The sequence below is a fragment of the Rhinatrema bivittatum genome, chromosome 15 (genome assembly GCF_901001135.1).
Source record: "Rhinatrema bivittatum chromosome 15, aRhiBiv1.1, whole genome shotgun sequence".
NCBI lineage: Eukaryota > Metazoa > Chordata > Amphibia > Gymnophiona > Rhinatrematidae > Rhinatrema > Rhinatrema bivittatum.
The window spans coordinates 25,432,234-25,504,322 of record NC_042629.1 but is presented as its reverse complement, the minus strand read 5'-3'; positions in this window follow the sequence as shown (position 1 = coordinate 25,504,322).

The following is a 72,089-nucleotide window of genomic DNA, read 5'->3' as shown; positions in this document are numbered from 1 at the left end:
ACATGGGATGAACCACCATCCTTCCCTGCCCAGAGGAGAGGGAGCAACCTTGCAGGGAATATCCCAGATCTCTGATATACTGAAGAACTTTTTTGTTGCAATACCAGACACCCCTCGGAACAAGATTCCCTCAAATGAGTCAGAGGGCAATATCTCCACAAGGTTGTTATCATCTTTCCCCCCAGGTAATGAAGGGGCAGAGGAAACTACTGCACAGGATTTTAATCCAGCAGACTTGGAAAGAGAAGTGAATATCCATGCCTCTCCACCATCATCTCCTGGGTCATCTACAGGGATGCTTTCAGATCCACCTGAAGAACAACTCCAACCGTTTTCGCCTCCTGTACACTTTACATACTCAAAATTTATAGAAAAGGTAGAATCCTTCCTAAAAATTGAGACTAAAAAGCTACCAGATCCCAGAGTGGAAGTTCACGGAATATTAAAGATCTTCGATATTCCATCAGAACCTACAGCAATCCCGCCCCATGCAGTTTTAGAGGACGTACTAGATAAATCCTGGACTTCACCATTTTCCAGTTCTTCTGTTTCCAGGAAAACAGATTTAAAATTTAGAATGCATAAGTCCTCCCACTATGAAACATAGAAACATAGAAACATAGAAACATAGAAATGACGGCAGAAGAAGACCAAACGGCCCATCCAGTCTGCCCAGCAAGCTTCACACGTTTTTTTCTCTCATACTTATCTGTTTCTCTTAGCTCTTGGTTCTATTTCCCTTCCACCCCCACCATTGAAATATCTAGCTTGATTAGTTAGGGGTAGTAGGGGTAGTAACCGCCGCAATAAGCAAGCTACACCCATGCTTATTTGTTTTACCCAGACTATGTTATACAGTCCTTATTGGTTGTTTTTCTTCTCCCCTGCTGTTGAAGCAGGGAGCTATGCTGGAAATGCGTGATGTATCAGTCTTCTCCCATGCTGTTGAAGCAGAGAGCCATGCTGGATATGCATCGAAAGTGAAGTATCGGACACAATTGGTTTGGGGTAGTAACCGCCGTAACAAGCCAGCTACTCCCCACTTTGTGAGTGCGAACCCTTTTTTCTTCTCCCCTGCCATTGAAGCAGAGAACTATGCTGTATATGCATTGAAGGTGAAGCATCAGGCTTATTTGGTTTGGGGTAGTAACCGCCGTAACAAGCCAGCTACTCCCCTCTTTGTGAGTGTAAATCCATTTTTCCACATTTCCTCTTGCTGTTGAAGCTTAGAGCGATGTTGGAGTCACAGTAAGCATGTGTATGTTTATTGAATAAGGGTATTGTCTCCAGGCAGTAGCCGTCATTCTGGCGAGTCACCCACTCTTCATTGGCGGCCTCTTGACTTTATGGATCCACAGTGTTTATCCCACGCCCCTTTGAAGTCCTTCACAGTTCTGGTCTTCACCATATCCTCCGGAAGGGCATTCCAGGCGTCCACCACCCTCTCCGTGAAGAAATACTTCCTGACATTGGTTCTGAATCTTCCTCCCTGGAGCTTCAAATCGTGACCCTTGGTTCTGCTGATTTTTTTCCTATGGAACAGGTTTGTCGTTGTCTTTGGATCATTAAAACCTTTCAAGTATCTGAAAGTCTGTATCATATCACCTCTGCTCCTCCTTTCCTCCAGGGTGTACATATTTAGATTCTTCAATCTCTCCTTGTACGTCATGCGATGAAGATCTTCCACCTTCTTGGTCGCCCTTCTCTGTACCGCTTCCATCTTGTCTTTGTCTTTTTGTAGATACGGTCTCCAGAACTGAACACAGTACTCCAGGTGAGGCCTCACCAAGGACCTGTACAAGGGAATAATCACTTCCCTTTTCTTACTCGATATTCCTCTCTCTATGCAGCCCAGCATTCGTCTGGCTTTTGCTATCGCCTTGTCGCATTGTTTCGCAGACTTCATATCATTAGACACTATCACCCCAAGGTCCCTCTCCTGCTCCGTGCACATCAGCTTTTCCCCCCCCATCGAATACAGTTCATTCGGATTTCCACTCCCCATATGCATGACTTTGCACTTCTTGGCATTGAATCTGAGCTGCCATATCTTCGACCACTCTTCCAGTTTCCTTAGATCCCGTCTCATTCTCTCCACTCCTTCCGGTGTGTCCACTCTGTTGCTGATCTTTGTGTCATCCGCAAAAAGACAAACCTTACCTTCTATCCCGTCCGCAATGTCGCTCACAAAGATATTGAACAGGACCGGTCCCAACACCGATCCTTGCGGTACACCACTTAAAACCGCTCTCTCTTCAGAGAAGGTTCCATTTACCATCACACATTGTCTTCTGTCCGTCAGCCAATTTGCAATCCAGGTCACCACCTCGGCCCTCACTCCTAAGCTTCTCGTTTTATTCACCAGTCTCCTGTGCGGAACCGTATCAAAAGCTTTGCTGAAATCCAAGTATATGATATCAAGCGCTCTTCCTCGATCCAATTCCTTGGTTACCCAGTCAAAAAAGTTAATCAGATTTGTCTGACAGGATCTTCCCCTGGTGAATCCATGTTGCCTCTGGTCCATCAATTCTCTGGACTGTAGATAGTTCACTATTCTCTCTTTCAGCAGTGACTCCATTACTTTTCCCACCACCGAAGTGAGGCTAACCGGTCTGTAGTTGCCAGCTTTTTCCCTGTTCCCACTCTTGTGAAGCGGGACCACCACCGCTCTTCTCCAATCACTCGGCACCACTCCCGTTTCTAGGGATCTATTGAACAGGTCACACAGCGGAGCTGCCAGAACATCTCTGAGCTCCCTCAATATCCTTGGATGAATCCCATCAGGCCCCATGGCTTTGTCCACTTTCAGGTTCTTTAGCTCTTCCCACACATTTTCTACTGTAAAAGGATTTTCATCCATTCCACTTCCCTCCAGTTTCTTGTTGTGTAGAGATGGTTCTTCTCCAGGGTCTTCTTTAGTGAACACAGAGCTGAAGTATTCGTTTAATATTTCTGCCATTTCTTCGTCTCTCTCCACACATTGATCATTACCACCTTTCAATTTCACTATACCACTTTGGACCTTTCTCTTTTCGCTGATGTATCTGAAAAATGTTTTGTCACCATTTTTTATCTCCTTGGCAATCCTCTCTTCTGCTTGACTTTTTGCCAACTTGATTAATTTCTTTGTCTCCCTCAGTTGATACAAATATTCTTCTTTGTGCTCCTTCCTTTGGGATCTTTTATATTTCTTGAATGCTATTCTTTTAGCTTTAATTTTGTCAGCCACCTCCTTTGAGAACCAGATAGGTTTCAATTTTCTTTTGCTTTTCTTTACATTTCTAACATATAGAGCAGTTGCCTTGGTGATTGCTCCTTTTAGATTGGTCCACTGTTGATCCACATCTCTCTCGTTCTCCCATCCTTTAAGTTCTTCCTCCAGGTACTTCCCCATTTCCTCGAAGTCTGTGTTTTTGAACTGTAAAACTCGGGTCTTTGTGGTTCTTTTCCCTATTCTTTTAGTGATATTAAACCATACCGTTTGATGATCACTACTGCTGAGGTGGGCGCCCACCTGGACATCTGAGACATTATCTGCATTAGTGAGCACTAAGTCGAGTATAGCTCCTTCTCTCGTGGGTTCCAACACCATTTGTTTGAACAAAGATACTTGCATGGCATCCACTATCGCTCTACTATTTTTAGTTTCTGCAGATGGGATTTTCCAGTCTACATCTGGCATATTAAAGTCACCCACGATCACCACTTCTCCCTTCTTACCTATCTTATGGATGTCCTCAACCAGATCTCTGTCCAGCTCTTCCTTTTGGTTTGGAGGCCTGTAAACCACTCCAATATAAATGGACGCTCCGTCATCTTTTTTTAGGTCGAGCCATAGAGCTTCTTCCTTACCCCAACTTCCTTGTAGCTCAGATGCTTGGATGTTGTTTCTAACATAAAGAGCCACACCTCCCCCTTTTCTATCCTCTCTGTCCTTCCTTAACAAGTTGTAGCCTGGTATTGTTGTATCCCATTCATGAGATTCTGTGAACCATGTTTCTGTGATAGCAACAATGTCCAATTCTGCCTCAGTCATTAGGGCCTGCAGATCTGGGATTTTATTTCCCAAACTATGAGCATTTGTGGTCATAGCCTTCCAGGTACTCTCTTTAAGATTATTGCTTTTCCTGGACTCCTTATAAGATATTAGTTGAGATTTGTTATTCACTTCACTCTTTCTTTTTGTAGATGTGCCACTGTTGACAGAGTTATTCATCTCAATTAGATTTTTCTTTTGGTTATGGATCTTGAAATACTGCATGCATTGTATTTTCTCTCTCTTTGCTGGTAACACTTCAATGTTTTTCTCAAGAACTTCTTCAGTTTTTAATATAGAGAAGGCTTGTTGTTCTTTTTGCATTTGGTACATTGTGTGTCTCCTCATCACAGGTCTAATTCTACCAGAGCCCACTGTAATCCTGGATTGTAAAGAATTTCTTAATGACCTGTTTGAGTGGGGGGGTGTACCTCTTGGCTGCCCATCTGTCAAGAATGGGTGACTGTGGGGCCTACCTGAGCCTACTGAATCTCCTTTTCTTGACTCCTGGCTTTTCTGTGATATTGGGGAATTATTTTCTGAGTAATGCAATGTGGGTGTATTACCTTTAATTGAAGCTAATTGATCTTTAATCTCAGTCAGCTCCTTTTTCAAGGAAGAGAGTTGTGCACAAATTGGGCAAGCCCTAAGTTTCCAGATGACTTCCCTGACAATAAATGCTCCACAATGGTTACATTGGATAGTCCTCATTTTGATAAATTTATCTGATGGATAACACCTAAGGAACAACTAAATTACCAATTTATCCTGTTTCCAATTGTGGTTAGGTAGACTATATTAGAACAACCAACCTAGGGGTGGGTATCAGACAGAATGGCAAAAGTAAAGCTATGTAAAAAGGCTTAATGTAAAGAAATCTTAGCTTTGCCAAGTAAGTTGGACTGTAGTCTCTCCTCTCTCTTTCAAGCAGACTGACTAGAGCTGGCCTGATCACCTTCTATGATGCACAAGTCACCTGTGAAGTGTCTTGTTAAAAACTCCCTCTTTTTTTTTTGGTATATTTTGATTGCTTTTGGATCAGGCTAACACAAAACAATTAAATCACTTATAACAATATCTGGAGAAATAAGCATATAAGAATAACAGCAGACAGAATGGCAAAAGTAAAGCTATGTAAAAAGGCTTAATGTAAAGAAATCTTAGCTTTGCCAAGTAAGTTGGACTGTAGTCTCTCCTCTCTCTTTCAAGCAGACTGACTAGAGCTGGCCTGATCACCTTCTATGATGCACAAGTCACCTGTGAAGTGTCTTGTTAAAAACTCCCTCTTTTTTTTTTTTGGTATATTTTGATTGCTTTTGGATCAGGCTAACACAAAACAATTTAAATCACTTATAACAATATCTGGAGAAATAAGCATATAAGAATAACAGCAGACAGAATGGCAAAAGTAAAGCTATGTAAAAAGGCTTAATGTAAAGAAATCTTAGCTTTGCCAAGTAAGTTGGACTGTAGTCTCTCCTCTCTCTTTCAAGCAGACTGACTAGAGCTGGCCTGATCACCTTCTATGATGCACAAGTCACCTGTGAAGTGTCTTGTTAAAAACTCCCTCTTTTTTTTTTTGGTATATTTTGATTGCTTTTGGATCAGGCTAACACAAAACAATTTAAATCACTTATAACAATATCTGGAGAAATAAGCATATAAGAATAACAGCAGACAGAATGGCAAAAGTAAAGCTATGTAAAAAGGCTTAATGTAAAGAAATCTTAGCTTTGCCAAGTAAGTTGGACTGTAGTCTCTCCTCTCTCTTTCAAGCAGACTGACTAGAGCTGGCCTGATCACCTTCTATGATGCACAAGTCACCTGTGAAGTGTCTTGTTAAAAACTCCCTCTTTTTTTTTTTTGGTATATTTTGATTGCTTTTGGATCAGGCTAACACAAAACAATTTAAATCACTTATAACAATATCTGGAGAAATAAGCATATAAGAATAACAGCAAACAGAATGGCAAAAGTAAAGCTATGTAAAAAGGCTTAATGTAAAGAAATCTTAGCTTTGCCAAGTAAGTTGGACTGTAGTCTCTCCTCTCTCTTTCAAGCAGACTGACTAGAGCTGGCCTGATCACCTTCTATGATGCACAAGTCACCTGTGAAGTGTCTTGTTAAAAACTCCCTCTTTTTTTTTTTTGGTATATTTTGATTGCTTTTGGATCAGGCTAACACAAAACAATTTAAATCACTTATAACAATATCTGGAGAAATAAGCATATAAGAATAACAGCAGACAGAATGGCAAAAGTAAAGCTATGTAAAAAGGCTTAATGTAAAGAAATCTTAGCTTTGCCAAGTAAGTTGGACTGTAGTCTCTCCTCTCTCTTTCAAGCAGACTGACTAGAGCTGGCCTGATCACCTTCTATGATGCACAAGTCACCTGTGAAGTGTCTTGTTAAAAACTCCCTCTTTTTTTTTTTGGTATATTTTGATTGCTTTTGGATCAGGCTAACACAAAACAATTTAAATCACTTATAACAATATCTGGAGAAATAAGCATATAAGAATAACAGCAGACAGAATGGCAAAAGTAAAGCTATGTAAAAAGGCTTAATGTAAAGAAATCTTAGCTTTGCCAAGTAAGTTGGACTGTAGTCTCTCCTCTCTCTTTCAAGCAGACTGACTAGAGCTGGCCTGATCACCTTCTATGATGCACAAGTCACCTGTCACCTATGGAGCGGTACAACTGCCCCATGCTTTGGTTGTCGTCGAATCAGCAATGAAGAAAGGAAAGAAGACAAGTCTGTACTCTAACACACCACCAGGTAGAGACAGCAAATACCTAGACAACTTTGGAAAGAAAATGTTCCAGGGGGCCATGCTGAATATGAGGATTCAGTAACACCAATTTTATATTACTCAGTATTTGTATGAGTGTTTGCAAGTGTTGAAACAAGGAAGTCCTCCTAGTGCTGACGGACAATCACAAACTCAGATTAAATTGGACATGGAGGAAGGTTTATGCCATCTACTTATAACAGTCTATGAAGCCTTCGACACTTCTGCAAAAAATGTCAGTAGCCGCCATAGCAGCTCATAGAATCACCTGGCTCAGAGCAAGTGCCATAAGGGACGATGTCCATGAAAAATTGGCTGATCTCCTTGTGGCGCATGCAAGATGTGTGGGTTATCATTGGTTGGCTTAGTATGGCAACATCCAGGTTCGAGACGCAAAGTTTTTTTAACTAAGTCCACAAATTGCAATTCGAAAAACGTAGTGTACATGTACATTGTACAATGCCCATGTAATTTGATTTATGTGGGACGGACCAAGCTTAAAATTCGGATGTGGCTGCTTGAACATAAGAGTTGTATAAAAACCTCTAAATTGACAGCCCCATTGGAACTCACTGCATAGATAAAAGTAATCAGTTTAGAGATTTTCGTTGGACTATTTTGGAGGCTTCTAGACTCCTCAACTCTGAAAATGCTTATTTCACACCTTCAGAAGACCATAGCCTGCTTGGGATTCATAATCAACTACGAGAAGTTGCACCAAGTTCCCACCCAAGACCTCCAATTCATTGGAGTGTTTATAAACTCCAAGCTCTGCAGAGCTTTTCTTCTGGTGGAGTGGATCCAGACCTTCCACAAACTAGCTTCTACATTAAGGAGTCACTCATGTGCCCTGGCTCACCAAATTCTCACACTGTTGGGTCATATGGCAGCAGCCATGAATGTAGTACCACATGCCCATCTTCATATGCGTCGACTACAGTGAGGACTCAAAGCTCAATGGTCTCAACACAACCAATCAAAGTCTCGTTGAGTTCTGATAACTCACTCCATGACTTCAAACATAGATTGGTGGCTTTCTCCCTGAGTTTTGCAGCTGGGAGCTCCATTTCAAACAGCGGAATACCAAATCACTTTGATGATGGATGCATCCACTCATGGCTGAGGCATGCATGTCCTACACCTGAAAGCTCAAGGAGTTTGGTCACCACAAGAAAAACATCTGCAGATAAACCTACCAGAGCTGAGAGCAATCAGGAATGCAATCTATACCTTCGCGAGTATCCTCACTGGGAAGTGAGTGATGGTTTACTTGGACAACTAGGTAGCCATGTTTTATATAAACAAGAAATTAGGGTCCAGTTCAAGGACACTTTACAAGGAAGCAGTACTGATACTGGAGAGAGCATTGAACCACTCCATCCAATTGCAAGCAAAATATCTATTGGGTATACGGAACTCAGAAGCCGACAGAATCAGCAGGATATTCCATCCCCACAAGTGGGAACGGAATTGCGAAATAGCGGATTGTCTATTCAGGAAGTGGGGAACGCCCTGCATAGACCTCTTCACAACAGAAGCCAACACAAAACTGCCAATATTTTGCTCCATCTACCCCAGCACTCGCAGGATCACCCAGGATGCCTTTCTGATACCCTAGATGGAGAATCTCTTCTATGCCTACGCACCGATACCCATGTTGGGAAGAGTATTCCAGAAGTACATAGCAGATGAATCAGATCTCATTCTCATTGCTCCAGCATGGGCCAGACAACTGTGGTATGCCTACCTTGTCCATTTGGCAATTTACACACCGATTCAGTTGGAAAACCAGGAGGAGCTTATCTCACAAGGCCTTAAGTCACCTCACTCTCCCATTGAAAACATTCTTTTCTGCTAGGAAACCATCTACATGGAAGAATTATGCCGGCAAATGGAGCAGATACTCTAATTGGTGCACTAGTTCAGCAGTAGACCCCACTTGGTAACTCCCCACAACAAATTCTTCAATATCTCCATCTGTTTGTATTCTTCTGGGCTAGCAGTGTCCTCCATTAGAGTGCATCTCAGTGTGATTGCAGCATACCACCTTTCGTCACATGGAAAATCCATTTCTACACATCGATTGGTATCTCAATTCATGAGAGGGACTATGAGACTTTGACCCCCAATCACCAAACCAGTGGTTCCTTGGGACATTAACATAGTTTTGGAAAAACTCATGTACCTGCCATTTGAACTGCTACACTCCACCTCATTGAAATTCATGATGTGGAAAGTCTTATTTCTAGTGGCCATCACTTCAGCAAGAAGAGTCAATGAGCTACAAGCCTTAGTTCATTACTCTCCATATTTACAGTTCTACCATGATAAGGTTACTTAACAAACCAACCCAGCTTTCCTCCCTAAAGTAGTCTCAGCATTTCATCTGAACAATTACTTTACCAACTTTTTTTTTTAAGCCACTTGCTACGGAGAGAGAAAAAACTCTTTCAACCTTGGACTGCAAAAGAGCTTTGGCTTATTATATTCAGAGAACTCAATACCTGAAACATAGTTCACAATTGTTTCTCTCTTTCAACCTGAATTTGCCAGGTTTGCCAATCTCTAAAGATAATTGATGACTTGATAATCCTAGTGTATTAACTTCTGTTACTCATCGCACAAGGATAGACTTCCAGATGGAATAAAAGCACATCAAATCCGAGCCACAGCAACCTCCATAGCTTACCTACAAGATGTACTGATTTTGAATATCTGCAGGGCAGCCATGTAGTCCTCTCTGCACACCTTCACACTGCACTATTGCCTCAGGCAGCAGACCAAATCGGATGCAGCAATGAGAGAAGCAGTATTACACTTCGCTACTCAGATGTAAGCTGTCCACCACGAAGAATAATTCTCTCACACATGTTTCTCCCTCTTCAGAGAGCACTACAAAGACTTTGAATTAACAGTGTGCTCTATAATTCTTAGCTGGGGACTCCCAGAGAGCATGGCTAATTCAGCCTGCTTATCTGTGGGTGGGGGTAAGCAAGTTTGCTTACCATAAACAATGTTTTCCATAGATAGTAGGATGAATTAGCCTTGCGTCCCCACCCTCCTCCCTGGACAGCTTCTTCCTTAATTCTATCTCTGTTCTATACTCTTCTCCATTCGCTGCACGATGATGCTTTACTTTAACTGACGAGAGGAGGGTAATTGTGTCGGGGCCATCTGGAGGATGTCCCAGAGAGCATGGCTAATTCATCCTGCTATCTACGGAAAACACCGTTTATGGTAAGCAAACTTGCTTTTTTTTTTTTTTAGAAAAGTATTACTGGTTTCCTGCACATTCAATTTTTCTTCCATATCCCTGCTAGAACATCTAGAAGAAATACTGTACAATATATCTTCAGAGGGATAGCGTATTAATCTGGTGTAGCAAAAAATGACAGGAGTCGGGTGGCACCTTATAGACTACCCAATTTATTGAAGCATGAATTTTTGAGGACAGTGTCCACTTCATCAGATATACAGTATATATTCATTGTGCCCACAAGTAGCAAAAAGAAGTTAAACTGCAAGTAGGACTAGAGCAGGGGAAGGCAAGACTGGTCTTCAAGAACTACAAGCAGGCCTGGTTTTCTGGATTTCCACAATGAATATGCATGAGATAGATCTGCATGCACTGCCTCTATTGGATGCAAATACATCAAACCTTTTTGAGGCACTGGAGAACCAGAGCTGCCTACCCCTGGATTAGGGAATGCACAGCAGACTGGAACTGGTATCCTGCATAGAGCATTTAGGAAGGAAATAAGACTGAAGAAATGTGATGGAACAAGACAAACATGGCTAATGCAGAAAAGTATCGGAGAATGTTAAATAACAGGGTACGGAAAGTACAGCAATGATACAAAGTTGAAGTCTCATACTGAAGTAGACTGCAACGTGCAAGAAAAAGATGCCTGCAGGATGAAGCAATAATAGAGATTTGGCAGCCTCAGGAGAAACAAACTGCAGCTGAGGACAAAATTAGTTAGTGAAGTAATTCTAGACATATCTTTTAGCCTGGTGTGCATAAATAGATCAGAAATGCACCCCCTCAAAAAAAAAAAAAAAAAAAAAAGAACTGCACAGAACTACAGACTATTAATCATGGGGGATTTTACTCACGCTAATTAAAATACTGGTTAATGCTGTTTTAATTGGGATAATAGTTACAATGACAACCTGAGTCGCAGTCCCAGCTGGCGCAAGATGGCATCTGATTTTGCGAGCTATCTCATGCTGAGATGCATTGATCAGATATAATTGCTCACAGTGAACAGAAGTATCGTGCAGTAAGATATGTATGACTGCCAACTGCTATCAGAAGTCAGTAATACTCATCACAAGTTTACAGCCTGTGAAAAAACCAGGGGGAGGCAGAGCAAGGCCTTCAGGACTGACACTGCACCAGTGCTTCCATAAAATAGTCAACACTGTCATGCTTTTCTCAACGCTTCAGGCTCAGAAAGAAGCCGAGTGGCAGTGGGAACCAGTAAAACAATTCTGTAGCTGGGCATTATTGATCCGTAAATTGGAATTGCCCACAAGGGTGTGAACAGGTCTCAAAGTAACAGGGAGATGTTGAATTTTAATGAAGGGTTTTCACATTTAAATCCCTCCAAAGATATCCAAACGATATTCATGTTTCATGTTTGATTTAGTTTTTCAACAACAGCAAAAGGATCTTAAACAACTGTGTGGTACAAAATCAAGATACGTGAACAAAAACAGCAGTCAAAAAATGTTCATAAAAGAGGTCATGAAATCTTAGCAAAGGTCCAAATGTGCCTACATTATAGCAATCCTCTCCCCTAATATAAAGTGAATAATAGTGCAAAATCTTAAGTGCAAGAAACATAGAAACGTGATGGCTCATCCAGTCTGCCCAATTAATTTAGCTTTATGATTCTCATCATTCCCTTAGAGATTCCCTGTGTTTATCCTATACTTTCTTGATTTCAGATACGGTTTTTGTCTCCACCACCTCCACTTGGAGGCTTTTCCTCTCTGTAAGAAATATTTCCTAAGGGCTTGATTTTCAAAAGCCTTTACACACGTAAAATCGAGTTTTACAAGTGTGAATGCGCTTTACTCATGTAAGTGGGCTTTTGAAAACTGCTACAATATAAGCCATTGAATTGTCCACAGGATGTATTCGTGCTAAGTGCACTTTATATGCATAAATGGCTTTTGAAAATTGCTATGATAGTATGTGAAATTTACACATGCAACTCCTTTGAAAATTCACCTGTTTGATTACTCCTGAGTCTGCCCTCTTTCAACCTTATCTCATGATCCCACAATCTAGAGCCTCGTTTCTATTGAAAAAGGCTCACCTCCTGTGCATGTAAACTTTGGAGACACTTGAATGTCTCTATCGTATCTCCCTTACCTCACTTTTTCTCTAGGATATACCTGTTTAGATCTTGAAGTCTATCCCTATAGGCTTTAGAACAAAGACCAAGGTTTCAGCCATGGTACTAAGGATCTCATGTACTAACGCTTGGTTGCCATTCTATGTCTATGGGAACAAAACCTAGAAAATCAGGCCCTAAGATTGCAAAAAAGTTACACAAAAACTTCTTAGTGTTTCCATGCCCTGGCCACATCTTGATGCACTATTTATGTCAAAGAGGAATTCCTTCCATGCTACACCCACAAGGTTGACTGATTCAAATATCACTTCCGAAATTCCAAAATAGGTGGTGGGGCAACTCAAATGTTTCTATACAGAGCGTTAATTGATCCTCTATTCATTTTATACTCTCCTGATAATTCTAAGAAGTCCCATGATGTGGTAAGGGAAAACCCCATTGGTAATGAGAACCACCATTCTGCATTGGTATTCAATCAAATAAAAGCATTTTGATCTCCTCAGTTTCAGCAAATTTGGTTACATCATTGCACACTTAAAAGCACTGCAGTTTCATTTCCTACACTTCTACATGAGATGCTCGACTGCAGTCCAACACAACCATAAAGGGACTGAAAAATCAATCAACACACTAAAGCCAAAGGGAACAACAGAATCAAATCTTCATATCCATTTCTGCTGTCTCCACAATTTTCTCATGTCTCCGCATCTTTTCAGCTTTCCAGTTTTATCAGTTACAAAAATGTTAACTTATTAAACATATGCAGTTTACATTGTTGCATTCTTGTGTGACATTGCAGAGAGAACAAAGATAGATATGGTATTGAACCCTTGATGGAATGTTCTGCCCACTTTGGGCTGCATTCCCAAACAGCAGGAAGGCCTGATCCTGGCATGGTGGGGATAAAGTATCAGCCTAACTCTATGTACAAGTTGATTCTTGGTCAGAAGGATCTGGGCCTATGAGCAGCACCAGGAAGGTGATCTTTTTTATGTCTCATCTCTTGCACCCACTGCTTGGGGTGAGGATTTGGCTCTTCACGAGCCTTTTCCGAGGGCACCCTGGTTAGTATCTTTTCCTTCGCTTAGTACAGTATGCTAAATTTAGCAAGTTCTTACTTTTGATATGCAGGAAGGAGGAGTTTGATAGAGCAACAGAGCCCCCTTCTGTGCATCCAGGGATGGTTTGTGTGGCCCAAAAGGAAAAGAGACTGACAAACCTGTTGACGAACCCAGTGGCACCTGCAGCAAGGACAGGTCCTTTTCCACAAAACCCACTCAGGAGAAGGCAAAGAGCTGAATTGTGGGCAGTCATGTGTCACCCCAGACCACCACACAGGGATCCCACAAGGTCACAAGTGTGTACAGGACACAAGGTTGTTGAAGATGATGCACAGGATGACAACCTCACTGTTGGCTGAAGCAGAACCTGGGATACCCATGGAATATCCATGGAACATCACTCCCATGATTCCAGAGGACAATCCTGGGGATGGGAGGTTAAACCCCTTCTCCTTCATTGCAATGGAGGTCCAGGAGCTACAGATGTAGCAGGAGAGGAGAGGCAGTGTGAACAATGGCAAGGGCAGTTGACCAGAAGCAATAATATTTACAATGGTATGGATGCAGCACTTAGGAGATGCACTATGGGGCTTTTCATATTTTTGGTCTACGTGAAAAATGTGTAGTATATGTGGCCCTGTGTGTGCAATGAATGCCAGAAACAGTCTCCCCTCCCCCCCATTTCACAATGCACATACACACTTCAGGTGCCCAGTCAGGCTTATTTTGGTCGGTCTGATAAATAAGCATAAACACATCTGTCTTACGTTTGGCATGTTTTGCATTTCTAATTTTCTGTCTCTCTCTTTGCTACCAAGAGCATCTGTATGCAAACAAAATCCTTCATTACAATTCACCTTCTCCAGCTGCTCAATCACCTTAGTGAATGTTTAATTATGTTGCTGCTAATAATCTATAGAGTGCTATTGGTACACACAGTACGGTTTAAGATAATTTGCCTGGTTACAATGTTTAACTTGTAATCATTTTTCCTTGCTATTTCCTTTTCTGTAATTTCTGAATGGGGAAATATGACACAGAATTTGAGAAATGTCAGAGCTCCCAAGAAAGGTCTTTGCTTCTTGGTTGTGTTTCAAGCCTTTCACCGAGACGTCTTCTTCAGTAAGAAAAGTCCCTCCATACGCTTACAAGTGGGGAAAGGCTTCGAGAGTATTACACTGGAGGGGGGCTGTACACTCATCATTTGATTTTGTTTTGTTTTTTCCAAGTTTGGTTTGATTTCATTCATTTTGTTTCATTTCTTTGAAACAAAATAAACAAAAGATGGCATCACGTTTGGGCTGCTTCCCCACCTTCCCACCAAACCTGTGTCTTTGGGACCCCCCTCCAGACCCACCAGATTCTCCCTGGACCTCTTGCTCCCCTCTCCCCATCTTACCTCCGTCTGTGGGGTCCAAAGGGGGCAGGAGCGATCCCCAGGGGCTCCAGGGCCTACCAGGGCATACTTGAAAAATGGCTCTGGCAGACCTGAGGCTGGCACCATTTTGGACTATGGCACTGGCAGAGCAGGAGTGAGTGGGGGTCGCTCCTGCCCTCTTTGGGCCTCTCAGATAGGGTAAGATGCAGGGGCGGGAGGAGGTTAGAGGAATGGGAGCAATCCGAGGAGGCTTGCTTTTAGAATTTGAGGCATGGGTTAAGCCATGGAGGCGGGCAGGGCTGGATGCTTAGTGGTTATTGAAAGCGAAAATGCCAAACAAAGAACATTTCATTTTTCACTCATTTTGTTTTCAAAACAGAACGAAAGCATGTCCCTGTCTCACTGTACCGCATGTCAGGAAGAGAATAACAGAGAGAAGGTGGCAGTCTGCCCATTTGTGTCTGTATCCTGTGCTGCTACAGGTTCACCCCATCTGTGGTCCCTCCCTCTTCCTACCGCTAAGCTCCCTTTGCGTCTGTCCCATGCAGGTTCTTCCCCTATTTGGCTCTGTGAAATACTGGAACTTGTATGGGGCAATGTCGTATCAATTTTTTTTCCTCTTTGAATTTATTTCCAGCAGCTGCTGTCCCAGTGTGGCAGTCTCTTCAGCTCTCTCTCGGTCCGTGTCCTTGAGATGGCTCCAGCATTCTGCATTTGCCATGCGAGGGCTGTCACATTGGAATGTGCTGGACATTGTATTTCTTGTTCCTTGGCAACCATCCTGATCGCTTAGCAACAGGGAAAAATAAAAGTGAGAAGCTTTTGAAAAGAAGTAATAATAATAAAAAAAGAATACAAAAGATGGAACGTAGAAAAGCTTTCATAGTTAACCTGCAGCCGAACTCCTATGAATGTGTAGCCTGTCCGCATTTGTGGCCTGCATGTGATTTTGGCTTCCTGCTGGGCCTATATGTCAGCAGGGCAGGTGTTAGTATGTTCGTTACGGTTACCTACCAGCTTGATGATGCAACGTTAATCATCATGTTCCTTAGCAATAATCCTCTTCAGAGGAATGATGTCATCTCTTGGCTGGCACAAGAGAGAGGTAGACTCATGTCAAAACATCTTCACTTACGGTAAAGCGACACTGCACACTAAAGTTCTGATGCAAAGGATTTGATCTATGGGGGTCTATTTACTAAAGGTGTGATAACACAAATTATTTCATCGTAAACACTGAAACCAGCGATCAATGCACGTTAATAATGCATTCTTGTGTGCGATCGGTAATATACTTTTCCACATTACTGATAATGCAGAAAAATACCAGGCCAATGCATGCCAAAATGAATGAGCTGCATGGCATGTAGAGAGTTCATTTTGAGGAGGAGGGGGGAGAAGGTTAAAAGTTAGGGCGTCATGCTCCTTACCAGGGAACAGACCATGCATTTCCGCAGGTGGAACTCCATGGATGCTGCCTAGTAATGTCATCCACATGTTTCCAGCTGCAGGAACAACCTACCATCTTATTCACGAAACTGTGATAACTACTGCAGTGTAATGAATTCCATAGACTTCCAGATTAGAAATGCTGTCGCTGCTCTTCTGGCACCCAGCTGTGCCATATATCCATGGGAAATGAATCGAGTAGCTAAATACCCATAGAGCTGGATGACAGGACCCAAGAAAAGGAAATGAAAACAGAGGAACTGCCAAAAACTGAGAGTGGAAGCAAAGAACTTCCAAAACTGCTTTCCTTTTCATTTTCCTTTGGTTTCAAATACCATGAAAAAGCTTCCAAAAATGAATTCCAGCATAGAACATGGACGCCAGTCCTTAAGTGGGTTGCTTGTTAATGGCGTTGATGGCAATAGTTTGCGGGAGAGGCTAGGAGGTGAAGGTGCCACATGCAAGGCCATGTTCCCTTCCAGGATTTCCTTTCAAATGGCATTTTCCCTTATCCCAGGCTGACCAGGCAAATCCCTGGACACTGGAATAATTCTGACCTCTTCCTGCCTTCTGACATTGCTCTTTTTCTTTGCTCCTTAACAACAACAAGGATAGATGTTGCAACACTTCCTTTTGCAAGTCAAGCCATGCTTTGGGAGTGTAAGCAGATGTGTGTGTGTGGCATACTTACAGAGCAAGAGACACTCCCAAGAGCACATATCATAAGTTGCCCAAGAATTAGATATTTCTGCTGCTTTATCATACATTGGAAAGGGGGGCGGGCATTCTGGAGGAGCCAATGGTGTAGCAGGATTGGGAGGCAGGGGAGGTGCCAATCTTTAAAGGATTGGCTGAGCAGCCCCATCCCCAACCCCGGTGCACTGTCATGTCACTAATGAGTCAGGGGTTTGTGAGCGCCGGCTGAAATACATGTACTTGTCCCTCTGAAAGTACTTTCCATCATTCAAGTTGCTCGTTCCTTGATCATAGCTCATGGGGCGGGACATCGTGAGCAGCCTCGTCTCCTTTTCATTCCCTTTTCATTTCTGTAGTAAAACACTAAGAGGTGGGTGCCAGGGCTTGAATGAGTCATAAAATATGCACTGTCAAATGATTATTAAAAGAAATTTAACAAAATGGTCCCACTAGCTTCTTAATTAAAGGAACCTCCCTTGAGATCAGCTGTCGAATAACTGAAGGTCATGTTACCCCCTTATGTTACTGCTGAAAATCTTAAGCTCTTCTCCGAACGGTAACAACAGTGAGGTGTGCATGTGACACTTTCTGTCTGGGCTTGTTTTAGGGACCGGGTGCACACCTGTAAGACACAGCACACACACATGAGTCAGTGCATCTAAAATGATGTCTGCATTTTATAAAGTGTGCAGTGGGAATTGCACCATTTATAGAATACCACATATCTCTGCCCTGAAAGTATGTGCACATGTTTGTAATGCAGGGAGCTGCACATTTCCTACACTTATTTTAGAAGAGTATACACACTTATTTTACATGTAAAACAATTCTAAAGTGCACATACTTACAGCTGGTTGTGTGCGAAGGCAGGTCATTTTGTAAAGAGAGCGCATAAATACGTGAGTATGCTTGGCATCACCAGTTCACCCTCACTCCTTCCCCGCCCTCCCCCTCACCACCACTACTCAACCCAGATCTCTCACCCAAAAACTGCAGACAAGACAAGTGCAATTTCATTTCCGCTACCCAATCAGTGGGTGTGAAAGCACGCATACAAATGCGGTGCTGGGTGCAGGTGCACGGCTGACAGAATACTAACCTGTGTGCGAGCTTCAGAAGCACGCCCCGGCTTGCTGTAGACACGCCCTCTGTGTACGCACCCACGTTTCCGTGCAGCGGCACCTGTCATTCTAAACATGAGCTCTGTGCAGGGCGCGTGCAGGCTAATCCCGCACATCAACCCACATTTTAGGCACGCAAACCCCACGCAACTCTTTAAAGATTGAGCCCTCTGTCTGCTGCAGGAGAATGAGCTGCCGAGTCTTTGGCCTTCCTTGCCAAGATTTCCAATTGTGGGCCACAAATTGGGAGAGTTGTTCTGATTCCATGCCTTACCCCCCATATCCAGCAGTTCTGCGTGCAGCGGTGGCCCTTGTTGAGGAGCCGGCGAGTTGTGATATTTCCACAGCCGGACGTGGTGAATCAGCCTTTTTAAAAGCCCGTGGCATCACTTCTCTCTGGCATCTGATGCTGGTTAAATCCATGGAGCAGAGCCCTGGCAGCTGAGAGAAGATTTCACTTTGTGGGACAATCAGAATCAATCAACACTAGAAGTCGAGGCTTATCAATGCTGGCTTGGCTTGGTGGGGTGTTCTACAAACTATTTGGTCGCATTAACGCTAAAAAATTAGAAAAAAGAAGGTTTTGCCTGAAGCATTGAAATCCTGCTGCCTTTATGGCGTTCAGTACTCTTCCAACCTATAGTCATCACTTAAACAAACAAAATGTGCATTGTAGTCACCACCCTTGCCAAATTGTGCATCTTAAGAGGGTAAATGCTTCTGGGGTGTGGCGGAAGGCAGCGAGATGTTAAACCTTCGGTGCGAAGCTGACAGCCTTGGCCTGGTAACCCCTTGGGGCAGAGAACCCTCTTCTAGATGCTCACATGACCATCTCCCACCGAGCTCCACTGGGCTACAGTTGCCATAGCACTGAAAGGCAAACCTAGCAACGAGCAGACAGTCAACCCCTCTGCTCCACAGCTTTAAGTGACCGTCTTCCAACCTGTTTACTCAAGATCGCTTCAGCCCAAGAGAAAGAAAGAAATTACAAAAGGAATACACAGTGTGTTCATAAAAAGAAACAAATAGCATGCTCAAGTTACATATTGGGAAGCAGATAATTAAATATGTAACTTAACCACAATTAAGAATGTTTTAGTAATGCACCGTGGATCCTGAAAGCCAGCATAAAGGCACTTTTTTCCCCTGTGTTACTGGGTTTTTGTGTAAATGTGCTTGTTTTTCTTTCCAAAAATTGGAATATTCTGAATTAAATACCAAATGATTTACTATTCAGGGATATAAAGTATCAGACTCCCTTCCCTCACCACCACCACTTCTAGTTACTGCATGCCCAGGGATGATGAAGTGGAATCCATTTCTTGGAGGGAGAGGGGGGGGGGGACTTCTCCTGGATTTTGAATTTCTATCCCAATGCACTGTGGGATTTGTAGTCTTGCTTCTTCCATATGCCATCACACTCAGGCCGATTCAGTAAAAGTCGCGGGAGAGCCGGCGAGCGCCCGCTCTCCTGATGGACGCACAGGCCACTCTCCTGTGCGCGCGATTCAGGAGGGAACAACATGCAAATGAGGGCCCGCGGTAAAAGGAGGCGCTAGGGACACTAGAGCGTTCCTAGCGCCTCCTTTCTGACAGAAGCGACGGCTGTCAGCGGGTCTGACAGCCGACGCTCAATTTTACCGGTGTTGGTTCTCAAACCCGCTGACAGCTATGGGTTTGGAAAATGGATGCCGGCAAAATTGAGCGTCCGTCTTCCGACCCTCTGGCTGTGGGCAGATTTTAAATTTTTTTTTTTAAATTTTTACTTTTTTTTTTACTTTTGGGGCCTCCGACTTAATATCGCTATGATATTAAGTCGGAGGGTGTACAGAAAGGCAGTTTTTACTGCTTTTCTGTACACTTTCCTGGTGCCGGCCAAAATTAACGCCAGGCGTTAATTTCTAAAAGTAAAATGTGCGGCTTGGCTGCACAGTTTTCTTTCTGTATCGCACGGGAATAACTAATAAGGCCATCAACATGCATTTGCATGTTGCAGGTGCTATTAGTTTTGGGAGGGGAGGTTAGAAGCGCATTTTTGACACGCTATTACCCCTTACTGTATAAAGGGTAAAAGTAGCGAGTCAAAAATGCGCGGCCAAATGCGGGCTAACAGTGCGCTCCACCGGAGCGCACTGTACTGTATCGGCCTGACTTCAGGTATCAGAATGCGGCTGAAAAAAAAGCCAGGAATGGTCTAAAGTCTTGCTCTGGGAACCCGATGATCCATAGAAATATTGAAAACTGAAACAGGAAGGTGGAGGAGTGGATGGTCCATTGCTGAACTCACAGGGTTATGGCAGCAATAATTTGAAAAAAAAAATATTGAAACACAAGAAAACTCTTCAATGTGCTTCCTCTGAGGCCTACACACTTCTCCAACTTGTTATGGTTGCCTTGGGCAACAACTCTGCTTTCAGAGCAGTCACCTTAATGGGAGCTGAAAGCCATGCCTGAGAGCTCTGGCCAGACAGATTGGCAACTGCTTTGACTAATAGGATTTTTCCATTCATAAATCTATCAGGGCTAGGCTGATGCACAGTTTCACCTCCTTGATCATTTTATGTATGCTATTATGTTTATTTATTTTGATGTTATATTTATTAACGTACCCTGTTTTTGTGTTTTCTTTTGTAATCCACCGAGAACAAGTTTTTCGGATCTGTGGACAATAAGTACATTTAATTAAAATAAATATATGTATATCTTTCTTTTCTATGATGTATTTTTATGCTGCATCATATTATCATAACTTTTGACACAGCATGAAAATAATCAGAGCACTTCTTATCCTCCCTTTCCACTTCAGAGATGGGAGAAAATGGGAAGCATTTCTGATCAATGATGTGATTGACTCTGCAGGGTGTTGTTTTAACCAGGCAGAAAGAATAGCTCCACAGGGCTGCTTTGTCCACTTCTGAGCAACTGGAATTACCCGTCATGTGTGCTAAGGACAAAGCGGCTGAACGACTAATGGTTGCATTGAAAGGTTATTCTTTACTTCCATGACTTCTTTCTCTACACCCCAACCGAGCCTGCTTGACGACTGTAAAAGAACGCTCACCCCAGATCAAAACATTCGATAATACCGCACAGGAGTTGAGGAAGAAATGTTAAATTAAATTTAATGCACTGTTTATCTGTCGGTGCGTTAGGAGCTGACAGGAGGCTGACGGAAGCGTAGTCTTTAAAAATAGAAATAGCTGTGCTGGGGTCATTTGCATGCGATTGAGTTGACAGATCCCCCACAGAAATTCTTGGGAGGCAGCAGACGGTAACACTTTTAGGGAACAGGAGAATCCCATTATCTGTACATCACAGGGATCGGAACAAAAAGTAATATCACTCCATCTGTCTTTTCACTTGATGGAACAAAAGAGAGAGGAAGCAATACTTTACATTTCTTTTGGAAAACAAACAAGCTTGCACTTTTATTTATTTCAGCATTTGTTTACCATTTTAAGCCAAGGTGCTATATAATGACCCGGCTATATGAGTGCTTGCATTTCCGCCAGGTCTTCAAGTACAGAAGCCACTAGAAGTCCCTGCAGAAACCCAGGCAGGCTATGCAGAGGACCTGGGTGGCAGGATGTTCAGACAATACCCACGCTAGGGGGCCGATACAATATAAAGCGTGGAAAGCGGGCGCTGAAAAGTCAGCGCCCGCTTTCCTAATGCACGCATGATGCCTGCAAGGGGGGGCGCCATGCAATATCCAAATTAGGGGGTCATGCTAGCAGGGAGGCGTTAGGGTCGCTTGCTCGACCTTAGCACCTCCTTGCTAACGCAACCCTGCCGTGGCTGCCGGTTATGAAGACCCACGCCGGTCATTTCGACGGCTGTTTTCATTACTGGCAGACGGCTGGTTATGAAAACCGACGCCAGTTTACCAGCGTTGGACTTCATAACTCGGCGGCCACAGCGGTCGGCAGTTTTTTCTGCTTTTCTATACCTCTTTTACCTGCGCTCAGCTATTAACGCCTGCTCCACACATTCATTTTTTTGCATGCGGAGTGAATGAGTAATAGCCTCATTCACATGCATTAGCACGTGATGAGCGCTATTGCATTCACTCCGTGTCCAACGCGGGTTAAATAGGCACTAATCCCCCTATTGCATTAGGGGTGAATTAGGGCCTATTTAACCTGCGTTGGAGTGCTGAGCACACTGTATTGCATCGGCCCCTAGTATTGCTGGCTGTTTACATTATTACAGAGATTTGTGGCTAGACATTAGAAAGGTATGTCACACTCTGTGACTGACAGCTGGGATGTATCCTTAGCAGTGTGGCCAGACTGCATGGTCTTTCCCCACTGTCATCTACTGTGTTAATATGTACAACGACTTAGTGTTGATGAGCTTATAAGCTAGATGGATACCTGAGGCGGTGGGAGATATGATGACTTATCCAAGGTCATGGCAAATGCCAGTGAAAGATGCAAATTTAAATCCTAGTCTGCACCCTCCAGGCTCCCAGCTCACTACATTGCATCACCTCTCCTTTTTAATGTTATTTTATTTTTGACTATAGAAAACATGAGCTTTATTGAGTGCAATTTATCAGACTGAAAATGTTGCACTGGAAGAAACATTTGTAATTCATTTAGGGGGCAATTCTGGGATAAGCATTAGTAATGTTAGCAGTAAAGGAGCATTTTTGAAATAAATAAATAAACCTGCAGACTTGGCATCAACTTGCAAAGGGAATGTTTGTGCATTATTTTGCTTTAAAACTTGCTGTGGGTACAAAGTGCTCATGGACATTTGCACCTGCTTTTCATGTGGGTACTTTTTTCATTCAGAATAATGTGCATAGATTTGAAAACGTCATCTCCATGTACTATTTCCCTCTCCCCAACCTAAATGCCCCCCCCCAGGAATTTCCTTTCCTCATGCATTTTGGAACGACACACATACTTTTGGCAGTTTCCAGGCAGCTGATTAATAGGGATGTACATTTATTTTTAACTGAAATGAAAAATGCAGTGAAGCATTTATGTTTTTTGTTTAAAAACAAAAAGAAACCCCCCAAAGTTCTTTCTTTTTCATTGACTCTCATTTCAGAAAGACAATAAAAGTAAATGAAGATGCAGATTCTTCCTGCCAAGACTGATTCCCCACCCCGCCCAGGCCCCAGGTGCCCATTTCACAGGGCTCTCTTATGCAGAAAGGGTGAGGAGTGATCTCCAGTCCCTCCTGCCCGACATCCCTGGAGCTGCAGTCATTCTGGCCGATGCAGTGTCGGCGCGCAGAAAACAAGCGCTCGTGCTTGAGCGCCCACTTCTCCTAACGCGCGCTGCTGGAGCTCTCCAATGCGCCGGATGCAACGTACAAATGGGCTGCTGCGGTAAACAGGAGGCGCATGGGGAAATCGTGCTCCCCTAGCGCATCCTCAGCAGCAGACGCCCAGGAGAGGTGGCTCTCAGCGGGTTAGGAAAATGGACGCTTGTTAATTGAGCGTCCCTTTTCCTATCCTGACCGCGGCACATTTTATATTTTTTGGACGATATTGAGTCGGAGGAAGTACAGAAAAGAATTATTTTCTGCTTTTCTGCACACTTTTGGGGGTCCTCAAAAATTAACATCTGCTCCGGGGCAGGCGTTAATTTTGGAGAGTAAAACTATGTGCGTCAGGCACACATTTTGTTTTTGCATTGGGGGCAAATAGGTAATAGCCTCATCAACATAAATTTTCATGTGATGAGCACTATTAGCTATGCACTCTATTGGACGCACGTTATGGACATGCTAACCCTTGTTTTGCATCGGGGGTTATGGATACACATCCAAAACGCGTGTCCAATCTCATGTTGAGCCATGTGCTGAGGGCAGCACACGATATTGCAACGGCCTGATTGTGTTTTAAGGCCATATAGAAAACTGAAATCAGCATTTGTTTGAGTAGATGAGAAACACATGTATAAAAGGATTTACATACATTTAGAAAGAATATGGAATGTTAAGTATAAGAGATTGAGTGTGTGAGAGAGAAAGTATAGATGTGATTACAATAACAATTAAATGTAGAAAATTCTGAGAGACAGTGCGAGCATTGTATAGGCTAATATAAGTGTTAGGGTAGACAAAAGAGTTTTATAATATGAGACTTGCCTTTCCCAGTAAAGAAATCAGTAATAATATCATGGAAACCTTTAGCCAGTGGTTAAAAATAAGGGATGGATCTTCAAATTACTGAAGGGGAGCAATCTGATAGCATGCATGTGCTTGCACTGCTGTTGCCTGTGCTGTACTGTACCATGGTGGGGCAGTGTTTGTGTGAGGGACAGTGGCACTGCTGATGTGTCACTGCTGCTGCCTGTGCTGTACTGTACCATGGTGGGGCAGTGTGTGTATGAGGGAGAGTGGCACTGCTGATGTGTCACTGCTGCTGCCGGTGCTGTACTGTACCATGGTGGGGCAGTGTGTGTGTGTGAGGGAGAGTGGCACTGCTGATGTGTCACTGCTGCTGCCTGTGCTGTACTGTACCATGGTGGGGCAGTGTGTGTGTGAGGGACAGTGGCACTGCTGATGTGTCACTGCTGCTGCCTGGGCTGTACTGTACCATGGTGGGGCAGTGTGTGTGTGAGGGACATTGGCACTGCTGCTGCCTGTGCTGTACCTGTACCATGGTGGGGCAGTGTGTGTGTGAGGGATAGTGGCACTCCTGATGTGTCACTGCTGCTGCCTGTGCTGTACTGTACCATGGTGGGGCAGTGTGTGTGTGAGGGACAGTGGCACTGCTGATGTATCACTGCTGCTGCTGCCTGTGCTATACTGTACCATACTGTACCATGGTGGGGAAGTGTGTGTGTGAGGGACAGTGGCACTGCTGTTGTACCACTGCTGCTGCCTGTGCTATACTGTACCATGGTGGGGCAGTGTGTGTGTGAGGGACAGTGGCACTGCTGATGAATCACTGCTGCTGCCTGTGCTATACTGTACCATGGTGGGGCAGTGTGTGTGTGAGGGACAGTGGCACTGCAGATGTGTCAATGCTGCTGCCTGTGCTGTACTGTACCATGGTGGGGCAGTGTGTGTGTGAGGGAGAGTGGCACTGCTGATGTATCACTGCTGCTGCCTGTGCTGTACTGTACCATGGTGGGGGCAGTGTGTTTCTGAGGGAGAGCGGGCACTGCTGATGTATCACTGCTGTTGCCTGTGCTGTACCTATACCATGGTGGGGCAGTGTGTTTCTGAGGGAGAGTGGCACTGCTGATGTATCACTGCTGTTGCCTGTGCTGTACCTGTACCATGGTGGGGCAGTGTGTTTCTGAGGGAGAGTGCCACTGCTGATGTGTCACTGCTGCTGCCTGGGCTGTACTGTACCATGGTGGGGCAGTGTTTGTGTGAGGGACAGTGGCACTGCTGATGTGTCACTGCTGCTGCCTGTGCTGTACTTACCATGGTGGGGCAGTGTGTGTGTGAGGGAGAGTGGCACTGCTGATGTGTCACTGCTGCTGCCTGTGCTGTACTGTACCATGGTGGGGCAGTGTGTGTGTGAGGGAGAGTGGCATTGCTGATGTATCACTGCTGTTGCCTGTGCTGTACCTGTACCATGGTGGGGCAGTGTGTGTCTGAGGGAGAGTGGCACTGCTGATGTATCACTGCTGCTGCTTGTACTGTACTGTACCATGGTGGGGCAGTGTGTGTGTGAGGGACAGTGGCACTGCTGTTGTACCACTGCTGCTATTCACCTGTACCTGATCTATGGTGAGGCAGTGTGTAAGAATGCACATTCATTTTAACTGAATGGGTAAATCGCGATGAATGAGTGCATTTTTCTATTGGTTCCAAATATGGAACCAACGAAAAATAGACTCATTCTGAAAAATCCGAAAAATATTTGGATTTTTATGTATTTCCGTTAAATATTGCACACTAGCAAATAGTTTGCATTGTTGTTACCCACACAACAGGCTTCCCTACTGCCTCCCTGCAGTCCCATACTCCCTCCCCCCGCCCAGCTCTTGCCCATCGGTGGTTTCTGAAGTAGAAAGGGGCAGGAACCAAGCCCCAGCCATTCCTACTCCATGAGCTGTAATTTAAAAATGGTGCCGGTCATAGGATCAGTAGGCACCAAGTTGTTTAAGGACCTAAGCAAACGTGTTTTATGGCTGTGATGCTTTACGGTCATATTGCTTTCTGGCCCTAGAACATCTTGGTGCCACCTGGCCCTGTGACCAGCACATTTTTAAATTGCAGCCAGTGGAGCAGGAGCGATTGGAGCTTGCTCCTGCCCTTTTCTGCTTTGAAAACCCCCAGTGGGTCAAGTAGCTGCCAGAGGGAGGCGTGTGTGTGTGTGTGTGTGTGTGTGAGGGGGGGTATCTATTTATTATTTTTAATTAATTTTATGCCTATTTCATGAACAAACTTGAAATAAATAATAAACTAAATAAACCTAAAAAAAAAAACCCCACCCCAAAATGAAAATAAATAAACTAAAATATAACATTTCCTTCTGCACTTTCCTAGTTGTATGTGTGTAGCCTGGCACGTTTCATGAACACTAAAGTCACTAGAATTTTTTTTTTTTTTTTTAAATTCTTGCATTGCAATCCGATTGCCAAAAAAAAAAAAAAAAAAAGAAGGAAAAGAAACAAAAAGCTGCCTTCCTCTCCTCATTCTCTTTCTTATAGTCATTATGAGTGCCTGAGAAGCACGTCTTAATGTGTTTGTCCATTGAGAGTAACCAGCAGCTGTTAAATTTTCCAAAACAGCTAGCTTTATTTATCCCTTCTATTAGCCCCCAGCCAGAGAGAACATTAACAGGATATACTAACTGTGCAGCTATATCCTATCAGACAGTGATATTATAATTAAGGATGAAGACTTAGCAGAGCTTTCTGCATATCATGAAATATCAAGCACTCAGGAAGGGACACTGCTACAGGAGTCGCGTTCTGCAGCCCCATAGCATTGCGTGCTTTAAGAAACATAAGAAACATAAGAAAATGCCACACTGGGTCAGACCAAGGGTCCATCAAGCCCAGCATCCTGACTCCAACAATGGCCAATCCAAGCCATAAGAACCTGACAAGTACCCAAAAACTAAGTCTATTCTATGTAACCATTGCTAATGGCAGTGGCTATTCTCTAAGTGAACCTAATAGCAGGTAATGGACTTCTCCTCCAAGAACTTATCCAATCCTTTTTTAAAGCCAGCTATACTAACTGCACTAACCATATCCTCTGGCAACAAATTCCAGAGTTTAATTGTGCGTTGAGTAAAAATGAACTTTCTCCGATTAGTTTTAAATGTGCCCCATGCTAACTTCATGGAGTGCCCTCTAAGTCTTTCTATTATCCGAAAGAGTAAATAACCGAGTCACATCTACCCGTTCTAGACCTCTCATGATTTTAAACACCTCTATCATATCCCCCCTCAGTCGTCTCTTCTCCAAACTGAAAAGTCCTAACCTCTTTAGTCTTTCCTCATAGGGGAGTTGTTCCATTCCCCTTATCATTTTGGTAGCCCTTCTCTGTACCTTCTCCATCGCAACTATATCTTTTTTGAGATGCGGCGACCAGAATTGTACACAGTATTCAAGGTGCAGTCTCACCATGGAGCAATACAGAGGCATTATGACATCCTCCGTTTTATTCACCATTCCCTTTCTAATAATTCCTAACATTCTGTTTGCTTTTTTGACTGCCGCAGCACACTGAACCGACAATTTCAATGTGTTATCCACTATGACACCGCGAAGGGTTTGTCTTGAGGTTTTAAAACCAAACAAAAGGACTGATCGTCTTAGGATATTCTTATTGAGTTAATGTATGTGCCCATCAAAATGCTGGGGGAAAACATCATCGCCTGCGGGGGAGTCCCCAGATCGCTCCTCCGTTCCCCCACAGCACTCCTTTTTCCCCGCTGCACACGAGGAGTCGCAGTCCACATGCTGTGGATTTCCTTCCTGCAGATCCACAGTGCGCATGTTCTGGACAGTGGGCAAAGGGGACGTGCGCTGTTCTATCTGCAGACCTGCGGGAAATCCACAAAACAGTCCAATCCTTTCAATCTGATTTCTCCCATAAGTCGCATAGTCCAATGGGACAATTTTGACTGAGAAACCAGGAGGCAAGCCCGAGGAACTGAAACCATTCACCAGGTCACCCACATTGATTTATCTTGTACACCGACATTTATGCTGACAAAACTCTGTCAATGTCATTAGTGCGTGATTTAATAATGATAAATAAGGCTTTGGTGATGCAATCCGAGTGATCAGTGTCCAGACTGTTGCATTCTTAGCCTATATCCATGCTGGGGAAACATCAGGAAGCTGTGGAGTTGGAGGAAAGCAATCCACATGTCCCTTATTCCGACTGAATCAAGGCATGGCAGGAAATCACATCCTTCTTGCATGCTGTTGGCCTGCCCCCCTCCCCCTCCCCGCCCAGAACACTTCCATGAAAAAGTGGGTAAACGCGTTGCCGCACAATGCAACATTTACTGGCGTACAGGCTGGGGGGCTTTTCACAAAGCCCCCCAACCTGAGTAAATGACTTTTCAAGATTGCCCTCCTTACATTTGTTTTGAATGTCGGATCATCTCAATTTCAAAGTCTTACATTTTTGGCTAGTTCTGAATTTTCCATGCGGTTTCCTGATCATGAGTTGTCTGTCTGGTCCTGATAAATATTCCCCCCCCCCCCCCCCCATGGAATTGTTGCCTTGCCTTTCTTTGTGACGTGTTGTCATGTGTCAGTACAATACAGTCTGCCATAGAACTGGAATATCATTGAAAATGCCTGGGCTGGTACATCTCTGATACAGGGTCCCCAGGAGTCTTGGGCTAACTTCTACCCCCTAATGACTCAGACTGTATGATTGTCGCTATCTTCAGTTATCTGGCTACAATTCTTTCTTTAGAGGCTCCAGATCAGTTCAAAAAATCACTTAAGGTACATACAGAAAGTCAGTTATAATATAGGGGAAGGTGACTCGTTTGAGCTTCAGACTTCCTTTTCAATTCCCAGTTGCAAAAGAATTTTATGGGCTAAATCCAAATATTTTTCTTGGTTGAGCATTTGACTTTCTCCGGCACATTTGTCTGAATTGGCTCATTAGATTGGCTGGTTCAGCCTTTCCAGCAAATAAAGTCCCAACACATGGTTAATAGCTGTCTACACAACACTACTGACTCGAGCACCAAAGAAATTTGTTGAAAAAAATGTATGACTAAGTTGAAAAATTGGGATTTACCATTCGGCCTTGATGCTTTAAGAGGGATGAAATGGTTTTCTTCTGAAAGATCTGCTGATCCCGGATTTTGTTTCTTCTGTGAAGCAGCCAGGAATTCCAGGGTTATCCCAAAGTTGAATAAAGGGAGTTTAGGTTGGCTGAGTTTGTGAAGGGGTGGGCAGATTTCCAAGCCTGCATGAAATGAATAATTGTCAGGGAAGATTTAAGATGACTGCTGAGTCTAGCTGATCTCTCTAAGGATCTTTGGATGTGTTAGCTCATTTTCTGTGGCTAAAGTGAATAGTTTGTTCCTTTCTTAAATGCTTGTATCAAATAAACTACAGCTGCCTCATCTGTGTCTGGAGTTAAAAGTTTGCTAATGTGAACCTGCCTTTATCAGAAGACCCTACAGGCCACATCCATTGAGATATGGTTCTACTGATCTTCGGCTATTGGGGTGAAAACTAATTTGCCCCCTATTAACTATCTAGGCAGGCCAAGTATTTCCCCAGCAATTGCACATTCATAGCATCCTAAACACTAAGGGCAGACACAGGAAGTCTTTAAGTAATTGTTGGTAGCTCTTTGTCAGGTGGCAATAATCTAATACTTTGCATTAAGCCAGCGGCAGTGCCTGTTTCACAAGAAGCCTCACAGACAGAGCTTGCTGGTACTGTGCTCAGTTGCCACAGTGCATAAGAGGTACAGTCATTCGGTCTTGCCCTGTGCTGGAGTTATTTGGCAGAGCAGGGTATACTGATGATTATTTAATATCCTGAACCAGGACTGGTATACTGGGGTCTCAGCTAAAATGCAGTTTATGCCTTAGATTGACAGTTCATGTCCTCTAACAATGCAAACAGATATTCTCCAGCTACAGGATCAACAGCAGTCTCCACACAGAGACAATGATCAGAGATTTGTTTTCAATTTAGCAGTGTTAAAATCAAATCATCTGCCCATTGGAAAATTACTTTTTAGCTTTAATGTTATTAAAACTTGTTTAGCTACTGTGGATAAATACTTGCATTATTTTGCCAGGGAATGATTATTACCCAAAAAAGTAAACTAATATTTTGTTTATATATAGAAATACAGTATAATTTATATGTACAATGTAGTATAATATTATATATGTACAAGCTGAAACCTGCAAGAGATTTGCAGTCAAATGAGTATTTCTATTCAAATACCTTACTATCTGCCCTCTGTTCTCCATTCCCACTCCTCTTATCATCCCCTCAATGATCTCACTGCTTCCTTCTCTTACTCCACTCTACCCATCTTCCCTCTCTTCCCTCTCCATCTCCACCTTAACCTCTCACTCCATATTGTTCCCTCTTCTCCCCCCTCTGTCATCTCTCTCCTCTCTCCTCTTTCCCCTTCACCACTACCAAAAAGACAAGCAGTTTCCTCTGACACCTCAGACTGGGGTTGTCTATCTGTGCTGCATATGCCTTGCCATCATTCACCCTGTGAGTGTGACCCATGTTGCTGATGGAGCCTGTGATGCAGTGCTTGGCAGCTGCAGATGTTTCTGGTCCCATGACTTTCACCGTTGGCTGACACCATCTCCGTGCTCCTGAGCCACTGCATGTGACTTTAATGCAACTTAACTGCTGCCAGCACATGTGTTTCCCACTTGCACTGAAAATGTATGACCTGTATTGCCAGCAAACATATTCAGGATGAATTTATTGTGATAATTTTCTTGTGCCTGTTCAGGAAATGAGATAATACAGTACCAGCAATGGTCACAAGGTGTCAGTATAATCTATGAGAATAATAGTATACTACCACCATGTGGCCACTGTTGGAGTGTTCCTCCGTAGAAAGTCAGCGTTCACAAGCAAATTATTAGTATAATAACTGAAGAAGACAGCAAAGCCAATATATTCCTAGGATCTATATTGGACCCAATTAGTTAATCCCATTTCTAATCTACTATGGTCATAGACCACATTACTGGCATATTTATCGATACAAGTGAAATCAGACATTATTATAGTCGTTTCTAGCAACTTCAGTTGAAAAAGAAAAACACCAGCAAGTCAGAACTTAACTGACACTGTAAAGTGTCTGCATTAGCCTAGATTGCTCCCCTTTCCTAAGGGTTTTGCCAGTAAAATAAATCTTTGTATGACTCTAGAAAAAGAAACTGCCCTCCCCCAACACGATTTCCTGCTGCTAACAAGTCTTCATTATACTGGAAATTATTCAACCCCTCTTCACCAGGGTATCGCACAATGCAGGGGCAAAGTATTATTGGCAGCAGCTGTCAACCCACCTGCAGAGACAACTTCTACCCCTTTGCATACCTTGGATTGCTTGAGCGACTGGGCTAATGTTTACCCTTCCACATGGTGCAGTGAGATTGTATGGGAGAGGAATCTCGGGGGGGGGTTTGAGATGTCTAGAATCCAAGCTTCCTTCCTTCTTCAAATATTGAAGATGTATTCACATGCGCATATTCTGGAATTCTTGCATGATGAGCGGTTAACATCAGGAAGGGAGGAGGAAGCTGCTGTCCATACCTCCTGGCTTGGGAGCACTGTGCAGCAGCAAGTCGCTAAAGCTGAGTTGTAAGAGTTAGGAAGAATTTTGTCATAAGCACAAAATAGGAAAAACCTAATGGAAAGAAAAACTCTGCAAAACTGTGCAAAGTATTCAGGCTATAGTGTATATCTCCCCTAGATGGAAGAATTTATGCGTAGGCCTCATAGCTTGATTGGGTCTTTGTTGAATAAGGTTCTAAGACTGTTGAGAGAAATGCGATGCCCTGCTTGACAGCAAAATCCTTTCAAGGTTTGGATTTTATTTTAAAAAGGAAACAGGAGAAGCCAATAAGGGCTATTACAAGTGAAACATACAGATAATTGAAAGGAAAGAAAAGAAAATATAGTTATTCATATGCAGTCTTCAACACACACATGTCGATGATTAATTATTGAGGGGGTGCATGCTGAAATTTTTCATTTAATTTCCTGTTTTGCTTTGTAATTTATTTTGTCTCGTTTCTTTTTCTTTTCTTTTTTTTTTTAGCATGCACTGTTTACAAAAGGCACACACTAAAATGACATAGCACTAATATTTCTTAGGCCGTTTTAAATGACTGCACATACTTAATGATTATAGCAGCTGCCAGTGGTACACAGGCCAAGTACAAAAGATCTGTAGTACCTGTAGGGTAAAGGCTTTTCTGTGTTGGACCTTCAGCCTTCCAGTCTGTGCTGAGGAATGGACAATAAATAAAGAGCAATTTAGTTGGTGACGGGCCAACACTGGCATATGGAGGAGTGTAAAGGCCAACAGGGTCCGCACCAAATTCCTTCACTCAAAAAACACACATGCTGTCCACTGAAATTTAAGAAAATCGATCATTATTTTCAGTAAAGCCATAGTGTCCAGAGCTTTTGCTATTTTCAGTTAACTGAGCCACTGGCCCTGCCAGAGTTGCTCTGGCCATGGAATCAAAATACCCTTCACCAGAGGATGCTTCAGGTAAGACTTGCACTCACCTACTGCCCCTTCCACCTAGGACCCTGCCTTGAAACGTTGGTACGTCTTGTGCATATACTTAGGTGACACCCTTTAAAAGGACTGTTTGTTTACTTTTTTAAATTTAACTATTTCATTCAGGAAATCGCATGCATTTTAAGCAAGTCTCTCGCAAGTGCTGAAACTTCACCAACTTTCACTAGATTAATACTTATGTTCACCCTGTGATCGTAAATGTCAGAAGACTCTTTAGTGCCTCTCTTGTGGATGCCAAACAATATTATTTTATCAAATGTATTTATTGCAGTTTTCTACACATCTTCTAAACCAATCCCAGCTAAAGGAAATGAAGAATAATCCCAGAAGTAAAAAACAGCATATGAATTTCTTATTTTCTGCTTAACAGCCAGAAACCTTTCTCTTTCTCTTTTCTCAATCATGGTATACTGTAGGGGAAAAAAGCGAGAAAATATCCACTAGCTAAGACCTACAATAAAAAGTAAATGGGGCTAGGAATGGGGAAAAGGGAAGGGAGAGAGAGTTTTTATTAGGTCAAAACCTTATCCTACAGGGGCAACTTTGACATGTCTGAGCACTTGAAATTAATCCACACAGCATTCAAATACATCTGTGCAAATGATTCCACTGGAATTATGGTCCACAGCTTTATTGAATCCCTGACAAGTGAATCTAACCTATGTACCCGAGTCTGCGTAGTTTCTAGGTACCTGGGTACAAGGTCCCTCTGGATGAGTGACCCATGGTCCTAGCAGGGGAAGAACTTGGTCCAGCCTTAGCAGACAAATCCACCCTGATCAAGTAGGACTCTCACTGTTTCAGGGCCATAACACAGCTGCAGTAGGAATCACCAGCCTGCTACCAAACTGCAGCCTAGCGACCCTGATGGCAGATGTCTCCAGCCATACTAGTGGGAACTTTTACAGTAGCTGACATTCCCTAATGTTATGAAACCAAAACCTCCCCGGCTTGAGTACCATGTCTAAATGTGACAGTTGACACCCCAAAAGACAAAAACTATTATCCCCAATAATCGATTTAATCTAGCTAATACATTAATCTGCTTTCTCCTAGGACAAGCAGGATGGTAGTCCTCACAGATGGGTGACATCATCAGATGGAGCCCAACATGGAAAACTGTTGTCAAAGTTTCTAGAACTTTGACTGGCACACTGGGCATGCCCAGCATGCCCAGTGTGCCACTACCTATGCGTCCATGCGGGGTCCCCCTTCAGTCTCTTTTTTTTCCACGAAGTAGTTGCCTTGCGGTAGTGGAGCTCTGCTCTTAGCTCATCCTTTTCAAAGTATTTTCCTGGTCGTTTGTCAATGTTCTCAGCACTAGGTCCCATTTCTTCAGTTGGTGATGTCTGGCATGCAGTAGGTGTTTACATTTCACTTCATACGGTCGATTCCCAGCAAGTTGCCTCTCAGTGACCAACGGCCATTGACCACTCGCCAGCTATTTTTCATGGTGCCATCCGGTTTTCACCAATGCCCCCAGTGCCCGTGGACTATGTCAATTACTGATCCACATGAGGTCTGTATCCTGTGCCTGGGGGCATCGCCCGACGTCCAAGGGTGCCATCTGTGTGACCAGATGACCTCCAAAGGCTGTTGTGCCCGGTTGGATAAGATGGAAAAGCTTTTTGCCAGAAAGTTTGATGCATCTACTCCGGCATCAGGGGCGTTGACACATAGAGGCCGAGGGGAGCCATTAGATAAGTTGTCCCTCTCTACCCCTTTGGTGGGTCCCTCTTGTGAAAGAGGAGCCGGTGACAGGCCAACTCCGGTGTCATCACACTCAAGTACATCAGGATCTTCACCTTCCTCAGCTCGGGGGAAAGACCGGGCAAACACCGAGGGAAGTCTCGCAAGCATCATCAACAGTCGCCGTCAGCGCATGACTCCAGGACCAGTGCAGCATCGGGGACTGCCATGCCACCACCGAAGCAACCCCGTGGAGAAGAGGCACCATCCTCTATGAGACCTGGGAGTCCAAGATGTTTCCCACCGGTTGCAGTGCTGGGCACCGAGCCTCCTAGGGGCTCTGAAGAGGTTCTGATGATGCCGCCTCCTCCTCCTCCTCCTCCTCCATCCTTCTTAACTGCAGCGGACTTTCAGGAGGAGTTGGACCACAGGTTCAGCAGGCGGTGCTCCAAGCCCTGAGGGGTATGGAGCAGCCGTCGGCACCGGTCCCCATGCCAGTGCTGCAGCCTGCGCTGTCTCTCTTGGCACCCTTGCTAGAACATCTAAATGTCCTTCTGGGCATACTTCCGATACAGCTGGTGCCCAGGGAACCATCAGTTCCCCATTGGCCATCGATGCCCCCCTACAGAGCAATTCCCATTATCGAGTCTTCCGAGGAGGAAGAATCCATGTGGCCAACGGTGCCCTCGGGGCCCTTAGTGCCACAGCTGGGGTTCCTCGATCCCATTCCTGGACCATCAGGGATCTCTGTGCCATTGATATCCTCGGGGCTGTTGATGCCCCCATTGCCACCATTGCCCTTGGAGCCATCAATGCCCACGGTGCCCTTGATGCCAAAACTGAGAGGCTTGGGCAGGTACCCTCCACACCCATATTGGCCGAGGCAAGTTTGGTTTCCAATCCTGCAGGACCTGTCAGTCAGAGAGCCCATCCATCTGAGGACCTCCCCCGATCTCATCACGCAGGATTGAGGCAGGCTGCACCATCCAAATCTCAGGTCAATAGCTATGGTGGCCTGGACGTTGAGAGACTAGTCCTGCGGTCCCTCAATCTCTCTGATGACATGTCTCAGGTACTGGTAGCTTCAAGAAAGCCTTTCACCAGGAAGTCTTACAAGCTCAAGTGAAGGAGGTTCTCCGTCTGGTGTGGAGGTCATGGCTTGGATCCATTTACCTGCCCAATGCTGCAGTTGCTAGACTACCTGTGGCACCTCTCAGAGGCTGGCCTGAAGATCAACTCAGTCAGGGTCCACCTGAGTGTCATCAGCATTTATCATCAAGGTATTGGTGATATGCCCATCTCTGTGCAGCAATTTATGTGGGGGTTGCTTCAGATGAAGCCCTCCATGTGTCCTCCTATTGTATCCTGGGAACACAATGTAGTGCTAGCGCATAGGTTCATGAGTGACCCGTTCAAGTCTATGCGTTCCTGCGATCTGAAGTACCTAATCTGGAACATTCTCTTCCTCGTGGTTGTCACTTCGGCTTGCAGAATTAGTGAGCTTCAGGTGTTGGTGATATATCCGCCCTATATGAAGTTATTTCATGATAGGGTGGTCCTGTGTACTTACCCTAAGTTTCTGCCTAAGGTGGTGACTGATTTTCATCTTAATCAGTCTATTATTCTGCCCACGCTTTTCCCGAGACCTCATTCTCACCAAGGCGAATGGGCTTTACACAGTTTGGACTGTAAGAGGGCTTTGGCCTTCTATCTCAAACGCACTGCAGGCCACAGGGAGTCCATGCAACTCTTCATATCTTTTGACAAAAACAGAATGGGTGATACGGTGGGCAAACAAACTGTCCAACTGGCTGGCAGATTGCATCTCCTTTTGCTGTGCGCAGGTGGACCTTTAGCTTGGAGGCCTCATTAAGGCTCACTCAGTGAGAGTCATGGTGGTATTGGAAGCCCACTTACAAGCAGTTCCCATTGCCAAAATCTGCAGAGCCGCAATGTGGAGTTCCCTACACACATTTGCTGCTCACTACTGCTTGGACAAGGATGGTCGACATGACAGTAACTTTGGCTAATCTGTCTTTCATAACCTCTTCCAGGCTTAAAAACCCAACTCTCCCTGCCTAGGGCCCATTGTGTGGGTTCTTGCTGTCTCCCTATCTTACCGACAGCAACACAGATTTTTTTGTGCCCGTTGGCACCCGTTTTCGATGAGGTTGTTTTGTGTTCATTGCAGGGAGCAGCCTGTAGCTTGGTATTCACTCATTTGTGAAGACTACCATCCTGCTTGTCCTAGGAGAAAGCAGACTGGCTTACCTGTAACAGGTGTTCTAGGACAGCAGGATGTTAGTCCTCAGGAAACCTGCCTGCCATCCCACGGAGTTGGGCTCTTCTGAGTTTTGTTATTTTATTTTTTCGCTCGTGAATTCTATGTTGTAAGACTGAAGGGGGACCCCGTGTGGACGCGTGGATAATGGCATGCTGGGCATGCTCAGTGTGCCAGTCAAAGTTCTAGAAACTTTGTCAAAAGTTTTCCGTGCCAGGCAGCGGTGGATTCCCGAGGAAGACCGGCCCGGGGATTCGCTGCCCAGGCCGGCCCAGGACGCATCACGTGGTCTGCCGAGCGCTGCTCCATCACGGCCGAGTACGGCAGACCACATGACCGGAGCGACCGGCCCACCGGGGGATGCCCGATCCCCCGATAGGCCAATCCGCCCCTGCTGCCGGGCTCTATCTGAATGTGTCACCCATCTGTGAGGACTAACATCCTGCTGTCCTAGGAGAACACCTGTTACAGATAAGCATCTCTGCTATCTGCACCCCAGTACATGGAAAGCCAAATCAAGAGGGGATGAGCAGGAGGGTGGGAAACTCACAGTGGTCTCAGCATGGGAGGCAGGAGGAGAGGTCAGAGCCAGTAGCAGCTACTCTTCTTATCCTCCCCACCGGCCTCCCTTCCTGCCAACCAATGGGACCATGGCCTCTTAATGGGAAATTCACCACAGCCAGGTGCATAGACTGCCAGTCAGTATAAGGGCTGCTGAACCCAATGGCACAACCCAGAAGCTAGCTGACTGCTTGGCCCCACATGTAACTGGGCATGCAATTACAGGCTGTCCTATACTGACTTCCCTGGCTTGATAACATCATCTCCTAGCCCCTCCTTGATGGAGAACAAAGTAGAGTAGGCCAGTATTGCTCAGACACCTCAGTTAATAACAGCATCTATTATCTCCTCTTTCCATTGAGAAAACATCTGCATTTAAAAATACAAAATATTTTATTTCCAAAATATAATCTTAACCAGCACATCTGAACAATATTACTGTACACAGTCCTAGTGTGTGATATAGACCCTTATATGAGACGCCAAGCACAATAATATAGGAGTTTATCAGCCCTAATTTATTTGCAATTAAGTTTTTTCTTTTCACAGTCTGTTCTTTGGGACTGCAGTGACAGAAGTTCTTGAATTATAATGACATTCTGTTTGGGAATAAATCCTTTGCCCAGTAGTGGAAGGAAATTGATAAAGTGGTATGGAACAGGCCTTATTATCAGCAAATCTGGAGCTAGATTAATTTCTAGGTGAAAGATGCTCATTAACATAAAATGCTGATTCACTTACTTGATGTGTGCATGCAACACTGAATCAGAAACAAGTTATTACCAGTACTACTTACATTCTATCCAATAAGCACTGTCAGTGCTGATCACTTAAATGCTGCATTATGATTTATGGTTCATCAAAAACATGTGTACATTTTTGTGCTGGTTAAGGAAGCAACAGTGAGCCAGGCCTGGTTAAGAAAAACCTTTTCTTCCAACAGCTTTACCCATTTGTTTCTCAGTTCAGCATGTATGTGTGACATTTCAAAGGTTTAAAATGCTGTTCAGTGATGTTCTGTCCCTGCTTCTCGTCCCATGACTTTAGTTTGCTGTATATCCTGTTACAAGCAGGCCAGGAAGTCTCCAGCATGATGCAGATCTTCCCCCTGTCTGTCTGTTTTGTGGAAGTCCAGGAGTCTAATAGGCAGGTTGGGTCCCAGCTGAGCTTAATGGAAAAAAGCTGTTTTGCAAATTTCTCTCAAATCTCTCATTTTTTAGAGCGCAGTCTTTATTTTTGGTTTGCTTTACAATGTGAAAAAGTACTATGGAGCTGGATAAATCCATCTGTCCTTCCTTCTGGTAGGCATCAGCAATCAGGTCCAAACACAGGGAAAACGGGAAGCATAGCCCATGCACGTTCACTATGGAAAGTGACCTTGACTTGACAAAGCTGAGGTCACTTTCAGTAGGGTCATAGTTGAAAAGCAGTATTAAATTCATACAGACGCATAGGTTCAACTTCCTTTCTGATCTGTAAAAAAAATCACCCAAGATAAATGCATTTTTTTTGGAGGGGCTGAAAGGGAGAAATCCTGGGACATAAGCTCAAGATCTCCTCCGCTATGGGCTCTTCATGTGACCCTGGGCAAGATACCTTCTCTCCTTGTGCCTCCAGCTGAAACAAGGTTTTTTTTTCATTATTTTTTTTAAATCTAGCTTTTATTTGTTTGGTTTACATGAATTACTTACAAACTTCAAGGCACCTGCCCACACAACACATAGTAATGAATTCTTGAGGGCACTTGGCCTTGCTTGTAGTGCCACAACACTTGATTGGCCGATGGATCCTGCAAATATAAGTATTTCTATATACCTTGCAATAGCACCATGTTGATTGTTATTAGAAAAGTCATGATGAGAACCCATAAGCCTTAGGGGATGAATGCAGGGCTTGTTATGCAGATCTCCCCAATGCTTAGAGAACCAACATGTATATAGACAGGTGAATTTGTGTGAGGGCTGTGATACAATACATTTTATTATCCACACATTTATCCGAGCTCTGGAAATTAAACAATTATTTTTCTACTATTTTTTTATATTGTGGAAAAACAAATAATCGTTTTGCTCCTTTTTGAGAATATGAAAAATCCCATACACTTGTATTATTATCTTGCTTATGAGTAGTATTTATCTTTGCACACATATACGCTTTTCGTTTGTTTTCTCACATATGCCTTCTTTTACAAAATACTCTCACATGGAATATTGTGTTCAGTTCTGAAGCCCTCATCTCAAAAGGATAAGGACAGAATGGAAATGATGCAGACAAAGCCAACCAAGATGGTGTGGGTCTGTATGGAAAGCTATATGACATGAGACTGAAAGACCTGAATATGTATAGCCTGGAAGAAAGAAGAGACAGGGAAGATATGATACAGATCTTCAAATACCTAAAAGGAATTAATGATGCACAAAAAATCTAATCTTTTCCAATGTAAAGGAAGCTATAAAACCAGGGATCATGATATGAAACTCCAAGAGGGAAGACTCAAGAATAAAGTCAGGAAAGGGTGGTGAATGCATGGAAGAGGGGTGAAGATGAGAACAGTAATGGAATTCAAAAGGGTGTGAGACAAACAGAGGATCCCTGCTAGCTAGAGAATAGAAATGAAGAAATGGGGTAACTTTCTATTATGGCTCGGGGGTGGCCAGCACAGAGCAGCAATTGCTACTACCCTTAACAGAAGGCTTGGGGGTGGCCTGCACGGATCGGCAATTGTTACTACCCTTACCAGAAGGATTGGGGGTAGCCTGCATGGATCGGCAATTGTTATTACCTTAACAGAAGGTTTGGGGGTAGCCTGCACCTAAGTGCAGTTTGGGCAGTCTGAGCGGTCTGAGCAGTGGAGAAAATGGCAAAAAGATAAGGACTTAGTAGTGCTAATGAATATAAGGGATTAGATGTGATAAACATATTGAGAAATTTGGTGAAAGATATCTGGAGCACTTAGGTGTTGGGTAATAGTTCAGATAAATACGGAGAGAGTGGTTTTAAAGAGTGGGTCACGTGATGGGATTTAAAAAAATAAAAAAACTAGGGATGTGAATCGTGTGATTGATCGTCTTAACGATCGATTTTGGCTGGGGGGGGGAGGGAAATCTGATCGTCATGGTTTTTTTTGTTAAAAAAATCGTAAAAAATCATAAATCGGGGGAGGGCGGGAAAACCGGCACACCAAAACAATCCTAAAACCCACCCCGACCCTTTAAAACAAATCCCCCACCCTCCCGAACCCCCCCAAAATGTTTTAAATTACCTGGGGTCCAATGGGGGGGTCCCGGCGCGATCTCCCGCTCTCGGGCCATGGCTGCATTAATAGAAATGGCGCCGGTGGCCCTTTACCCTTACCATATGACAGGGCAAAGGTAGCGCCGGCGCCATTTTGGTTCCTGTCACCCGACATCACGAGTGCAGGAGATCGCTCCTGGATCCCCGCTGGACCCCCAGGGACTTTTGGCCAGCTTGGGGGGGCCTCCTGACCCCCACAAGACTTGCCAAAAGTCCAGCGGGGGTCTGGGAGCGATCTCCTGCACTCGTGACGTCGGGTGACAGGAACCAAAATGGCGCCGGTGCTACTCTTTCCCCTGTTGGGAAAGAGTAAATGAGGTGACTGTGTGTGCTATATACATGATACTGGTTGCAGCCCTATGTGGGCAAGAGCCAGGCGACTGTGAGAGCACATTTATTCTGATATAATTTCCCATAAATAATTTTTTGAGCTAATATTGGTTTAATATAATTCCTCCCTGTTTGGGATGTGTTGGATTAACAGTGCGGAGCGCACTGTTAACCCGTGATTGGACGTGTGTTTTTGACATGCTAGCTTTACCCCTTATTCAGTAAGGGGTAATAGCGCGTCGAAAACGTGCGTCCAACCCCCCCGAACCTAATAGCGCCCGCAACATGCAAATGCATGTTGATGGCCCTATTAGGTATTCCTGCGCGATTCAGAAAGCAAAATGTGCAGCCAAGCCGCACATTTTACTTTCAGAAATTAGCACCTACCCAAAGGTAGGCGTTAATTTCTCCGGGCACTGGGAAAGTGTACAGAAAAGCAATAAAAACTGCTTTTCTGTGCATCCTCTGATTTAATATCATGGCGATATTAAGTCAGAGGTCCCGAAAGTTTAAAAAAGTTAAAAAAAAAAAGTTTGAAATTGGCCCGTGGCTCTCGGATTGAAAACTGGACGCTCAATTTTGCCGGCGTCCGGTTTCCGAACCCGTGGCTGTTAGCGGGTTTGAGAACCGACGCCGGCAAAATTGAGCGTCGGCTGTCAAACTCGCTGACAGCCACCGCTCCTGTCCAAAAAGAGGCGCTAGGGATGCGCTAGTGCCCTAGTGCCTCTTTTTGCCACGGGCCCTCATTTGAATACAGAATCACGCACACCGGAGAGCGGGCGAGCGTTTGCCCGCTCTCCCGCGACTTTTACTGCATCGGCCTGAATGAGAGTGCCTGTGTGTATGGAAGCGGGAGTGAAGTTGAATGAGTGTATACTGTGTATGCATGTGTGGAGGGGTGTGTGAAAAAGGGAGGGGGGTAGAGGAGGCAGGGGCACCATTTCATCCCTCGTCAGGCAGCAGATTGCCTTGAGCCGCCCCTGGTTGTTGCTGCTTGAGTGCTGGCAGTTAGTGCTGTTTTGATATAGAAAGTTTATTGTATTGTAATTCTGTTTTCTTGTGGCTTTCAGAGGGCCAAGCCCATGTCCATGGTGTGTTATAGAAGGCCTAATTTCATATGGGTTCCAAGTGTTTGTTTCGCTTTTTTGCAGGGTTTTCTGGTCGACCCTATAGCATTGCATGTAAATATAACATACATATTATAAGTGATATTATATCTCAGAAGGCTATACTTGAATATCCTTTTTCATGTAAAATCTGTTATTATAAATGTATAATTTTTAATTGTGTGTAGGGAGGATGTGACAAGCTGGGATGGGGGTGCAAGGCTGTAAAGTTTGCCTAGGATGCCATTCACCCTTGTACCGGCCTTGGGCACTGCTGTACAAACATTTGTCAGAGTCTCCTAACTCACAGTATCCCGTTTTCTGAAATGGGTGAGGGCGCGGCTTTTCACTTTGCCGTGGGAGCCAAATTGCCTGGCTAAGGCTCTGCCGGCCTGTAACACTACAAGCTGTGGCTGAATCTGCCACCCATCAAGGCCAGCAGGGGTCGGGCATGCTATGGAGGTGGCACTCTTATTCTGAGGGAGAGGGCGGCAGCTTGCCACCACCCTGGTGCCCCTAATAAGCAGCACCGAGGGTCCATCTCAGGGGAGACATTGCGTGCTGCCTGGGCAAAATGGGAGGGAGGGTGGGTTTAGAAAATGGGAAAATATCGCCAACACGTTTGATGAGAACACAGATGAAAGAAAAAGATGAATTTCACAGGAGGACTGCAAATACAAAAAAAAATTATTATGCCACAGTTAAGATGATTCTGAATCATTTTGTGCATGATACCAGGATTGAAATCAGTGCCAGAAAGCAGACGTCTAGAGAAAACAATCCAGCACTGTCAGGTCAGGGCTTTGCAAAATTGCAACTGTGGTTTTATGTAAGACAGATGCAATGCTGAAAAAAGACAAGGTAGTATATTAAGCATTTTACAAGATGCAAGTGATAAACACTGGAAAATCGAACTGCTGGTAGTAAATTTCATACAATTAATGACAACACAAAGTGAAACGGTGCTCCAGAAACGGGAAAGCTGTCTGCACTGCTGCTTCCTTGTCCCTGCCATGTCTTCTCTTCCTCTGATACTTCTTGTCTGGTTCTTTGTTTTACATTCTGCAAGGGTGCTTGGTTTTAAGAGGGTGGGACATAGGCATAGTTTGCCTGGTGGGGGCAAAGGGTAGGGAGGTTATACTGGCAAGGGGGAAAAGGGGGCCCATTTAGCACCTGTTCCTTGAGTATTAGGGAGCAGGGGAAATGCTGCCAGTCCATGGCCACCCCAAGCTATGATTCTGAGATGAGGGCAGAGAAATTAACAAATTGATGGTCCTTGACAGCAGAGTATATTCAGCAGCTGAAGCAGGATTAAGGGTTCTTACAATCAGATTGACTGATTCAGGCCTTCAGGCTGCTAGAGCAGCTAGATATATTTTTTTTTTTTGCTGCATAGAGCCATGAGGGATGAGATGTGGTAGCCACTTGTGAACTAAATTAAATCGAGAGAAATCCTGGGAATGCAAGTTCAAATCCTCCTTACCAAGGTATAATCTTGGTTGAGTCACTTCATCTGCCCTTCGCCCAGTTTACTTAAAACTGTGTGACCCAGTCAAGCATGGCAGAGATAGACACAGAGGGACATGGTAAAAGGGTCAGGGAGGGGCGAGAAAAGGAAATGATGGAAACTGAGAAGGGCACAACTGGGAAGACTGAGTGGGCCAATAAGTTCTTTCCGGCCACCATCTGCCATGTTACCATCTCCCTTATCTCTTCTCTGCCTTGTGCCATGCTGCCAGTCCCTGCACCTCCCAGTTTGCTGCTGTGGGCATCTTTTCAAAGTGTGCAGTTCCAAGCACATTGGGATCTTTTGTGGAGGAAAGAATCTGTATCCTGGTTGCAGAACCCCCAAATTTAGTTTAAAAGAAATCCCATTGCACCAGATGTAGCAGTGATGAAGCAGCAAACTCACTGTGCCCTCTCTTCTTGCCTCGACCCTCGCCGTACAGATTTTATTGTGAAACACTTTGATGAAAATGATTCACTAGAGAAGAAATGGCAGAATTGTTTTCCTTTAGCAAAAATAATCAGTTCTACATTGTTACCATCATTATATTCACTAGTTTACCATGTAAATTAGGGAAAGCTAATTAGCCCGGATGCTAAAATACTATGAAACAAATTGAATGGCTGAAAGGACAATATTACTGATTGATTAGAGGAAGAAAATGCTGAACGTGAGTAAAAGGCTATCATGCAGAATGAGAGCCTACAGGGGGTTATAAAAGTCTTCAAGTTGGCCCTGGTTTGTTCCTCGAAGCCTAAACAGATCAGTTGCACAGAAAACAGCCGGCCCCCTAGGTGGCCCTGTCCAAAGCAAAGAACACCCCTCTGATTACTGAACTCCCGCTAAAGGGGAGGGCCTAAGAATGAGGACCATCTCTTCTCTGTGTACTTCCCGACTTCCTTTTTCTAGTCCATTTGAGAAAGGGTCTTTGGGTTCTTTCCCATCGTGGGTGGGGAAGGCAAGGAGGAGATGATACTTCAAGATCCTACTGGTAAGAACTGGCAAATGGCATGTCAGACTTCTTTTGAGTAATTCATGGTCACATGGGCAGATTTGTTCCCAAAATGGTTCTATTTGCTGTGAGTTGCAGAATATCTTTACAAAAATCAAAGTATTTAAATTTATATACAGTCCATCCAGTGAGCTATTGGCTGGATAACTCATTGATTCAGTGCATTAAACATTGCCAGACCTGCTAGCTGTAATAGCTGCAACAGCCGCCGCAGTGGTAGACTTTTGTATCATTATTCTGAAGTTGGTGAGATGTCTTCTACTTGAGCTGATCAATTTCCACTTGACCCCAATCCATTTTTGTCAAATCTGAAAGATGACTGTCACCTGGCCATCCATAAACCATTTGCAGCTTGGTCCTCGTTCCCACAGAACACTTTGGGAATTCCTCTTCTAATGAATAATGTCCAAGAAATCCCATCCACTGATGCTCTCTGAGATTTTCCAAACTCGCTAGATTGCTGTTCAAAAATATACAAATAGCTTTTTTCTCCCAAGGTATTCTATATTCAAGATCCAGCTCCTCCATATGGATCTTTCTCTAGCCAAAGGATCTCAAATCTGGAGAACAACTCACTGTTGCCCCTCTCTCTCTCTCACCCAGGGCTATTCATTTTAATCTCTTTTCTTTTGTTTTTCAGATCAGAGAGACAGCTTACATTTGTGATCCTCTGTCTCTTGCTAAGGATGACTCTCTATATTACCATACGTCCATCCTCAACTCTTTCTAGTTATGTTCCAGGAGCTCCCCCACTCAAGGGGTATAAAGGACTGTACCTCGCCTCCCATTTGCCAAAAAGAAAATTGCATCAACATAATTCTAGTGAAGCTATGAGCCTTACATACAGTTGATAAACATTTTATGTAATGCCCATCTTCCTGTCACCGGGGAGTGGAGCAATGTGCACTATTCTATAGAACCACTTCGTGCCACCCAGTGTCCACACTCTGTGTGCTTTCCTACAGCCAGCAGAAGGGGAGAAGGAATTATTTTACTCCGTTTCAACCATGCAGCAGAGTTGCATGGTTTAAAAAGAGTAGCCGAAAGACGTGCTTATCTAGGAAGTGATGGGAGGATGAAGAAGCAGGCTGCCTTGGAGAGAGAAATGATAGAGGAGTGGGAGATTTGGTTGGGAAGGGAATAAGTGGTCTAGATTGTGGAAGGGGGAGATGTTTAATTTGTCTATATTTAATTTGAATTTTAGATGTATTAAATCAAATGATTCTCCTCCAAAACAGAAGGGGGGTGCTATTATTGCATGTATTGTTGCAGTCCCGGGCCGTGCCCCGGTCCCTCCACCTACCTCAGAGATGGTCCGGGCCGCTGCGACGCCTTTCTGGGCCTGCCTGGCTCCTGCCGCGGCACTCCCTCCTCAAGGGAGACGCTGTCAATGCTCCGTGGCTGGCCCCGCCCCTAGGCGTGCGCGCAGGGGCTCGACATTTAAAGGGACAGCACGGGAAATTGCAGCACTGCCCTAGGATGATAGACAGGGTATTTAACCCTGCAACTAGATCTTCTCCTTGCCTTGCAACGAGGTTCTCTCTGTCCCAGAGGTTGCTAGTTGCTGTTCCTGGTTCCTGACTTCGGCTCGTCCACTGGCTTCTGACTTCAGCTTCATCCCTGGCGTCTGACTTCAGCTTCTGTTCCCGGTCCATGACTTCTACTGGCTCTTGGTGCCCTGTTCTGCTACGCCCAGGAGGCCTCGCCTATGTCCAAGCGGCTCGGGTCCTCACGGGCTCCTCCTGGGGGGACCTCGGGTTTCCAGTGGTGAAGTTCCAATTGGCCTCCTGGCTCCAGCTTTTTCTCTCTTCATTCCTCTGGAACTCCTCTTCAGACACCGGCCCACAGGAGACCGCACATAAGCCCAAGCGGCTCGGGTCCTCACGGGCTCCTCGGCTTCCAGTGGTGAAGATCCCTCCGGTCTCCTGCCCTGTGCCGCCTCCCGGCTTTGACATCCACTGTAGGTCTTCCCACGGTGCGTTATCATCCGTCCCAGCCGGCTCAAGGGTCCACGAATCCAACATGTATAAGGAGGTCAGACTCTTGTGATAGGATCACCTGATGATGGAATGCACATTGTGAGACTGCAGTAATAGGGCTCAGGTCTGGCTCCCTTATGGCATTGACTAAAGTCTTTTGTGAAGTAAATGAATTAAAAAAAAAATGTCTTCACAATCTGGGTGTGCCACTCATTTATGTGGATCCATAGATCATCTTGCTTTCCAGTTCTCTGCTTCTGCTTGGGCCTGTTTCGCTTGGCTGGTTTCATGATGGAATTGCAGTTAAAACTGACAGGACCGAGTGATCAACAAACCCATACATAAATTAGCTCAATTCATCCCAGGTTTTCTTGTTAGAGGACTCCTTCTAAGTTATTTCCAACTGAAATCACTTTTTTTTTTTTGGGTGGGGGGGGGGGGGGGGGGGGAGGAGAAGAGAAGGGTATGCTGGGATCATGTATGTTACATGAACTTCACTTCTCATGCTTTGGTTTAAAACTTGTCCAGACACAATGCAGTAATTATGTTATTTGGGTCTAATACCATACTTAAAATGTATATTTTTAATACTGTATGGCTTCTTTATGCCTTTTAGTCTTTAAGTAATAAACTGTGCCAGCATTAAATCCACTATGTCCTTCCAGCTTAAGCATGGAAAAACCTCAAAATCAGGTTTGTGGTGCTGCTATGAAGTATTTTCTTTTACCCAGACACACACATTTTTTATGATTACAGATAGTGATGGTAGAGCTATGCAAGCAAGCTGCACTGTCCTTACATTTGACTGGAAGACCGGACAACAATGGGGCATTCAGCTACTAGGTCAGTCAAACATATGCAGGGGGTAGTTCTTCCTTTTAAAGTGTAATACAACTCAGATTATTTTAAAGTAGGCGGCACGGAGTACAGGACACTGTGTCAAGGAATAATGCTAGCCAGATAGTGTGGATGTTTGGGGGTTTTTTTTATCTCTAGGAGAGAAACAGTGTTTTATATGGCAAGATTTCCCAACCCTGTCCTGGGGGACCCGACAGCATGGCATTTTTGATATCTGCAATGAATATGCACGAGATCAATTTGCATATGATGGATCTTCAATGTATGCACATTTATCTCATGCATATTCATTGTGGATATCCTGAAATTACGACTGGGTCCCAGAAGAGGCTTGGAAAGCTCTGCTTTTAAGATGAGCTTCTTTCAACAGGGAAGGGGGTTGAATGATGCTAGTAGGTGTAACAGAGTGAGAGAGAGAGACTACCTTAGCTTGCTGTGTTCTTCTGTTGCTTGGCCTTGAGATGCTGGCTAAACTGTAGGCCGCATTACATGATGAATAAGGTATTGTGCTTAACGTGTTAGTCCACATGGATACGTGGAAATAAAGGTCAACAAACAAGGTGAGGGTGAGACCTTTTTATTGGACTAACTCAATACATTTCTCTCTTCATATATATATATAGAGAGAGAGAGAAAGAGAGCCAGAGAGGGCTCTCAAAAGCTAGTTACATATGTACTGAGTTAGTCCAATAAAAAGGTTTCACCTACTGCTTGTTTGTTGACCTTTGATTTCTACATGATGAGTAAGGCTATAGTTCTCTGCTGCAATGTTTGCCGTGTTCTTAGCCTGCGTTTTTAATCCTCCGTTTAACACAGTTATTAAATGAAATGAGCACATTTAAGCTAATTATCTTTAAGCAGCAGCAGAATGGGTCCTAAATCCTTGGGATTCAGGCTGCGTTCTCTCTCTCTGTTTTTATTGCTTAGTATTTCTTTAGGAGATAAGACTCTTGATGTTATCATCCGGTCTCCAAGAGCGTGCCAGGAGACAGCGGGCAGAGTCTGATACAATAACTCTTTTATTCTGTAAATATTTCACTTCCAAGGACCTGCTTCTCTCCACAGAGCTGAAAGGTGTGGTGCTTCTCACAAACTTTGCACTTTTCTGTGAAAATCACATACTAATATTTTTTTTCTGCCAAACTGCCTGAGAAAATGTTTGTGTCATGATCAGTCTGTCGTATAGAAACCAACCAGCAGCAGATGTTATTGTACTAACCACCTTGTTTATCCCAGAACAAGCAGGATGATAGTCCTCACATATGGGTGACATCACTGGACGGAGCCCTGTCACGGAAAACGTTCTGTCAAAGTTTCTAGAAACGTTTGACTGGCAAACTGAGCCCACTGAGCATGCCCAGCATGCCATGATCCCTCGAGCCACATGGGTCTCCCTTCAGTCTTTTTTTTTCCACGCTATTAGCCTCGCGGTGAAGGAGCCCTGTGTGATAGTTTTCTCACGATTTTTTCCTGTCAGGAAAAGTTTCAAAATTTTTAAAATTTCCCCCTTCATAGGGGTCTCCCTTTCACTACCGGTCGGTGAGTACAAAATTTCCTCCGGTCGATATCGTTTTCGCATTTTTTTTCTTCACAAGGCCGTCGACGGCTGTCCAGCCTTTGAAATGGCAACAGGTTTCAAAAAATGCCCGAATTGCCCTCACACCATGTCCATCACCGACCCACATGTTGAGTGTGTTTTGTGCCTGGGCGAGGGACATAACATATCGATATGTCCACAGTGTGCCGAGATGAAGGCCAAAGGCAGACAAGCCATTAGGGATGTGAATCGTTTTTTGACGATTTAAAATATCGTCCGATATATTTTAAATCGTCAAAATCGTTAGAAGCGCGATACAATAGGAATTCCCCCGATTTATCGTCAAAAATCGTAAATCGGGGGAAGGGGGAGGGCGGAAAAACCGGCACACTAAAACAACCCTAAAACCCACCCCAACCCTTTAAAATAAATCCCCCACCCTCCCGAACCCCCCCCAAAATGCCTTAAATTACCTGGGGTCCAGAGCGGGGGTCCCGGTGTGATCTTTTACTCTCGGGCCTGCGGTGCGTTGTAGAAATGGCACCGGCGCTACCTTTGCCCTGTCATATGACAGGTCAAAGGTAGCGCCGGCGCCATTTTGTTTTTTGTCCCCCGACGTCAGGAGCGTAGGAGATCGCTCTTGGACCCCCGCTGGACCCCCAGGGACTTTTGGCCAGCTTGGGGGGGCCTCCTGACCCCCACAAGACTTGCCAAAAGTCCAGCAGGGGTCCGAGAGCGACCTCCTGCAGTTGAATCGTTTTGCCGTACAAAATGGCGCCGTACGGCAAAACGATTCAACTGCAGGAGGTCGCTCCCAGACCCCCGCTGGACTTTTGGCAAGTCTTGTGGGGGTCAGGAGGCCCCCCCAAGCTGGCCAAAAGTCCCTGGGGGTCCAGCGGGGGTCCGGGAGCGATCTCCTACGCTCCTGACGTCGGGGGACAAAAAACAAAATGGCGCCGGCGCTACCTTTGACCTGTCATATGACAGGGCAAAGGTAGCGCCGGCGCCATTTCTACAACGCACCGCAGGCCCGAGAGTAAAAGATCACACCGGGACCCTGCTCTGGACCCCAGGTAATTTAAGGCATTTTGGGGGGGTTCGGGAGGGTGGGGGATTTATTTTAAAGGGTCAGGGTGGGTTTTAGGGATGTTTTAGTGTGCCGGTTTTCCCGCCCTTCCCCGATTTACGATTTACACGATATTTACAAAAACAAAACCGCGACGATCCGATTCCCTCCCCCCCCAGCCGAAATCGATCGTTAAGACGATCGATCACACGATTCACATCTCTACAAGCCATTTGGAGAAGATGGAGCATCTCTTCCATCTTCAATTACTTCCGTTGATGTCGTCATCGTCGTCTCTGGCTGGAGTGGCGAAGAAATTAGTTCTTAAAACTAAACGTCGTCCGGATGGCAGCGGTGATCAGTCATCTCCGACTCCATCTCGGTCATCCACAAAATCAACATTGGGGCATGAGAAGCAGACCTCCGATCATCGCGAAAAACATCGCTACCATCATCAACGGACTTCGACGCCCGATGTCGGTTCGACTTCTATAGCTCTCTCGATGCCCGTCAAACCATCACCAAAAAGGTCTCGAGTGGAAGAGCCATCGATATCCTCGATGCCTCTCACTCCAAGGCGATCCCCACCGATATCGGTGCCGGGTACCGCGCCACCACAGGGATCTGTGGAAGAGCCGGTTCCACCTTCTTTGCCATCCCCTATAGCTGCTCTGACCTCACCAGCTATACAGAAGGAACTGGACGGTTTCATCTGCCAGGCAGTAAAAGATGCTCTGCGAGACCTGGGACCATCGACACCGATACCAACACAGACACCATCACCGGCATCGATGTCTGCACCGAGGCCTACACCGATGCCGTCACCGGACCTTTCCCTGTTAGCACTGATACTCGATAGGCAAGATAACCTTATATATGCCTTTCCAAAGCAACCATCGCCATCGGGTGTGAAAACTCCGGTTTCCAATCCCAGGGATGATGATGCCTCGAGGGATTCCTTGATGCCCGAACCAATCCCGGGACCCTCGGGTATTTCACAGCCGAGACTCCTGACTTCTCCATCGGTACCCTTACTTCCACCATTGATGCCGCCGATGAAACCATCGATGCCTTTGATGCCTCTTTTTATTCCCTCACTCCACTCCTCCACGGCGATCTTCTTCAGATACCTGGGAGGAAGAAAACACCGATTCTTCATCGGAGGACATTCTATCAGATCCATCCCCACCGGAAGAGAGAAGAAAATCACCACCAGAGGCCCTCTCTTTTTCAAATTTTGTGAAGGAAATGAGAGATACCATACCATTCCAGTTAGAAGCAGAAGAGGACACCAGACAGAAAACCCTCGAGGTTTTGCAATTTGTAGTTCCTCCTAAAGAAGTTGTGGAAATCCCTGTGTATGAAGTACTTGTGGATCTTCAGCATAGGTTGTGGGAACACCCTTGTTCTATACCTGTTATGAATTGCTCTGCCCGCGGGTCCCCCCGCGAGCAGGCACGGACTCATCCCAAGCTGATTCTTCGCTGCTGTCCGCGGTCCTGCACAGTCCTGCTCCTGCTTCCTTAGACGTGCAGCCGCGTCTCTCTACCTTATTTAAAGGGCCAGACACAGGAAGGGTCTGGGCCCCACCTTGTGGACTATTTCCTGTTTGAGCCCTATAAAGGGCTGCTTCGCTCACTGTTCCTTGCCTTGCATCGTCGTTGGTCTTCACCCTGGAGGCTTCTGCCTGCCAGGGCCCATGTATGGTCTTCTTTGTGGAGCTCCTCACCTTGATGTCGTCTCGTCATGCTATGCCATGTCCATGTCTTCGCCTGAGGTCCATGTCCAGGTGTCTTTAGCCTTCATCCTGGTGTTCCTGCCTTCCTGGATGTTTCCTTCCTACTCCATGCCTTGTCTCCGCTCTCGAGCCTTCTGGTACCGGTAGGCCAGGGGTCCCTCAGATGCAGTATTCCTGGGTGGACTGCCTGCCGGTGGACGGTTGTCCTGTTCTCCTGAGCCGTCTGTTCCTGATGTATCTTCCTGTGCTGTCCCGCTCCCATCGTGGTCCGTGACCAGCCTTGGGGCTGTGTAGGGTGCGTAACGGACAGGGTGGTCTGCGACTCAGTCCCGCGGGTGGCCTGAGTAGGGCGCCCTGAGAGACAGTGCCAATGTCCATGCCTTGTGTTGCCTCCCTTGGATGTCTCGTCTCTGGATGCCGTTGCATCAGCCATGTGTCTTGTTCCTGGATGCCGTCGCATCAGCCATGTCTCTTGTTCCTGGATGCCGTCGCATCAATCCACAGTTACATAGCCCTGGTGTCATGTCTTCAGCCAAGTGTCTTTGTTCCATGTGATGCCATTGCATCAACCACAGTGTCTTCGTGTCAAGGCCCGTCTGCCCTCAACCTCAGGCCAGGCCTGCTGCTCCATGCTGTTCGCAGCAGGTCCAAAAGGGCCCGGAATGGTTGGAGGACCATTCACCTTCCAACATTCTCAGATGTTTGGCCATGGGAGCTTGCCGGCCTGGCAGAGGGTAGAGTGTTCAGCCATGCGGGACCACCGTCAACCCTTGGTTCGGCCCTGGACGGCCGGGGTCAGGCTGAGGCCCAAGGGCACACGAAAACCCCCGTTCACAACAATACCACCAGTAAACAAGCGGACTGACACCACTTACCTGGTTTAGCACATACCAGGCTTCCAGAAACCTCAGCTCCCACACCAGTCTGTAGTGGTAGAATCTGCCCAAAAGAAATCAAAGAGAATTCGTCCTCACTTGTCTATGCCTCCTGGGAAGTAACAAAAATTTCTAGATACTCTTGGCCGGAAATTGTTCCAAGGTTCAATGCTGGTCTCAAGAATTGCATCATATCAGTTGTATATGATTCAGATTCAGCACAATTTGTGGAAACAAATACAAGAATTAGTCAACAATACCAAGATTCCCTTACTAACATCATTCATAAGGGTCTAGAGGCAGGGAAGCACAAGGTCCATGCAGCTTATGACTTTTGAAACATCGTCCAGGATGGCTGCAACGGAAATTAGTGCATGTAGATGGGCCTGGTTAAAGGCTTCTGACCTCAGGGCTGAAATTCAAGACAAATTGGCAGACCTGCCTTGTACAGGAGAAAACTTCTTTGGAGACAAAGTACAAGCTGCAGTCGCACAATTAAAAGAACATCCTGAGTCTCTATGGCAACTCTCCGCTGTTCCAACAGACACACCATCTTCTGCACGACGAACAGTCAGGAAAGACACTAGAAAACCCTATTACAGACCACGAAGATACTATCCTCCAGCACCTCGTGGTAGGGTATCAAGACCATCCCAGAGAGGGCAATCTAGACAGCCGAGGGCACCTAGGCCACAAGCTCCCCCTCAAACAGGCCCTGCAACAGGTTTTTGAAAATCCTGCCAGAGGACAGCAGCCACTCCACCAATCCGGCCCCAAACCTACCAGTAGGAGGTCAGATCTCCTTTTTCCTTCCCAATTGGTCAAACATCACAACAGATCAATGGGTACTCTCCATTATACATCAAGGTTACCATCTGGATTTTCTCACAATGACCAAAGATTTTCCACCAAGCTCACTTTGGGTACACAAGGATCATTCCACACTTCTGCAAGCAGAATTATCCACCCTCCTGAGAGCCAAGGCCAGGGAACCAGTTCCCCAACCTCAGCAGGGCAGAGGATTCTACTCCGATATTTTCTCATTCCAAAGAAAACAGGAGGCCTACATCCTATCTTAGACCTCCGAAATCTCAACAAATTTCTACGGAAGGAAAAGTTCAGAATGGTATCCTTAGGCACCATGCTTCCCCTTCTTCAGTCAGGAGACTGGCTCTGTTCTCTGGACCTTCAAGATGCTTACGCTCACATACCAATTTTTCCCCCTCATCGCAAGTACCTGCTTTTCCTGGTGGGTCATCAACATTTTCAGTACCGGATTCTGCCATTCGGACTTGCCTCGGCACCCAAAGTATTCACAAAGTGCCTAGCGGTGGCAGCAGCCCATTTACGCAAGATGGGAATACATGTCTTTCCGTATCTAGACGACTGGCTTATCAAAAGCCATTCAAGACAGGCAGCATTCCATTCTCTCAAACTAACCATCAAACTGCTTCACTCATTGCGATTTCTAATAAACTACCCAAAATCCCACCTCCTACCATCTCGCCTTCTACAATTCATCGGAACAGAATTGAACACCACCATATCCAAAGCCTTCCTCTCAAAAGACCGCGCAGAGACTCTGTCCACTTTTGTGAATGCCCTGTGCACAAAGGGCCAGATTTTCAAAGGGGTACGCGCATAAGATACGTGCGGACCCCACCGAAAACCTGCCTGAAGTTCCCCCTGCGTGCGCCGAACCTATGTTGAGTAGGCTCGGCGGCGCACGCAAGCCCCAGGGTGCGCATAAGTCCCGGGGCTTTCCTGGGGGAGGCATGTCGGGGGTGTGTCACGGCGGCATGTCATTTGGGGGCGGGGCTGTGGGCGTGGTTCTGGCCCGGGGGCATTTCGGGGGCATGGCCGAGGCCTCCGAAATGGCTCCCTGGCCTGGGAATCGCGCGCCGGCAGCCAGCCTGGTGCACGCAAGTTACGCCTGCCTTGGGCAGGCATAACTTGTGCAACAAAGGTGGGGGGGGGGGGGTTTAGGTAGGGCTGGGGGGGGTTAGGTAGGGGAAGGGAGGGGAAGGTGCGGAGGGGTAGAAGGAAAGTTCCCTCCGAGGCCGCTCCGATTTCGGAGTGGCCTCGGAGGGAACGGAGGCAGGCTGCGCGGCTCGGTGCGCGCAGGCTGCCGATTTTGAACAGCCTTGCGCGCGCCGATCCCAGATTTTAACAGATACGCGCGGCTATGCGCGTAAGTATGCGTGTGCGCAAATTTGTAAAATCTACCCCAAAGCGAATAGCGACAGCCCATCAGTTCCTCACTCTGCTCAGTCACATGGCTTCCACAGTTCATGTCACTCCTATGGCATGAGAATAACGCCATGAGAATAACGCCATGAGAATAACGCAATGGACATTGAAATCTCAGTGGCTGCAAGCTATTCAACCACTGTCATCTCCAATTCAAATATCCCACCGGTTACGTTCATCTCTCCTCTGGTGGGCGAACACGAACAATTTGCTCAAAGGCCTACCTTTCCAGCAACCAGTTTCACAAGTAACCTTAACTACAGATGCATCCACCTTGGGTTGGGGAGCACATACAGGAGATCTTCAGACTCAAGGTACTTGGACAACACTCGAAACAACTTTCCAAATAAACTTCTTGGAGCTTCGAGCTATACGTTATGCTCTCTATGCATTCAAGGACTGCCTTTCACACAAGATTGTGCTAATACAAACAGACAACCCAGTTGCCATGTGGTTCCTGAACAAACAAGGAGGCACGGGCTCTTATCTCCTTTGCCAAGAAACTGCACAAATTTGGGACTGGGCCCTGACACATTCCATGCTTCTCCGAGCCACTTATCTTAGCTTGATGGACTCTCTACCTGGGTAACATCAAGCTAGGTGGAGAGAACATTGCCCAAATCTCATCTTTGGGTGAGTTCCCTCACTCCGTAGGTCATCAAATCTTCACAAGAGACCACTGTTCTGTTCGTACATCTCACGTTGAATGTCAAAGTGGCCCCTAACCCCCTACACTAATACCTAAACCTCACCTCGAGTTACAGGGTGGGCCACCCATAAGGATACAAATACCTATCTAGGGAGAGGACACTATGGCTCTCTCTCATGCAGGAAATACAATAGGTATGGCACTTATCACAAAGTCTGAGAATGTTATCACAATTTGCACTAACTTAGCTCTTCGCATAGGTAATTAGCACAAATTGCAATAAATTGTATATTAGCATAAAACATGTCCCTTTTACTATCACATGCAATACTTATCGCATTTTGATAAATCCAGGCCTTAGATTGTAAGCCCTCTGGGGATAGGGAAATACCTACAGTACCTGAATGTAAACCATTGTGATATCTCAGATTGAATGTCAGTATATAAAAAATAATAAATAAATAAATACATTTTCCTGCCCCATATCATCTTTATTAGACTATCTCTGGCAACTTTCAGACTCTGGTCTCCAGTCTTCGTCCATAAGGGTGCATTTGAGTGCTATCTCAGCTTACCATAATGGAGTAGGGGATGCACCGATATCAGCACAACCCCTTGTCAATAGATTTATGAGAGGTTTAATTCAGCTTAAACCCCCGTTACGGCCACCAGTCACAGAATGGGACCTTAATGTAGTCCTAACAAGGCTCATGCGTTCTCCCTTTGAACCCATGAATTCCTGTGATGTTAAATTTCTTACATGGAAAGTTCTCTTCCTAGTAGCTATTACATCTGCTGGAAGAGTTAGTGAGTTACAAGCAGTTGTAACATACTCACCCTATACCAGGTTCCTACATGACCAAGTGGTACTCCGTACTCACCCTAAATTCCTTCCCAAGGTGCTTACAGATTTCCACTTGAATCAATCTATAAATTTGCCCACATTCTTTTCAAAACCTCACTCTCACCAAGGCGAAAGAGTTTTACACACTATGGACTGTAAACACGGGCTAGCATATTATCTAGACTGCACTAGAGTCCATAGGAAATCCACCCAGCTCTTTGTTTCTTTTGACAAAAACAAACTGGGTATGGCAGTGGGCAAACAAACCCTCTCTAACTGGCTAGCAGACTGTATAGACTTCTGCTATAAAAAAGCAGGCCTTTCTCTGCAGGGACTAGTAAAGATGCACTCAGTTAGAGCAATGGCAACCTCAGTAGCACACTATGGTTCTGTGCTGATTGCTGACATCTGTAAAGCTGCAACATGGAGCTCTCTTCACACACTTGCAGCACATTACTGCTTGGACAAGTAAGGATGACAAGATTCAGCCTTTGGACAATCTGTCTTAAAGAACTTGTTTCCAGTATAATCCCAACTCCTTCCACATCCAACCTGCTGTAATTTCAGGCTTCCTCATTTTTCCAACAGTACTCCAGTTGTTGTGCCAGTTGCACGAGTTGTACGCTGTTGGTCCAATATAAGGATGACTCAGCCTGTAGCTTGCTAATCATCCATATGTGAGGACTAGCATCCTGCTTGTCCTGGGATAAAGCAAAATTGCTTACCTTGTAATAGGTGTTATCCCAGGACAGCAGGATGTAGTCCTCACAAAACCCACTCACCACCCCGCGGAGTTGGGTCCGATACGTTTTATTATTTTATTTTTACTAAAGCTTATTGCTACATACGAGACTGAAGGGAGACCCCTGTGGCAGGGAATATCATAGCATGCTGGGCATGCTCAGTGGGCTCAGTGTGCCAGTCAAAAGTTTCTAGAAACTTTGACAGAAAGTTTTCCATGATAGGGCTCTGTCAGTGACGTCACCCATATGTGAGGACTACATCCTGCTGTCCTGGGAGAACACCTGTTACAGGTAAGCAATTTTGCTTTATCAGACTGGATGGGCTAGTTTTCTCTTTATCTGCAACAATTTACTATGCTAAAACTTACTTACACCAAGGCATATCAGTATTTATTTACACAATTTCTATCCCACAGCTTTACCTCTCTAGTGTTTGCAGTGGTGTACATCATTTTATACAGTTACTTAAAAGCACAATCACATAACAAAACCTCAGTTAAAAACAGTACACAATCGAAGACATCTTCCATAAAAATATTCTTAAAGAAAGTCTTCAGACATTTCCTAAAGTACTTATAATCAGAAATTAGGTGAATTTCCTGCAGGAGCTTATTCTATAGAATGGGAGCAATTTGTGGAAAAGCACGATTTGAAACTAGCTTGGGAGCCCCATGGCCAAGTGCATGGCCAAGGAATAGATTCACTTTACACCACTCCAGTTTTCCATAGAAACGCTTCACGCAAATGGAATGCCATCTTGTCCATTTAAAATTGGCTACAGAAGAGAGCTGCAGGCAAGGGTCTGGGACAGCAGCACAGGGTGACCAACTGCCTCCATATTTTCAGTCATCCAGTTCTGGATTTATCCCCGATGCATGTGTGGACTGACAGAAATTCAGAACTCTATCTCTAGGTGTGCCACAAGGCCTGACCTGAAAGACCCTATTGGAAGCTCTAAAGATGTGGCTGTTTCAGAAGTCTTTCCACTTGGGAGGTTTTAAGTCTCCATTGACATTGCAGTTTCTTGATCTGTGCTTTGCTGGTTTTCGGCTTTCTTCCCTTTTAATAAGTTTATGTTCTTATTTTTTCCCTGTTACTTTTTGGCATTATTTTTTTTTAGTAGGTTTCTGGGGTACTTCTTTATTATCTGTTTGGTTTATGCTTTTATTTATTTATTTTTTTTACATTTGTTTGACTTGCAGTTTGTCTGATGTTTCATTGCTATCGTAATGATGACTCTTGTGTTGCTATTTATTCTGCCATTCATTGCTCTGAGCAATCTTTTTGAGAAAAGTGATCCATAAGTTGAAATAATAATATAAAGCTGCAACGTGGGCCCGTTGGTGTCAGTCACTTTTAAGAGGGGAAAACTATGGAAGGTGCCCCCTCCATGCCCCTTGTGGAGAATTAAGAATTTAATGTGGTGTTAATGTTAAACAGGAAAGTACAGACTCTGTCTGACAAATAGCAGAGGCTGAAGGTGATGGACAAGAAGCGTGAATCAACAGTACAAATAAATGGAACAGACTCAGGCTGAGAGCATCAGATAATCAAAGAATAAATATTCAAGAGAGCCCTGTTTACACTTAAAATGGACAGACTCGGACAGAAAATCAAACTCAGGTCTGTGTAATTTGTGCAAGGAATGTCTAATTCTTCTAAAACCTAAGTTTATAGGGATTCTTTGACAAAGTGTGGGTATCAGTCAGTGTGATCCCTCTATATTGTAACTTGCCTACCCATGAAAAGTTGTTCCACATACACATACATATGTAAATATATTTCAGGAAAAACCATTTAGGGTTGAAGAGGAACTTTCAATCCGTTTTACACTGTCGTTCTTTTCAAAGAATGTATCTTTGTCGCAGCTCTGCCAAAATCCTACGCAATTCACAGAAGTGCAAAAAGAATTATGCACAGAATTTTGAACTGCATTATATAAAGCTGATTTGGTCTATGAGACCAAATCCAGCTAGCCCATGAGCACCCTGAATGCTGCCTTTGCAGAATTCCCGCAGGCAGGAAATCTTACAGCTATGTGGCCATTTTACACGAAATGGGAACTTTTACAGAAGCAAAGTTGGGAGCAGAGGTCAAGCTTGACTAAAGAAGAGCCTAGCACAGATACCGTTGTCTTTTTTTTTTTCTTCTCTACTGGAAGATTATTAACATTTAATAAAGCTACCAGTTTCGTTTTTTGGTTGCAAAGGAATTTAGTCATTAAAGTACTGTTCAAACAAGACATTTCTGAAAGGGCACACATTAGGTCAGGCAAGCATGACAGAATCAATGCAAGTCGCTGAATTGGTGCCAGGTTTAGAGTTCAATGCATGACGGCAGGATTTGTGGTGTAAACTCCAGCAGGAATGGGTGGGTTTCCAGGGTTCCATAAATTGTCATTAAACATTCTGAATGATGACTCAAGTAACAGTGTGAACAACTTAGCTTTATGTAATATAGTCCAAAATTTAATAAACCAGCAAAATAAAATGGTGATAAGTTGTTTTAATGTTAAAAATATCATGGATTGAGGGGCTGGGGGAGGGGTGGGGGGGGGGGAGAACACCGTGAGAGGTCAGTCGTTCTCGGTGCAGACACGGCGGGGACCTTGAATTGTTGGGGGGAAGTAAAGGGGACCCTGGCCACCCTGCACTAGGTGGCGAATGACCACTTATGGGGATAAAACTGAGTAATGATCCTTACAATTTTGCTGCAAGGTCATCCCTTTCAGTAAGAGATTTCTATTGTTGCTGGGTTGAGTTTTTGGATGTTACCTTGTTTCGTTGCCTATTGTACTCTGTTCCTTCTTGGATCATATAATAAACATATTAACCATAATGTTAAAAATATTTCTTACTTCTGAGCAATAATAGCATAAATGAATGAATTAACACCACACCTATGACTGCCCACAATGAGATGTTGCAGGTGCGACTTGGAAATCCTGCTGGGATTAGCGTGGGTATCACAGTAACTGTGCAACTTTCTCCAGAGATAGAGGAGGAATGGGCCATCTGGGAGGTCCCAAATTACTTCCATACCTAAGTTGGCAGATCAAGACCTGACAAGTCAAAATGGGGATGTATTATTTTGAAATCTTATAAGAATGATTTTAATTCATGCTATAAAAGTAGCCATAGGCCTCTGCTATTTGTAGTTTATGATGTACACCTAATTAAAAGGACTAAACACTGGTTTGCAACAGTTATTTCAACAACATGAATTTTTACCATTTGATGTAAAAATACAGATTAAGTTCCATGTGGATAAATATATTGACGGTGCTGGATAATCATTTCTGGTGAAGCTCTTATGTAAATGCCTGAACATTCGTTACTGCCTTTTGTAATTTTATGTGCTTTACTTGGCAGTGTGTTTGTACCACCGGCTGTTACTGAGAATGCCTTTCAGGCTAAAGTAGGAAAAGATACATGGGTATATTTACAGCTAGAAGTTTTATGATTCATTGTCAAATTATTTAGGCTTCAAAATTCATAGAAACTTTGGAGCTACAAGCCCATGGAGGCAACAGGATAAAGCGAAGACTGGCTCAGCCCATGCAGGTGATCCCTGGAAACCCATGTGTATAAGTCTGTTTAGCAAATATCAAAGCTGAGTTTATGAATCTCTGGAAGGGAGTCACTACAGCTCTTAATTGAATTGTCAGCTGAACTGCTTGAAGGCTGCTCGGGCTGGGGCTGCTGTAGAGGAAGTCTTGGTGATTGCACAATGGCGACAACTGGTGGCTGGATTTAAGGCCCATTATTGCAAGATTCCAGAAGGAGCCTCTGGTGTGCATTGCCCTTGGGCTAGGAATGTCGCTGCACTGATTGGGTCAGAAGAATGGGAGGGGATTTAAATCAGGGGAAATAATCCCTAGGTAGCTGCAAACAAAGGCTCATGGTGCCGATTGAGCTGGAAGAAAAAAAGAGGAAACTGCTGAGCCAAAATAATAACAAAAAAGGAGAGATTATAAAGTGTGCTCCTATTGCTCCATCCAAATGTTAGAAAGGAATAATAAAAGCTTTAGCCCTACCACTGCATTCCCATTTATCGCTATAAAAAGTGAAAAGAAGGTTGTCTTAACAAACAGCAGAGATGATGACCTAGTTTCTTGTTGGCGAATCACTTTGCCAGCCTCCTGCCAGTTTTAGAGGCAATTTTCCCTTACCTGCCTTGTGTCCAGAACATGCTTTTCTCTTCAACTGCTACTGACCCACGGATACTGCAGGTGCTCCTTACTCTTCCGAGCTAAGTATCAATGTAAGGGCTGGCAGCGTGGCTGAGTTGTGACCACGAAGCCATCGGTTAAATTCTCTTGGTAGGTGATTCTGAGCAAGGCACCTGATCTCACTGCTGCCACTATTAGATTGTAAACTCTGGCAGGGACATTGTAACCACATGACATTGTTTGAACTGCTTTGTGTGCTTCGATTGTCCCCATATAAATAATAAATGCCATTGTGTATTGTTTCTTTCCAGTAAGCAAGACGGATGTACATTTAGAAAGCAACAAATAAAGTGGCATAAATCAACCATGCGGGGGATAATTTATGGTTTGGAGAATAAAGATCAGAGGTAGACTATTCTAGCTTCTAACTGAGTGTTTCTTGTGTTTACCTACTGGACACCAGTGTTTGGATCTAGAGCATTGGTTCTGGGCAGGATCCAGAAGTGGATCACGAAAATCTTGTCAGCTTATCATAAGGATAAGATGCTATTTAGGAAAAGTCAGAGTGAAATGGCAGAGTAACTAGGCCACCAATTACTGGTAATTTTGAAAAACTTAATATAGAATAAGAGTCAAAAGAACTCCAGTTTGCATAGAGCAGCTGTTGTATCCAACATGTTGAGGACTTTAATGTTTACTTCCTGATTTCTTGTATTCCCTTTATAATAACAGTGTTCCACAAAGCACTGCCTATAGCTAATGCCCAGATGACATGACTTCCAGTTGTGCGCCTCATGTCTAGTTTCAATACATGCTCTGTGCATCCAGTTAGAGCAATGATTATCAATCTATCTCGCTGTCTTTAGATTCTTCAAGTGCAGTTGCCTGGATTCCAGGTCACCTGGGTGGCTTGGAGCTAGTTCTCTTTGTCCTAACCTCTCTCTCTCCAACATGATGAGAGCTGTAGTCTTGGTTTCTTCACAAGCCAGAAGATGAGAAGTCAGGATGGACCTAAGGTTGCATTGCTGACCTGGGTTCGCTTGTGTTGAAGACAGTCTTAGGCAGTCACAAACCTTAGGTGAAAATCAGGAAATACAAGAACAACAGAACTTCTGTTACTTCCAGTGGCAACCCCAAAAAGGATCTGATTTTTACGATCCTGCCCACGGACCCCATCCTGCGGACAGGCCTTCACCTTCTCCTTGCCACCAGACTGCCGCTGCTGCCTCTCCTTCGCGGCCTTGCACCGCCGCCAGCCTCCTTTGATGCAGCCTGGCCGCCAGACTGCCTCTGCTGCCAGGCTCCCACTCCTACGCGGTCCTGAGCCGCGGTCGACCTGCTTCCATACTACGGCCTGGCACTGCTCCCGGGACCTCCTTCACAGCCTGGTCACCGCCGCTGCAGCCGGCGTTCCTCCTTCATGGCTGTGAGCCATGCCACTGATTCCGCCCCCTCGTGGGGAAGTCCCCGCTGGGATTCCCTCTTGCAGCATGGAGCCTCCGCCATCTTCCTCTCCTCTTCGGGGCAGGAAGCCCCCCCCCCCCAAGCGTGGCTCCTCTTCGCGGCAGGAAGCCATTGCAGGCCTCAGCTCCTTCTTCATTCCTCTGGGGTCTTCTAGGCGTGGGCGCGCGCCTCTTCGTCTCTTTCAAAGGGCCAGCAGCAGGAAGCACTCCATGGCCCCTCCGGATGATGTAATCTCAGCACTTCCTGGATCAGTCCTATATAAAAGCCCTGCTTCAGTTCCTCAGGGCCTTTGAATCGGATTCCATGGTCGTCCATGTCTTCTCTTCTCCATCCAAGGTCCTCCGTGGTCTGCTCCTGACCAAATGGCTTCATGTTCCATTTTCTTCTTGTTCTTGATGTCTCCTTCTGATGTTCTGGGTCTCGTCCCTTGTCGGACCTTCTTCATGGTATGTTCCAGTCCTCGGGTCCTTCTCCTAGAAGCCCTGGTGTTCCTCATTTGTATCCAATGTCTTAGATGTTTTAGATGTCCAGATGTCCAGATGTCCTCGTATCCAGAGGTACCAGTCTCCTGTATTCCCGATGTCCTCCATTCCAGTCCAGCTCCTGATGAATCCACAAGCAGCCTTGCTGCCCACCGGACTTCGTCTCCAGCCGACCTTCTTGGGAGTAAATCCGTCTCATTCAGTGTCTGTCTTCAGGTGACTGGAGTCCCCTTCCGGTTGGATCTCTCTTCAAGCGCTATCCAGATCTTTTCTCCATTCTGTGCATGTCCCACTTCGACCAACCTCTCAGGTTGTGTAGGGCGCGCAGCGGGACAGGGTGGTCCATGGCCAGTCCTCATTGGGCTGTGTAGGGCGCCCTGATGGACAGTTCCTTCCAAGATCCAAGAGTCTCATCTCTTCCATGTTCCAAGAGCCTCGTCTCGTCCAAGCTCCTAGAGTCTTGTCTTGTCCTAGTCCCAGGAGCCCTCGTCTCATCTATGTTCCAAGAGTCTCATCTCATACAGCTCCTAGAGTCTCATCTCATCTAGTTCCAGGAGCCCTTGTCTTGTCAAAGTCTCCAGAGGCTCGTCTTGTCCAAGTCTCCAGAGGCTTGTCTCGTCCAAGTCTCCAGAGGCTCGTCTTGTCCAAGTCTCCAGAGGCTCGGCTCGTCCAAGTCTCCAGGGTCTCTTCTCGTCCAAAGCTCCTAGAGTCTCATCTCATCCAAAGTTCCTAGAGCCTCGTCTCGTCTTAGTTCCAAAAGCCCTCGTCTCATCTTAGTTCCAGAAGCCCTCATCTCGACAATGTTCCAGAAGCCCTCGTCTCATCCAAGTTCCAGGAGCCCTCGTCTTCTCCAAGTACTCTGACACTTCTTCGTGTCTTCCAAGTATCCTGAGTCTTGAAGACTCAGAAGACTCAAGAAGTCTTGGAAAAGTAATGGAGTCACTGTTGAAAGAGAGAATAGTGAACTATCTACAGTCCGGAGAATTGCTGGACCAGAGGCAGCATGGATTCACCAGGGGAAGATCCTGTCAGACAAATCTGATTGACTTTTTTGACTGGGTAACCAAGGAATTGGATCGAGGAAGAGCGCTTGATGTCATCTACTTAGATTTCAGCAAAGCTTTTGATACGGTTCCGCACAGGAGACTGGTGAATAAAACGAGAAGCTTAGGAGTGAGTGCCGAGGTGGTGACCTGGATTGCAAACTGGTTGACGGACAGAAGACAATGTGTGATGGTAAATGGAACTCTCTCTGAAGAGAGAGCGGTTTTAAGTGGTGTACCGCAAGGATCGGTGTTGGGACCGGTCCTGTTCAATATCTTTGTGAGCGACATTGCGGACGGGATAGAAGGTAAGATTTGTCTTTTTGCGAACGACACTAAGATCTGCAACAGAGTGGACACGCCGGAAGGAGTGGAGAGAATGAGATGGGATTTAAGGAAACTGGAAGAGTGGTCGAAGATATGGCAGCTGAGATTCAATACCAAGAAGTGCAAAGTCATGCATATGGGGAGTGGAAATCCAAATGAACTGTATTTGATGGGGGGGGGGGGGTTATAGTTTCTAATGATATGAAGTCTGCGAAACAATGCGACAAGGCGATAGCAAAAGCCAGAAGAATGCTGGGCTGCATAGAGAGAGGAATATCGAGTAAGAAAAGGGAAGTGATTATCCCCTTATACAGGTCCTTGGTGAGGCCTCACCTGGAGTACTGTGTTCAGTTCTGGAGACCGTATCTACAAAGAGACAGAGACAAGATGGAAGCGGTACAGAGAAGAGCGACCAGAAAGGTGGAGGGTCTTCATCGGATGTCATACGAAGAGAGATAGAAGAATCTAAATATGTACACGCTGGAGGAAAGGAGGAGCAGGGGTGATATGATTCAGATACTTGAAAAACTTTAACGATCCAAAGACAACGACAAACCTTTTCCGTCAGAAAAAAATCAGCAGAACCAGAAGTCACGAGCTGAGGCTCCAGGGAGGAAGACTAAGAACCAATGTCAGGAAATATTTCTTCACGGAGAGAGTGGTGGATGCCTGGAATGCCCTTCCGGAGGAAGTGGTGAAGTCCAAAACTGTGAAGGACTTCAAAGGGGTGCGGGATAAACACTGTGGATCCATCAGGTCTAGAGGAAATGTATAAAGAGGAGGCAGCAAAACACTGCACGGAGTGGCAGTAGCCACAGAGGCATTCACGGAGCGGGATGCCAGTGGCCAGTGGTTGCTGTTCCACCTTCACGGAGCGGAAGGATGGAGGGCTGCCATCTCCAAATTAAAAAAAAAAACAAAACAAAACAGGGGTGGGCAAGAGTATGTAAAATTAATGAAGAGTTCATAAGCTATAGGTATTACCAATTATTAGGCTTATTCAATATTTGTTGATAGATAATGTGGCTTTCAGTGCATACTTCACTTTCAATGCATATCCAGCATAGCTCTCTGCTTCAACAGCAGGGGAGAAGAAAAACTAATACTTCACACATATCCAGCATAGCTCTCTGCTTCAACGGCAGGGGAGAAGAAAAACAACCAATAAGGGCTGAATAACATAGTCTGGGTAAAACTCCCGCTCTCGAGCTGTCGGTGCGGGCCATCCATTGCTCCTACTGTGTGACAGGGACCGGTCAATGGCACGGATACCCTGTCACATTCTAATAGCAAAGAGCCATCGGCGCCATTTTGATCAGTGACGTGGGCCATCCATTGCTCCTACCGTGTGACAGGGGGCCAGCCAATGGCACGGATACCCTGTCACATGCTAAGAGCAAAGGGCCATCGGCGCCATTTTGATTAGTGGCAGCTGACGGCCCGAGAGTGGGAGATCGCTCCTGGGACCCCCACTGGACCACCAGGTACTTTAAAAATTTGAGGGGGAAGTCGGGAGGGTGGGGGATGCAAAATAATTAAATTTAAAGGGTCAGGGTGGGTTTGAGGTATATTTTTAAGTACCCTTTCATCCCGCCCCCCCCCCCCAAAATGATAAGAGAACCCCATGAAAAATTTTGTAGGTTTTTCCTATCGGGTTCAGGGGCCCCCCGAATTCTGACGAGTTTGAAAATATCTTACGATATTTTCAATCGGCAGAAAAACGATTCACATCCCTAGTATGTATAACTACGAATGTCTATAAAAGAGGGAAGAGAAAGCTTAAGAAAATAAGAACATGCCATACTGGGTCAGACCAAGGGTCCATCAAGCCCAGCATCCTGTTTCCAACAGTGGCCAATCCAGGCCATAAGAACCTGGCAAGTACCCCAAAAACTAAGTCTATTCCATGTTACAGTTGCTAGTAGTAACGGTGGTTATTATCTAAGTCAGCTTAATTAATAGCAGGTAATGGACTTCTCCTCCAATAACTTATCCAATCCTTTTTTAAACACAGCTATACTAACTGCACTAACCACAACTTCTGGCAACAAATTCCAGAGTTTAATTGTGCATTGAGTGAAAAAGAACTTTCTCCGATTAGTTTTAAATGTGCCACATGCTAACTTCATGGAGTGCCCCCTAGTCTTTCTATTATCCGAAAGAGTAAAAAACCGATTCACATCTACCCATTCTAGACCTCTCATGATTTTAAACACCTCTATCATATCCCCCCTCAGTCGTCTCTTCTCCAAGCTGAAAAGTCCTAACCTCTTTAGTCTTTCCTCATAGGGGAGCTGTTCCATTCCCCTCATAGGGGAGCTGTTCCATTCCCCTTATTTTGGTAGCCCTTCTCTGTACCTTCTCCATTGTAAATTGTGATTTACTTATATCTTTTTTGAGATGCGGCAACCAGAATTATACACAGTATTCAAGGTGCGGTCTCACCATGGAGCAATACAGAGGCATTATGAAATTTTCCGTTTTATTCACCATTCCCTTTCTAATAATTCCCAACATTCTGTTTGCTTTTTTGACTGCCGCAGCACACTGAACCGACGATTTCAATGTGTTATCCACTATGACGCCTAGATCTCTTTCTTGGGTAGTAGCACCTAATATGGAACCTAACATTGTGTAACTATAGCATGGGTTGTTTTTCCCTATATGCATCACCTTGCACTTATCCACATTAAATTTCATCTGCCATTTTGATGCCCAATTTTCCAGCCTCACAAGGTCTTCCTGCAATTTATCACAATCTGCTCTTGATTTAACTACTCTCCTACTAATCTATGACAATCCCAAGGGTGACTGGAAATAAAAAAATTCCCAGGTATGGAGAGCATGAATCTTTATCCTTATTAGTTATTAGTTTTAATTTTTGGATATTATTTGATGTGTCTGCTATTTTGAAATATTTTATTGGTATTTGGGCAATTTAAAACAAAATTTATAAGAGTTTAATTATTGGATCTTCCATTCATCAGCTGTTTTGAAAAATTATTTGTATTAATATGTTTATACTATTATGATTTATGTATTTATTATATTGTTTAATGGCTGAGGATTGGTGATGGTTCTGTTTTTCCATTGTTGCGCTGCAAATAGAATCTGACTTGTAGTTTCCAATTCAGTTTTTGCCTGCATGTTTCTATTTATACTTTATGGTTTCTTTTTCTCTGTTTGGTGAGGGTCTTCCTGTGTTCTGCATGTGTGACAAAGGAGAGGTATTCTGCTAGCATTTAGAGGTCTATAGCAGCTTGGTTTGTTCTGTTTTTCTAATAGGAGGTGTATTGGTGTTTTGGGGCCTAGTGTAATATTTGCAGTTCTGCCGTCTCATTGATAGGGTTCTTACTTTTTAAGTGCTGGCAGTTAGTGCTGTTTTGGTATGGGAGGCTTATTATATTTTATTTATTTATTTATTTATTTATTTAAAGCTTTTCTATACCGTCGTTTAGTAATGCACAGTCAGAACGGTTTACATCTAGGCACGAAATATGTCTGGTTTTTAAGTTAGTATGAACTTAAAGATGAACAAAGTAGGGATATACTTATTTTGGTTCTAACTGTATCGGAAATCAAATATACTACAACCTGCCCAATACAAGTCTGTTAATCGACCCCAAAAATTCAGACTCTATAGCTAAATTATTAAACATGATTTTATGATATGATGACCATCATACTAGGCTTCATCATATAGGCTTTCGCATGTTCAGACTCAGCCTTATATATAATCATAGGTCATTTAAGTCCAGTGAACAACTGCAATGTTAGCAAATAATTTTTTAAGAATTTTTCAGTAATGCACTTAAAATTCATTCTTGAAGAGTAAAATCTCAACTGTGCAAATGTGCCACACTTATCTTAAAACTTTGTCATCATCTGTCATGACGGTCTTGTTTATAATTCACAAAAAGCTGGTGACTCGACACGGGACCGTGTTTCGGACTGCTGCTGAAATTTATCAGTCCTTTTTCAAGGGTGAGCGTTTGTTTGTTTCACGATATTTTCAAAATGATTTTGCAAATGGCAACCCGGCGTTTTTTGTTCAATTCATGACCTTAATACATAAATCGCATTTGTATTGTATATGTGCTATCCACGTCTATGAAATTGGTCTGAATACGGAATACGGAATAAGCTATGTCCCTTATCTTGTACATTGTACGTGTTTGAAGTTATGTTATTTACTTATCCTATACAATTTATAGTTTTAATCCATTGTTCTTCTTGCTCAACCTTGACCCGCCTACCCTGGTCCCTCACCCCATTTTTGTTTCTCACTGGTTATATGTAAGGGCTCCTCCCTATAATTTATCTGTATATCTCCTGTTTTATGTAAGGGCTCTGCCTAAAAGTTCTTGTTCATTGTGAACCGATGTGATGTGCGAACGGACATCGGTATATAAGAGACTTCAAATAAATAAATAAATAAATAAATAAATAAATGACCTATGATTATATATAAGGCTGAGTTTGAACATGCGAAAGCCTATACGATGAAGCCTAGTATGATGGTCATCATATCATAAAATCATGTTTAATAATTTAGCTATAGTGTCTGAATTTTTGGGGTCGATTAACAGACTTGTATTGGTTTTTAAGTTATCCATAGGGTGCCAATATTATACGTTTACATAGTTCAATAATATACTCTACATGAGAAGTGGGTTGGAGCTACTATTTATCTGATTATTGGGATAATCATGTATGTGTATACTGTTTCAAACTAATATTTAATTATGAGTAAAAATAATAAAATAATCAATGGTGCTTTCTATGGGTGACTTCCAGCTATATGTATTTGTTGATTATTCAGCGACCTCACTGTGAAATGCTTTTTTGTAGAGCCAGGTTTTTAAGCTTTTATTGAAGAGTTTTAATTCTTTCATTAGCCTTAACTCGAGTGGTAATGTGTTTCATAATAATGGTCCTGCCAAAGATAGAGCTCTCTCTCTAACTTGTGTCAACTTTGCTGTTTTGACTGAGGGTATGGTTAGTAGTGCTTTATTGGCGGACCATATGTTAATTGTGATTTACTTATGGCTTTCTGAGGGTCAGGCCCACATCCAGTTAATGTTACAGTAGTCCTAATGCCATGTGGGTTCTAAGTATCTTTTTTTGTAGAGTTTTCTGGTTGACACTATAGCAGTGCATGTAAATATATTTTTTTTATCTCAGAAGACTAATTTGAATATTCTTTTTCATGTAAAATCTATTATTATGAATGCATATTTGTAACTGTGTGTGTGTGTGGAGGGGGTGGGGGTGGGATGCAAGGGTATGCGCTTTGCCTAGGGCACCTAATACTCTTGCACTGACCATGGTTTCCAGGGGAGGGGGTGAAGACCCGGAGGTGGGGGGGGGGGTGACAGTTTTTAAGGTTTAGGTTGCTGGAAGGAGCTGGGCTGTTTTTGGTGGGCCCAAGACAGAGTCTAAATGAAAATGCGGGGGTGGGAAGGCAGTACAATAATTGTTCGCACTGGGCAGCAAAAAGGTTAGCACCGGCCCTGAAGAAAGCTAATAATTCTAATACCATGAAATCTCCTGTCCCTTTTAACAAGTACAGAATAAAAATGTCATCGTACAGAAAACACCAGATGACATCAAAGAGGGGAGAAGCAGGGTTGCCTGCAGTTTTTTTCCGGAGCATTCTCTGACACATAAGCAAACGTTCTTAAGTCATTAACTGAACAGAAGGGTAATTAATACAAGACGGCAGTTTTCGCTAAGCCATGTAGTGGCAAAGTGCATGGGTAGCTTCATACTCCTGTACTTTTAACAACGTTTCTGAGGGAAACATCCGAGCCAATTCCCTTGAAAAATGTGTTACACGTTACATGGATACAAAAGTTCCCGTCTACTCTGTCCCTGCTATTTCTGTTTACAGTTAGAGAGGGGAAATGACAGCGTTATATTTTAATATTCACTATATGCACCTAGTTTTCTCCCCTGACCAACTTATGCTCTCCTTTCCCTCCTCCCCACGCTAAATGTGTGTGGTGAAGCCGCACTCTCATATTTAGCCGTCCTGCAGGACAGTTTTGAAACAGGAGTTCCAGCTACTTAACTGGGTACCTTTGAGAACTGCTTTCGGGATGTGAAATTGTGGTTTCAGACTTCTGCCACAGAACAGGCCAGTCCTTGGAACGGAGTGTGACTGGCTCTCCAATAAGAAATATAACAGAGCAAAGGCCCATAATATAATGATAATAAAATATATCATTTGTGTAGCATCTCTAGGACACCCAGCACAGTGCAAGAGAAATCATGTGATTAAAAGGTCCCTACCAGAGAGGGTTGTAGTCCAAGCTGCAGTACAGGAAGATAAGTGACTTGCTCAAGGTCAAACGAGTGATGGCAGTAGAGATGAGTCATGCAGAGCATTGTAAATATTAGAAGAGAGGATAAAGGCTGGCATTCGCTTGCTTAGATATGTTTGCAGAATTCTTACATCTTTATGTCAGCTCTCCATATATATGCATATACATTATAATGGTAAACCCAAATTGATGTAAGGAAAATGAATGAGAATAATTTTATCTCCTGAACCCTACCCCCCAAGGATTTCTGAGCTTGTCCATTGAGCATCAGAAAATGGAACAGGATGGTGGCAACCGAGGGGGTCAGGTGGCTAATCGTTTAATCTGGGGGAGGGGAACTTCTTGTAAACAGTAAGGATGAAAAGGCCTTTCAGAAAACTTTCAAATAGGCTACTTGAGTGTCCACCAGTAGAGCTATTGTGTAGAGAATGGTTCATTCATTGTCTTGTAAAGAGCAGAGTAGCCCCATGGCAGGTTCTTTGGGAAAGGTCTTTCTACTAACCTGTTAAATATAAAGGTCATTTTCTAGTCAGCTCCCACTGAGCACTGGCCTCCCCTTTTTGCTGGCTATAAACCCCAGACAAGGATTCTTTCTAGTTTTGCTGACTCATATCAAGTGCAGAATGTATGTACAGTAAGTAAAAAGAGTCCCAAAATAATATCTGCTGGAAGCAGTGGCATCTGTTCGATGCTGGCTTTTCTTGGCTCAGGCACAGCTGCTACTCTTTGCCTTCTCTCCTAGTAAGCCAGGAAATTGCCTAGAAATGAGGGTAGAAGGAGGTGGACTTAGGAACTAAAAATAAAACGTCTGCATTTGAAGAAGAAACAACCTTTCTCTGCCATAATTGTACCACCGTGAGTCACTCTTCTGGAAAACAAAGTGTCCCTCAATCCAGTTTTGGGCCTACATGTCCAGAACTAGCAGTCAGCATCAACTTGGCACCCAGGAAAGGGGACTAAAAGGAAGGCCCGGGCCTGCCCGTTGCAGCGTGTTTGAGTTATTGCAATCTTCTGTAGGTCAATGCAATAATGTCACAGGATCCTATTAAATCATCACTAAGTGCATGGGGATATTGTCTTTTCTTTCAACTTGCCTCTACACTAATATTCATCATTGCAGCAGCATCATACAGAGTCTTCTTACAACCTTACTGGAAAGCACTGAAAAGTGGTGTCTGCACTAAAATATTTTATAAGTTTCCCCAGATGCATGGAAATAAACAGACATTTATTTTTCACACTAATGCAATAGGGGGATTAGCTTAACACGCGTCCGACGCAGAGTGAATGAGATAGCGCTCATCACATGCAAGTGCACGTGAATGAGGCTATTACTCATTCACTC